Source organism: Durio zibethinus, chromosome 8, assembly GCF_047325235.1.
Source record: "Durio zibethinus cultivar Kanyao isolate XHJ-2024 chromosome 8, ASM4732523v1, whole genome shotgun sequence".
Taxonomy (NCBI): Eukaryota; Viridiplantae; Streptophyta; class Magnoliopsida; order Malvales; family Malvaceae; genus Durio; species Durio zibethinus.
The window spans coordinates 20556164-20628252 of record NC_143169.1 but is presented as its reverse complement, the minus strand read 5'-3'; the positions used below and the strand labels follow the sequence as shown (position 1 = coordinate 20628252).

Sequence of the window (72089 nt, the reverse complement as noted above, 5' to 3'; positions counted from 1 at the left end):
GTTTATATTGAATACTCTTAAACTGAGAAAAATTCTTTTGGGTGAAAGTCTAAAGGTTTTTTTCCAATATTTAAATATTAAAATTAATAAAAAAAATATTTGATTAAGGCTTAAATCAGATTACATGTGATTAATCTAATACCAATTTTAAGCATAATGGGATGCTAAAACCTTTCCTGCGCATAACCAACTCCTGAACTTAGTTCTGTTGATGTAGACTATAATCTAATTTTTTTAGGGACCTTAAGTCAAGCTCAGGATAATCTTAAAAAGGATAGATTCACATAAGTGTATCATAACAGTTCTGGGACTACTAAAAAAATTTTTAAAACACAAAAACATAGGGTTTGCTACCAATTTTTTTTGCTAAGTGTGATTGGTCATATAAAAATTTTATCTTTTTAATAAATTTTAAAATTAAAACCTATTAAAAATATGATTTTTGGTCTATGAAAATTAAAATAAGGTTTGCGAGTACGATAACATATGAAAAAAATATTAGCACCCCCATAACATCCATTTTAAAAATAAAACTAGTTAATCATGTCTTATTCTTTAATTTTTGACAAAAAGGTCTTAAATTTGATATTTAAAAATGATTTCCTAGATTTATTGCAACCAAAACATATTCTTTTTTTTAATCATTTTCTTAAAAGATAAATAAGAACCTTATGTATTAAAAAATTTAAAAAAATATTCCAATACTCTTATAATATTAAAAGAAACATTTTCACCTAGGGATTTTTTAAAAATTACTACTCGAACTTTTCAACAATCCCATCCTTAATGATTTATATTTATCCTTAAAATCAATATTTAAAAAATGCATATCATAAAATACTTATGATTTATCCCAAATATATATTTTTTTATAAAAATTCATTTCTTAACCTTTTTATTAATTTAAAAAAATAAATGAAAATTTATATTTAAAATTATTCTAAATGCTTCAATACGTTGGGGTGTTCTAGAAAAATCTTCTCATGTAGAAATTTCTAAAGAATCACTACTCAAACTTCTTTAGAAACCCATCCTCAGAAATTTCATTTATTTTTAGAATTGGTGTATGGATGTAATATGATGCTTACGGATCAATTTGTAACCTTATTGCATTATATAAAGTTCAATTTTTAGTAATGAAAAGTATACGAGATTTTTTTTATTGAAAATTATTCTGAATATTCTAATACTTTGACAATATTTTTAGAAAAATTTTCTCACATAAGAATTTCTTAAAAATCACTACTCAGGCTTCTATAGTATTCCATCATCAGAAATTCACATTACTTTCAAGATCATTGAATAAAATGCAAATTATGAAGTATGATATGCATGCAAAAAAAATTTTCTGTAGTCATCCTACTTATTTTTCCTTATATTATTATCTTATCTGGCTTAGTTTCTTTCTATTTTTATTTTTCTATTTTGGTTTTAATTTTTTAATTGTCTTATCTTCATTATTATCATTACTATTATTGTTTAAAAAAAAAAAGTAAAGAAAATCTTTTATTGAAAATTTTTCTAGACGTTCCAATACTTTGCTAATGCTTTAGAAGAATTTTCTCATATATGGATTTCTTAAGAATCACTACTTGGACTTTCTTAGAATCACATCATCAAATATTTTCATTTTTTTCTTCTTTTATTTTAAAAAAAATTATTAATTACTGCAAATAATATTCACACATTATTACATATGATCTTATTACTAAATAAGATTCATTCTTCCTTTCATCCTTTTTATTTTTATTAGTTTATTATTGTTTTATACATTTTTTAGATGTATAAGGAAATGAAAATCTTTTATGGTGAATTTTTTTTAATACTCCATTGCTTTGGTAGTATTTTAGAAAAATATCTTCACGTATAAATTTTAAAGAATCACTACTCAAACTTTTTTAATATCTCATCCTTAGAGATTTTTATTATTTTTATTTTTATTATATTTTGTATACCTATATTTTTTTAATTTTATAAATTTTTCAATACCAATTTTCCTATTTCTTAAAAAGATATATTTATTCTAGGAATTTAAAACATACATATCATCAATGAATAATTAAATAATTTGAAAATTAAAAAAAGAATAAAGAAAATAAAGAAAATTGCCCAAAACTAGTTGGTCAATGTCGTTCAATGGTCCAAGAGAATGTTCGACCAATTTTGTGTGGTACAAAGCAACTTTTTAACGATTTGGAGTGATTTCTGCTAATTCATACTAGTTTGGATTGACTTTCTAGCAGTTTAGTGCCTATTTAGTCTGAACTGGTTTAGACCTTAAAGGTAACATAGATCTGGGTTAGGGGCGCAGGTTGTTGGGCCTGGTCAAGTTGGCGTACGGATCTTCCCTTCTAGAACATTATTTTTTTTAGCTATAAAAAGTTAGGTTTTTTTTTTCAAACATCATTTAAACAACCTTAAAGTTAGCTTTTTCTTTTCAAAAATTATTTAAACAGCATTTTGCCTAAAAAAAATTTTTGTTTCAAAAATTCCTAAAATAGCCCCTATGTTTCCCAAATCCTAGCAATTAACTACCATTTGCCATCGTCACCTTTGCACTGACTGCCACTTGTTGATGCCATAAAATTCTAAAAAATGCCTAAAAGTTCCTTTTGACCTCTTCTTTTACCTTATCATATTAGCTTTTTCTATAAACCATTAGATCTCCTTAAATCTAAATCAAAACCTTGTAATTTCACCCTTTTAGAACACCCTTTTTTATTGCTCGATTTATCCTCATTTCAAGCCATTTTGTTCTCCTAGTTCTAGACTCCTAAACCCCTATAAATCCTAGCCTAAAACCTCATAGAATCCCCAAAACCTAAAAGCCTCAATTTTAACATTTGTGATTTATTTATTTTTTCTTGCTGTTGCTTTCCCCGAAAAAAAGATATGGTTTTTTTTTTTTTGGTTGTGTTTTGGTTGCTTAGTGTTTTTTCTTGGCTTAGGGTTTTCTTAATTCAGATGATTTTTTGTGTGAATTTTTATGGTTGTAGAAGGTTTAGCTGGGCTTGTTTTGGGTGGGTAGTTTCAATTGTTAAGGAAGTTTAAGTGCCTGAGATTATAAAAAATAGGGCTATGATGATTAATTTAGGTGTTTTTGAGGGGATAGAGGTGCTAGGAGTTTGGTTTTGTGTTGAGGTTTCATTTTAAGGGCTCTAGTGATGGAATGGTTGGTGCTGTAGGGAGGGGTGAAAATTTCTAATGATCGAGAGAACTCTCATCAGCTAGCTCTTTTTCATTAACCCTTTTTGTTTCTTGAGATAATGTCTCCTTTTTTGGGGTTTTTTGGTTCTAATTTCATGTGTGTTCTTGTGTGAAGTTTCGAGAGCCCCCTATCATGAATGTCATTTAGGTTTTATTAAGAAAACCCAAATCATCTCTCTATGCCTCTATTTGTGAATTTAATTTGGTTTGAAAAGTGATTAGGATTTTTGGCTAGGTATCGTAGTCAAGGTTACTACATTTTTGGCCCATGAGCTTAGAAGGAATTTTTCTACAATGCCAGAGGTGAAAATGGAAGGTGAAATTGTTGAGTCAAAAATGGAGTTGACAAATTGGAAGAAAGGAAAATGAAATTTTGGAAGGAGTAAAAGACATTAGGGCTTTGGGCTTTAAAATTAATAGGGTTTAAATATTAGACTTGGGCTTAAAAATGAATTTGGGCCTAGAATTGGCCTTTGGGCTTGAAAAATCAATTTGGATTTCTATTGGACCATTAAGCTTAAGTGACTCAAAATAGAATTGGATTGGGCTTCAGCCTATGAAAAATGTCCCAAAGATTTAATATAAAATCAAAATGAGCTCAATTAAATTAAAATGCTCAAATCATTTGAAAAAGATACGTTCGAACTAAAACTAAAATCGAACATGATTAAATTGTCCTAGATAAAATTAGGTAGATAGTTGTCCATCTTTGTCCATTACTGAAAATTAAGAATAAGATCAAGATTAAGCAACAATTTTGTTAGGATCAAAGAATCGAAGATTTTTTCAAAAGTTTTTTGTTTGTTTTTTTTTTTGGATTTTCTTGAACTTTTTTATATCTTTTTTCTAAATTTTTTGAAAAACTTCTCTTTTTAGAGGTCTCTAACTTTTGAAAATAAATCTAAAAACTCTTTTCATTAGAGGCTATATAACTTTTTTTTTAAATGAAAACTCTTTTAAATAAAGGCATTGAAACTTTAAAAATCTCATTTGGAAAAGAAATCTAGAGATTCTCATCTAAACAAAATAAAAAAAAAAATCAAGGGTTCATTCAAAGATTCATGTCGAATATTAGGGATTCACATCAAAAAGTCTTTGAGATTCATATCGCAAATCACATCAAAAATCTTTGAGATTTGCATCAAAGGTTAGTAAATGATTTCAAATGAATTCAAAGGCTCGTAAAAGAATATTGAAAATCTAAAAATGACGTAACTTGGAATTAACTGTAAATCTAAAAGAGAATTTACTAGGACTAAGCCTAAGTCAAAAAATGAAGTGACTAGAACTAAATCACAAGTCAAAAAATGAAATGACTAGGACTGAACTACAAGTGAAAAAAAAAGAAATGATTAAGACTGAGTTGAGGTAAAAAATGAAATGACTTAGATTGAACTCAAGTCTTAAAATAATTCAACTTGGACTAAACTGAAGTCTGAAGATTAAATTACCTCGAATGAGCCAAAATTTGAAAATGATTTAACTTGGACTAAATCAAAGTCTGGAAATGATTTGACTTGGACTGAGTCTAAGTCAACAAACAAAATGACCGAGACTGAACCACAAGTCTAAAATGAAATGATCGGGACTGAACCACAACTTGAAAAATGAAATGACCAAGACTAAGCCAAGGTCAAAAATGAAATAACTTAGATTGAACCAAAGTTTAAAAATTATTTGACTTTGACTGAGCCAAAGTTTAAAAATTAAATGACCCAAAGTGAGCTAAAGTCTAAAAATGAAATGACTTTGATTGAACAAAAGTCTAAAAATGATTTTGACTTAGATTGAACTAAAGTCTGAAGATTAAATGACCTAGACTAAGCCGAAGTCTAAAAAAGATTTAACTTGAACTCAGCCAAAGTCTAAAAATGATTTGACTCAGATTGAACTAAAATTTGAAAATTAAATGACTTGAACTGAGCCTAAGTTGAAAAATAAAGTGACAGAGACTAAACCAGAAGTTAAAAAGTGAAATGACTAAGACTAAACCATAAGTCAAAAAATGAAATGACCGAGATTGAGCCACAAGTTAAAAAATGAAATGACCGAGATTAAGCCAAGGTCAAAAATAAAATGACATCGATTGAACTGAAGTCAAAATGAAATGACTTAGATTGAACCAAAGTCTAAAAATGATTTGACTTGGACTGAACCGAACTGAAGTTTGAAGATTAAATGACCTAAACTGAGCCAAAGTTTGAAAATGATTTAACTTGGATTAAACTAAAGTTTGAAAAATGATTTGACTTGGATTGAACAAAATTTTGAAAATTAAATAACTTGGACTGAGCCTAAGTCAAAAAATGAAATGATCAGGATTGAACCACAACTTGAAAAATGAAATGATTGGGATTGAACTATAAGTCAAAAAACGAAATGGCTGGGACTAAGCTGAGATTGAAAATGAAATGACCTAGATTAAACCAAAGTCTAAAAATGATTTGACTTGGACTAAATCAAAATCTGAAAAGTAAATGACTTGGATTGAGCTGAAGTTGAAAATAAAATGGACCTAAACTGAACCAAGGTTGAAAGTATAGGATTGAACCAACATCAACCTGAAATCAATGTATTTTGCTTGAAGTCTTATGAATCTTGCTAGGAGATTTCACAAATCCTAATATTCATTTGAAATGTGCCCCTCTAAATATAGGCAAATATCTTTGGGAATTTTAAAAGCTTTTTTCTTGAATTGTTTCCCTAATCCAAGTCTTAAAATCTTATCTCTAAAAAAAATCTTCTCAATTGAGGATGAAAATCTTGTTTTGCTTTTGAAAACTTTGTTGAGGACCAAAATCATGAAAAACCTTCTTCAACTGAGGATTGACAAGTTCAAATTTTCTTAGAAAAGTTTTAGTGTTTTTCAATTTCCAAATTCAAATCTATTATTTTGGTTTGCAATGCATGCAACAAATGCCATGAATGCAATGCATGAAATGAAATGTTATAAATGTAATACCCTAAATGAATTTCTGATTGTAGTAAACTAGGTTTTCAAGACTTTCTTCCTCTTCCTCCTTTTTCTTTTCCAACTTCTAATTATTCTAAACAATCATGACTTCAAAACGTGCCACTTTCACATGTCTCATCAATTATTTTATGGACCAAAATATTCATTTGTCAATTCCATCATCCAACCTCCTAAATTTGAAGTTTCACAGAATGCCTCTTCTAATTTGAAGTTCATTTTCATCACTTCCTCATCATTTCCATTTTGCTCCTATCATTATTAAGTTCAATTTTGAAGTAATGCAAGGATATTTTATGTGTCTCATCTTTTATTTATCATCGCTCTAGTTTCATGACAAATGTAACTTAATTATATATCTCCTCAATTCATTATGGGAAAGCAAAAGTGATATAGCAAATTGAGAAAACAAAATATTCAATGAAAGAATAAGTCTAATGAAAAACAAAAAGGTAGATGAACAATTTCAATACAAATAATTGGGATAAGTGTTTTGATAGTACAATAATATCCAAATAATGAATATTCAGATAATTTTTTATCACTAATCCAGGATTTTACCTCAAAAACTCATTTTATTGATGCCTTTAATCTTTTTTGGTTTATCAAACCAAATCATACCCATATCCCATAAGTCTTTAAGTGATATTAGTCTTGTACTCCTAGACTACCTTTTTTGTGTTTTTAGCTAGATTATCCTTTTTTTTACTTAAATTGTCCTTTTCAGGTTTTCAATGTGAGTGTTCATTTTCTTCTTTTTTTTTTTCTCTTTTTCCAATATTTTTCTTTCATTTTTTTCTTTCTTTTCACCTCACTGCCTTTTTTCTTTTTTTAACCCATCATAGACACTTCATCAAGTTTTAAATCGATTTGTAGAAAAGATCATGATCCAATTATCCTCTAATTTTACCACAAGCATACCTTAGTTCAATATATGATTTTTCAATTCAGGCATTCAAATTTAATCAAAATGGACTTTTAAGGCATACAATGAGGGTTATAGTGAAAGTTTTTTTTTTTAATGGATAGACTAGGCTCAAAACATATATTTGAAAGGTCATAAACCAAAAGATCATTTCTTGTCGTATGAAGCATTTGGCATTTTGCCCTTTCTCTTTATCTCTTTTTCTTAAAAATTATACCTTTTTTTTCATGGCTTTTCTTTCCAAAAAGGATTTATACACAATATGGCTATTTCTTTTTGTTGTTGTTGTTTTATTTTGCCCTTGAAATAATTTATTACTTTTGTTTTATCTTTTTGTGAACAAATCTCTTTTCTAAACTTTGCCCTAATGTGAAGGGTGATCTTTGATGGCTTTTTTTCCAAAGAAATTGTAATAGGCCCAAAATGGGTAATAAAGGGATGATTTCACTTTTTATGTGAAAAGTTAACAAAAAGATGGCCATTTCTTATCTCAAATGTGAATACTATTTTTGAAAAACATTTATTAAATAAAAGCAAGCTCATGGTTAAATCATTCTATAGAACTACATGTTTATAAAGCCTTTTTACTTTCGTCTTTTGAGTTCAATTATGTAAACCCATCTTGTTTTGACTTATATAATCTCAATAGATCAAGGTTTAAGTCATCAATCTCACCACTATAAATGAAGTTTTCAAAATTGAATCTTGAATTTTGCCATGATTATTTAAACATTCATTATTTAGAATATAAGAATGGGTGAAATATGAAAGGATATAAAGATGAAAAGAAGAATATGTAATGAAATGCACTCGTCAGTTTATTGAAATAAAAAACAAACATAAGATCAACATAAAAAATTTCCTTCATATTTATTACTTTTTAGAAACTCTAAAGGCAACAAACAACTATCATAAAAGTCCTCTTAGAATTATGCCCATGTACGATCAAGAAACAACATTCGATCCTTCTTTATTCCTAAAATTAATCAGGCTAGCATCATGAAACCTTGTACCTTGTACCTTATTCCTATAATGATAATTGCAATAGGTACTAGTATCATACAATTTAAGGTAAGAAGGTTTCATCAATTCTTCTATAATGATAGAGGCTAATAGATTATTCTTCTATAATTTTAAGAATAAATATGTATATATCATGAGGATAAGGTCAAAAGTTTTCCTTTTTTGTTTCATGGTTTCCTCAAATTACTTGTCTGGTTGTTGGCCCTTGAAATTGGTTTCACAACAAGCGTATTAGTACAGTTAGGCATATAAATGGGTATTTGGGGTTGAAGTGTTGGTTGAAAAATAGATGTTGGTGCTGGATGATAGGGATAATGGATGATACTACATGACCTTGGTATGTTGGGTGATGTTAATAGGGAGCAAAGCTTTCAAATTGATGCCCATCATAACTCACTACATGAGTTTCATTTTCTTTCATGGGTGTTTCACTCTTCTTTGCACTAGTAATCTCTCATTTATCTAACTTGCCATTCTTTATGGCATTCTTAATTATTTCTCTAGATATATCAATAAAATTCTTATTGACATTTCCCATGAACTTGTCATAATAAGATGCTTTAAGTGTACTGACCAAAAGCATAGTCATTTTTCTCTCTATCAATAGTGGCTGAACCTAAACTCCTATGTCATTCCACTAATGGGCATATTCTTTGAAAGTTTCATTAGCTCTCTTTTTCATGTTTTACAATGACAGCATATCAGAAGTCATATCCAATACATGCTTGTATTAGGTTATAAAAGCTCTCGTGAGGTCTTTTCAATAATGTATATAACTCATGTCCAATTGCACATACCATCTAGTTGCAAACCCAATGAGGCTTTCTTGGAAATAGTGGATTAAAAGCTTATCATTATGTATGTGGCCTACCATCTTGCCATAGAACATTGTGATATCAACCAATGGGCATTTAGTTTCATCATACTTCTCAAAATCAAGAGTCTTAAACTTCAACAAAATTACTAGATTAAGGACTAAACTGAGTTCATTTGCATCGATACTACCAAAGGTATTTTTTTCTTCCATAGCTTTTAGCATTTCTTCTAATAAGTCATACTTGTGTTGAATATCTTCTTTCTCACCTGACTCTGATATCCCCTTTAATTTTTTTTACTCTTAGGGGTAATCTAGGTGCGAGGATAAAAATTAGATTGTAGGGCTACATCTTGGATTTTGGTTGAACTATCCATGATTTTGTTGTTGGTTAGCCATCATATTCATATTAATGAAAATGTAAGATTGCCCACCCATAAGCAGTGATTTATTACTTAAAAAGCTCGAGCATGAGTTGGTGTAAACCTAGGTGGGTAAAATGGTTGCTCTTTAACATTATTGTTTTCTTAAGGTCAATTCTCTTCTCTTGTAACAAAGGTTTCAGCAACATTTTTTCCTTTGGTATGCTTCTCTATAAATTCTCTCAACTCAATCATTTGCCTTCTCATCTTTTCTTACATTTCAACCATCCATTCTCATATATCTTCTTGAGCTTCTTCCATTCTTTCCATCTTGACTACTTGGTCATCTTCCATAGTTTTGATTTATAAATGTGTAATGTACAAGTGACGAGCAGATTGACTTCAAACTTTTCACAATTGAGCCATCCTTAAACTTTTATTGTCATAATTTGAAAAATTATGATGCCATATTATTTTTTTATGAAAAAAATATTCATTTTATTTTAAAACCACCAATTTAATGAGATAAGTATTGAAAAAGAAAAGAACATGACATGCATTATGTATGTATAAATGCATTCAATGTATGAATGCATTCAGAGGTATATACTCTATTACAAATTTCAAACGCTATAACTTTTCATTGATTTCGAGTAACTTTTCATTATATAAAGCCTGCCATTCTAGAATTGTAACCATAGAAACATTTAACTTGTTCATAACGATTTTTAGCTTCAATCAGAAAGTCCAACAGGCATTGCCCGTAGCCTCAAGTTGGGTTGATTTCTTGTATTAAAGTTTATACCTTCTTGATCATTTCCCATGTTTTTCATACTATCTTGTAAATTTGACTAGCTAAATGGTTTATGTACTGTTGTCTTCCTAAGCTCTCTACCTTCTACTTTATACAAGTATCCACTTTCATATCACAAGTGTAACTTTAATCTTCTTTTATTTTTTGCTATTTTTCATAATTGCAGAGATATGGTCTTTATGGTCTTGTAATTACTAGTCAATCTTATGAATTACCTAGTAGAGTGAATTTTTTCATTTTGTACTTCATAGTGGTTTTTTTTTTTCATCTTTTATCTGGGCTTTTGATCTTGCATTTTCCCTTTAGTATTCTATTAACCTTGTTGAAGCTATCGAATACAAACCCTTCTAGTTTTATTGTTTTGAACAAATCATAACAGCCTTTTCTTCATTTTCTTTAGGCTTATCCTTTCGAAGTTGCATCTCTTTTTAGAGTTCAATCATCTTTCTATGTTGTATTCCACCAAGTTTGGCACTCCTTCCTTTATTCAGTTGGACTCGCATCTTCTTATTTTCCTTATACAAATCCTTTAGATCATTTTTTGCCACATCCTGATCTTGCATTGCCTTTTCAATTTACTCTCTCGAGCTTACGGTTCATATCTCAATTATCCCACCTCCTCTCAGAGTCTTAATTTTTTTTTATCTTTTTTTTTGCTTTAAGTTCTTGCCTAACAAGCTTGACTTCTAACAACAATTTTTTACCCAATAGTCAACTTGTTGAAATTAGAAATCATCTAGAACCACAATATTTTGGAGCATCTGTATTTGATACATTGACTCTAATATGTATTCCATCAATAACTCTTATACAATCCTAATATTAATCTTATATATTAATACTTATTGAATAGCATAATATCTCTAGAACATTTTGCCTTCCAAATCAAGTAATTAAGCATGACTTTGTCGATGAGGGCTCCCAATCTTAGCCTCCGAGTCTTTTTCCATACTTGAATTAATCATTTCATTGTTTTAAATAAGCCTGATTCTTTATACACAAATTCTATTTGAGCGAGTCCATGTGTTGTAAAGACAAACTACTTTACACCAAATTGCCTTAACACCATTAATGGAGCGTAACTTACTACCCCTAATCTTAAAAGCAATATTCAAGGTCCATCACCACCTCAATGTAACATAGGCACGTGAGGCAACCCTGGTGCCATCCACTTGATTTGATCACTAATAAGTCTTTAAAAAAACACTACCCATTTTTTTTAGATTTTAGCAACGATCACTGATTTCAACAAAACTCTTTGATTGGGGTTCTATTTCAAAGATAAGGCTTGAAAAAAGCACTTTTTTGGCATCTAAAATGGTTTTTAATTAACATAAATAATAGTTGTGCACACCTTATAAAATGTCCCCCATTTTGACAACAAAAATTCAATAATCTAATAGTTTCAGCTAGGATTGTTGGTATGGGATTGATTACCTGACTTTCAATTTACTTAAATAGATCAACCACTACTAGTTCGATGTATCCTAGAGTTTTAAGAAAGATCACCATGTCGTAAATTGCTAAGGCAAGTATTGCCATGCCTTGATTATCTTTCAAATGTTCCAAAATGAAATCTCAAAGAAAGTGCCATGGTATGCCAACATCTTTGCCATTATCCTTGGTTAAAGCATCCACAGCCTCTACCTTCATCCTCATCAATTTTGCTATCTTCTTACAATAACCTGATTTTGGTTTTCTAGTACATATCTTATTAGGGTATTGAAGTTCCAATCCCATTAGAATCGAATATTCTTTGATAGTTAGTGTTAAATCTTCCTCATTAAATGTGAAATATTTATATGATGGCTCCCAAAACTGGACAACAACTCTAATCAACTGCTTTTCTATTACTACTAAGGTAAGAAAAGCGATCTACATATACTTTTCACAAAACTTCTCTTTTCTTACTTTTCCTATCTGATCCCATATGGTAGCCAAATCCTCTAAATTATTTTGTGTAAAATTCAAATGCACTTTTCCAAGCAACCTTGACACATAGTCGATAAGTAGGCAATCCCCTACCTTTTGTTAGGTATTCTTAGACCATTCATGCACCTTATTTTATGACTCACATGGAGTACTTATGGATAAAGAACAAATCTGTAACACTATAGGATGTATGAAAAGAAACTTAGTTGAAAGATGTCTTGGAGTAAATACTTTACTATATTACTGTAGTATGCCAATGTAATTTATGCAAAAAAACACAAAAAGGAAAAAAAAAAGATGACAAGTTAGTATATAAAGATATGGTATGATATTTGAAAAAGGAAAAAAGAAAAAAAAGAAATAATAAATAGTAAGTAAAACATCTTTGGGAATAATGAAATAATAAAAGCTTAAAAAATGAAAGAGACAAAAAGGAAAGGTCATTTTTTATTTTTAGAAGAAAAAAAGAGATGAGATAAAGATTTTATTCTTTTTAAGAAATTAGAACAAATATGAATGCATACATTTATGATTTTCCTTAAAAGAAGTAATACAATACAAGTGTTCCCTTGCTTGCCTTAATTTTTGGGGACGATCTACAAAAGGTAGGCATGGCTTTATCTAGGGTTATCCCTTATGGCTTACTATATACTTGGTTCAAATTTATTTGCATGAAAAAGGTTCTAAAATTGTTCCTCACTAGTGTCCCCACAAGACTGTAAGACACCTCAATCATTACCCATTATAGGCTATAAACAGAAAATGATCAATTTGAGTGAGAGTAATTCATTTGCCATTATAGAGGTTATCACCTCACGAGAGCATATGTACTTTATTTCTTCCTAAAAGGTTTGGAGCTCAGGTATAGAACTTATGCATGATATGAATATGCCATTGTATGTATGAGGGAACAGAGTATCATAATTCTTATTCTAAGTGCCTCATAATAATAATAATAATAATAATAATAATAATATATACGAAGCATAAAATAAATGAACAGATAATAAATAAATGATGTGGTTAAAATGAAATGCAAGGTTTTTTTTTTATTTTTTTTATTATTGGTATTATTATGTTATTTTTCAAAAATCAAAATCAAGATTAATAAAATTAAGGTTAAATACCAATTAAGACCATTAAATCAAAACTAAGAATAACACATGATTGACTTTTTGGCCCAACTCTCTACAAAAATGACGTCTCTAGTGAAGTCGCCTAATTATTGTAATAGTTTTAGGAATTGTTAGACAAATTTTAAAAACATAAAAACAAGGAGAGTCACCACCAAACTTGTTTGCTAAGTATGATTGGTTACCTAAAAAGTTTATTTTTTTAATAAAATTTTAAAATTACTTAAAACCTATTATAAAGATAATTTTTGGTCTATGAAAATCAAAGTATAGTTTGAGAGTACAGTTATGCATGGGCAAGGATTAGCCTCTTCATAGTGTCCATTTTAAAAATAATACAGATTAATCATGTGGTATCCTTTAATTTTGACAAAAGATCTTAAGTTCGACATTTAAAAATAATTTCCTTGATTTTTTGTGTTGCACCGTCTTGGGACCTGAGGGCGAGTGACCTAAAAGTTAGATGAGTTGGGAATTGGAAAACAGGGGCTAAAAAGCATTTTTAATGAAAATCAAAAGAAGGAGTCACCACCAATATTTTTCAAGGTGTGATTGGTTACCCAAAAATTTTATCCTTTTGATAAAACATTTCAAATGGATTTAAAGTTTTATTAAAAAACAATATTGCAATATGCAAAATTAGAATTTGGGTTCGGGAGTCAATTACGCGTAAAAAAGGATAAGCACCCTTACAACGTCCATCGAAAATGATATCAGTTGATTGCATGCTATCCTTTAATTTTGATAGAAATGGTCTTACTTTTTTTAATGTTTAAAATTAATTCCTTTTCCATTTTTTTTTTCTTTTTGGAAACAAAAACAAATCCAATTTTAAAAACAAAACTTTTTTTATTTTTGGATTAAGATGAAAAGGCTTTAAATATCGAAACACCTCTTTCACTCTTGTATAAATAGATAGAGCTTCAAAAATGTTTCTAATTTAAGGGTTTTCAAATTGGCCCACTAAAACCAAGATAACACCTTGCATAAAGAACAATTATCGAGAGTCCCATATAGTTAGGCCAAATCTTGATGACTGTATTTGATTGAGATATTCTCTTACTTAAAACATTTTTCTTTTGAAAACTCATTTTGGAAAACCTATGCATGATATACATGAACATAATATATAATGAATGCATGATATGAATGACAAGGTATAAATGTATAACAATTTATAAATGTATATAATAAAATAAAATGAAATGCAAATGTATGATTAGTTTGAGGATTGGTTTGGTTTTTGAAGATTGTTTAGGGTTTGGAGAGTGGCTTTGGGTTTAGGAAGTGATTTTAGGGTTTAAGGTTTATAATTTATGGTTTAGGGCCTAAGGTTTAGGGTTTAGAGTTTCAAATTAAGGTTTCATGGGAATTTAGGGTTTCATAGGAATTATACATGTGCTAATTACAAATTACAAAAATGCTATTAATGATGCATGTGTAAAAGCATGAGTTGAAAACAAAATAATTACAAACTAAGGTATTTACAAAGCTAAATTACAAACAAGTTATACATGTAAAATAAAAAAGGCAATGGATCAAACACAAAAAACTTTTAAATTTTGTATGAATGTTCCATCATTTTTTTTCTTAAAACCACTTACTAAACTAGCATTTTTCATTGAAAATTTTGTTCAAACATATTGAAAACTTGCCAATCATCACAAAAGCATAATCCAATACATGGATCAAAGAGCAATCAATCACCAAACAAAGAATCAAGGTTCGGCCAAAAAAGAACACCATCATAGCGAACCTATTTGGGATTTCTTCAAACACATTTTTGTTCCATTTTCATCCAAATATGCATTATTTACTTACCCAATCATCTCATAAGGACATTTGAATCATTAGAAGGCATTTATTAAACATGAAGTAAGCTAAGATGACAAAGAAAATATGAACAACTTGAACATAAGCCGAACACTATCATATACCACAAAACCAAATCATAAACTAAACAACTAATAAGTGAACCATTAAACAAACATTCATAGATAACAAAAGAAGTAAAGAAAACCTTTAGGGAAAGCTAAGAGGAGGTTCGGCCCTAGTGGAGGAGGTTTTATTGAACCTCAAACTTGCTTAAAAGGTGAAGTTTTTGGATTTTATTGCTTGTATTCTAGCTTCAATCTAATAATTGATTAAATAGATGAAGTTGATTCAAGCTTTGAGTGAAAAATAAAAATAAAAACACTTTCAAGAAACAAAGAAAATGTAAACAAAATGATATGAAAATGCTACGCAAAATGTGATGAGAATGCATGAAAATGCAAGATGAAAGGCCAAGAAATTATATCTTCAAGCTTGCTTCAATTTTTTTTTCTCTTTTTTTCTCCTCTTTTTCTGTTTTATGAGCTCCCAAGCTCTCTATTGCAAAAATTATATCTCTCATTTGGTGAAGAAGATGAAAAAAAAATCTCTCTAAGATTGAATACTAGCCATTAGATTACAAATTCATCTAAGGGTCCAAGTTTCACCCTTGCTTTAGTTTCTAATGAGCTAACTTTCACCCTTGGGTCAAGGTTCCCAAAATGATTTAATGGCCCAGGATACTCACTATTAAAGGATGGAATTTAAAAGCTTTTAGGTCCAAGTGAAAATACCATTTTGTCCCCATTTTAAAGTTTTCGATCTTTAGGCCATTTTCTTGGAAATAAATGCTTCTTTATTCATTTTTTGGAATTTAAAGCCCGAAAAATCATGAAATAATATGAAACAAAAATCTAAAAATTTTTGTGAAATTTTGACTTTGAAAAATGTCAAATTATGAAATTACCCCTAAGGGATATTTTGATAATTTCATACCTTTTGAGGTACAACTGTGGTTTTGAATGCACCAAAAGTCATCAAATATTTTAAATGTGTGATTTGAAAAGTTTTACAAAAAATCAATCTTGAAAAAGTCAAATTACAAAATACCTCTAGCTCTTGAGGTACAATTAAGGTTTTCAAATTTCTAAAATCATCAAATAATATCAAACCATAACTTAAAGCATTTCGCAAAATTTCAAACTTGGAAACATCAAATTACAAAATACCCCTTAAAGGTATTTTTGTAATTTTACACCTCCCAAGATGTGATAAAAAATCTTTTAAAAAAATTCAATTATGATCTAAAAATTTTTTAAAAATTCAACTTTGAGAAAGTTAAATTACAAAAATGCTCCTAAAAGGTATTTTGATAATTTTACACTTCTCGAACTGCAATTAAAGTTTTTAGTGCTTTAAAATCATAAATTTTAATCTTAATCGACATTGGATCCAATTTCATTGTGAATTTTAAGAATTGACTTTAGTTTTGCCTGTTTTGATCGATTTGACTAATTTTGATCAAGTTTGACTTTGTTTGACCTCGAGGCATTTGGGTCAAATTAGCTCCGATTTTGATATTAGATACTTGTCAAATTAAAGAAATATTTGATTTAAACCGGGTTGAATTTTAAGGGCTTCACAAATGGTCGTGATTTTGTCCAAACAAAATTAGGTGTCAAAAGCTCCCACTCTTTACGTATTTCTGAGAATTAGAAATAATGCAAAGACCAATGACACCAATTTTGTTTGGCCCCAAAGGATGAGAGGGCTCTATTTACATGTGCTTTTTTGTTTTCATGTTGGATAAGGGTTTTTTTTTAAAAAAAAAACATCCAAAGTTGGCAATGATTTAGACTAAACCATAAATTGAGAAATAAAATGACCAAAACTAAACCATAAGTCAAAATAAAAAGATGATTAGGACTGAACCACAAGTTGAAAATGGAGTGACCAAAATTAAATTGTAAGTCGAATGAAGTGACCAAGATTGAACGTAAGATGATCAAAGTGATTGAGACCAAACTACAAGTCAAACAAAGTGATCAGGATTGAACTGCAAATCGAACAAAGTGACTGAATCTTAACTGTAAATGAAACAAAGTGATTGAAACTAAATCACAAGTCGAACGAAGTAACTGGGATTGAATCATGAGTAAAAAAAAGTGACCAAGACTGAACCATAAGTTGGGAAACAAGGATGATCGGGGCTTAATCATAAGTCAGGAAATAAAAGCTTTATGAAAAGAGCTCCTATGAATATAGGAACGAACTTTAGAAATCTCATTTTGGGAAAGGCTAAAAGTTTGATTTTGTAAAAGTTTTGAAAAGTCTCATTTTGAAAAGTGGGTTGTATCTGAGGCCTTGAAAAGCTTTCTTTTCTTTCTTAAAAGATTCTTTCTTTTCTTTCTTAAAAGATTCTTTCTTTTCTTTGGCTTTTTTTTCTTTGCTTTGTTTTTTTCTTTTTGGTTTTTTTTTGTTTTGTTTGTTTTTTTTGTTCTATTTTTGTTTTTTGTTTTTTGTAGATTCATAACGAAGTCAAAAATTCAAAACCAAAAGACTTTATATTCATATCAGAGAAAATGATTCATGGTTAGAAGACTATGGATTCATTACAAAGCAAATGATTCATAGTTGGAAGACTTTGGATTTATAACAGAGTAAACAACTTATAGTTTGGAAGACTTTGGATTTACAACAGAGTAAATGATTCACAATTTGAAAGACCTAAATTCATAATAGAGTAAACAAATCATAATTGGGGGAACTCCAAATTCACAGCAGAATAAATGATTCACGGTTGAAAGACTCTTAATTCATAATAGAGTAAATGATTCACAATTTGGAAGACTTTGGATTCATAATAGAGTAAATGATTCATAGTTGTGAGAACTCTAGATTCACATCAGAGTAAAGATTCATAGTTTGGAATACTTTAGATTCACAACAGAGTAAATAATTCACAGTTAGGAGAACTTTGGTTTCACAACAAAGTAAATGATTCATAGTTTGGAAGACTATGGATTCACAATAGAGTAAACGATTTACATTTGACAAACTTTGGATTCACAATAGAGTAAATACTTTGATTCAAAAGATTTATGCATATAAATTCAAGGATCCGTAGATGATTCAATCATTTGTAAATGGCTTTAAAAAATGTTTCAAGATTTAAAAATTTCAAGGTTCGCAAAAGTTTTAAGATTTATAAGAGTTCAAAGACTCGCAAGAGTCAAATACTCACAATTTTCAAAGACAAACATAAACCTAAGAATTAAAAATTCCAAAGATTCGCAAAGACCAAAGATTTGGAAATTTCAAAGATTTGCAAGAGGGGTTAAAGATTCATAAATTTCAAAGATTCACAAAAATCAAAAATTCGTAAATTTCAAAGATTTGCAAATAAGGTTAAAGATTCTCAAATTTCAAGGATTCGCAAACATAAATGATCAATCACTAAGATGTGGGATGCAATGAGCTCTACTGTAATGCAAATGCAAATGTACCTAGGCAAATGCGAATGCTCCTTCTAAAATGTTCATGCAAAAATGTAAATGCCCCTACAAGGATACAAATGTCTATCCCAATGATGCCAATGTTTTCTACAACTATAGAATTTCATTTAAAATCTACTAATGCTTATGCAAACATAAAACCTTTATGATGTATGTGCCATTATATAAATCTAAACACCAAAAATGCATTTTTTAAAATGCATTTTTTTCCAAAAAGAAGATTTCTTTCTCAATTCTACTTATCTCCTGTTGCCCTTTTAATTGAATCTTCAGTTTATTCCCAAGATGATCTCAACTCACCATTTTCCTAATCCTTCATCTATTCCATTTTCTATCTTCTGTTTTTTTTTTTCATTTTCAACAATGCTTTCATACAACATGCAGCATGTAATATGTGTTTCGAACTTAATTGCAAAAATAAATAAGACAAACCATATATTTTTCTTTCTTGAATCCAAATTGGTCTAAAGATTTTTACAATTCATTCATTCATTCATTTTTTTGACAAACATAATTTTTTTTAATTTTACACAAAAATGTGTGATTGGTTATTAAAAAAAATTAAAATGATCAATAAAATTTATCCAACATAATCAAATTCCTTATCAAAGAAAATGAGATATCTAAAAAAATGTGACTTTGGAAATTTCTTAGAAATTGGCATTCCCTATTAGAAATGAAATGTGTGACATTTAAAGGCTTCAATTCATTCAAAAAGGTTTCGCCATTTAAAGGTAATAAAAGTGGTGATATATTTTTCCATGTCAACTCACAAATGGAACATACTTTTTTTTAAAAAAGCCTAAATCCCTTAAAATCAAACCTATCTGATACTTTCTTTAGCATTCAAATGTAGCATTTTGATAGTTGTCAAGGTCCATTATGGTGGGCTCAAAGTTTTAGAAGGTCATTAAAGGATAAAGAAAGAACGCACAAATTTTCAAAATCAATTCCTTTTTATGTATTTCAAAATTTTGAGACCTTCATATCTTTAGATTTTTCAAATGATCTGGGTTACCTTTGGTCAGTATCAAAAGTGGCCTAAAGACTTTAAGGTTTGCTCTAGGCTACTATCTCTTTCTTTCTTTTTTTCTTTTGATTGTTACACCATGTACTTAGGAATTCAAACTTATTATCCAAAATGAATTAATGGTCCAAACATGCAGTTAGGTAATATAGGGAGACAAAAAGGTTCAGGGGTTTTATGGTCATTCCTCAAAGAAAAGCTATTCAATTTTAAGCATTTGTGCTTGATCCAATATGGAGTTTTATTAGGATGTAATATAGGCTAAGGCTTGGGGTTCTCAAAGAAAGGGATAGATAGACCCAAAATAAGTGTTTAAGAGTGATTAAACCAATAATCATTGTTTCATTTGAAGGATTCCCTTCGGGGTATATGTTTTATTATTTTCCTATGTTTTACACTTATTCATTTCTTCTTCTTCTTCTTTTTATTTCTTCTCATTTTTTTTGTTTTTTTTTTTTTGTTCTTTCTATTTTTTTCTTTTTCTTTTTCTTCTCTTTCATTTTTTTTTTCATATGTTTTCCTTTTTTCACCTTTTTTTTGTATTTTTTTTCCTTGAATGAATTTAAAACTTGGGGGCATTTTATTGTACATTTGCCCCTCAACATATAGGGTTCCTCTTTAGGCATTATCATACTTAACTCCTTAGATGCATCAATTTTTGCCTCTAATAGAAAGGGTGATCCTTGTTTAGGGTTTATTTTGAAAGAATTTTATCAAGCTCAAATGGATAGCAATGGATAAATTTCTATATTTGTGAAAGGATGATGAAAGATGGTCATTTATCATTTCAAGCATAGTTACTCAAATTCGAAGAGCAATTCTTTTAAAAAAAAAAGTTTAAAGAAAGTTTTCTTTTTTTTCCTTTTTTTTTTAGGATTTCTTTAGACTTTAACTCTCTTTGAACTCTTTGGTTTTCTCTCATTGTTTTTTTTCATAAATTTATTGAAATCTTTTCATTTTAAGAGTCATTCAAAACCTCGAGTGCATGATGTCATAATCAAAATTTTCTCTTTTTTCATTTTATTTTATTTTTTCTTTTATTTTTTATTTTTTATTTTTTTTTTGCATGCCCTCTACCATCATTCGAGAAAAATGCCTTATTTGCAAACCATCATTAATAAAGGTTGATGTAAGAAAAAGGTTCATGGGGAATGAACTTGTTTAGGGTGTCAAGGAATCCATGTCACCTATAAGAAAGGTTAATCACAATTCAAGTTTTCTTGAAGGCAATGAAGTTTTTCTTTTTGGCCAATGTGCCCCAAAACACCATATAGGAACCATTTTAGGGTAGAGAACTAAGAAACTGATGTGCTTGTGATCATTTTGAAGGATTTGGGTGGCTTTGAATTTGAAAATTTTTGGAGCTACAATATAGCCTTGACACATCAAATTATCATATCTAAATTCTTTAAAAAAAGTTATGTTTGCCTAATCTTCTAGGAATCCTAATTTTTTTTTTTTTGAAATTAGCTGTCTCATTGTTCATTGTCTAAAAAAATAATACTACCATTTTATATCACAATATTATCAGGCAAAGGCAAGGTTCACAAATTCAAGTTCATGCCTCTTAAGGGGTTATGGTTGATAAGTGAAATCAATTGAATGGTTTGAAAAAGATGTGAAAGTATTTGATAAGTTCATTTCTAGTAGTGAATGCCAACTTCTTCAAGACTCATTTCATCTTTTATTATAAAAGAAAACTTTTTTATTCTTTTTTATTCTTTCTCCTTTTTTAAGGCTTTTTTTTAAAAAATTAATTATATGGGGCTTTATTCAGATCCAACAATTATTTTTATCATTTTTTTAGGAAAAATCCTAAAAATCCAAATTTTAAAAGAAATTAAAAACCTTAAATGACAATATTCACAAACTCATGAGACAATGCAGTGTACTATAATTGAAACTTAAAGTATATTCATTCAATGCAAACTATTCAAACCCACTCCAATTGATTTTTCATTTTCGCTGTTCTGATACCCACCAAGATAGAAATTTATTTTAAAAGGTTTAGATCAAAAAATCTGTTATTACTATTGCTAAATGAATGCCACAAACAATTTCTAACTTACATGAGACACAAAACATATTTATGAATGCACAGACATAATAATGATGTAAGAGAATGTCATAAGATACAAAGAGGCTTAAGATAATGGATTTTCATATATTAAAGGCCCAAATGATAAAAAAGTGACATTACTTATAAATATGCATGCAAGAAATGCAATGTCTTGTTACAGGGATGGCAGGATATGTTTTCATGAAATGCAATGCATATTTTATAAAACCCTCGTATTTATGATTCCATATGCATGAAATGCAATGACATACTTCATAAATAATGAGATGTCTACCTTTGACAAATGCAACATCTTATATGAGATGCACTAATAGATTGTATGCATGAGATATGTCTACATGAAAATATGTTATACAAACCCAATAAGGTTGACACTATTATTTGAGATATGCTTGAGATGGAATGCATGTACTATCTATTACGATATGCATGAGATGGAATGCATGTATTGCTTTATTAAAATGTACATGAGATGGAATGCATACACTTATCTTATTAAGATGTGGATAAAATGGAATGCATGTTTTACCTATATGCATAAAATGGAATGCATGTACTATTTATTAGAATGTAGATGAAATGGAATGCATGTGCTATCTCATTAATTCCAACTTTAAAAACATGAGAGTGCATACAAATAAGATTAACTGAAATGCAAGGAATAAGACAACATTAACTTTCTTTTCCTTTTCTAGAAAGGGAAAAATTCAAGAACACATATATTTTTATTTATTCTATACAGAATGACTAGGATTCAAAGGTTTTTTTTCATTTTTTTTTATATTTGTTTTTTATTAGCTAATAAAGAATTTAAGAAAAACTTTCTCTTTTTTGACAAATTTTGTTTTTGTTGTTGTTTTGTTTTTTTGTTTAATTTTTCTTCCTTTTTGGGTTTTGTTGGATAGTAAAAAGAAATTTTATTTTAAAAATAATTCTTGAAGACGTAAATTTCGATAAAACATCAAATGAATTGAACAATATGCCAAAAGAAAAATTTTTTTGAAAAAATGTTTTTTTTTTCAAAATTTCAATGTTATTCACACCATTGTTACTCGTAAATACAGAAAGTGTTCCTTTATATGACCTATTTAAGGTAATTTTATGGATGAGGTAGGCATGGTTCTATCTAAGGCCAGCCTCTTAAAACTCACTATATACTGGGTCAGGAATTGATGCGTCTAAAGATTTTCAAATTATTTCTCACATCATTGTCCATTATAAACTAGTGTAGCACCATGATCCTCACTCATTATAAGCTACAAGTAGAAATGGTTCAATCTAAGTGGGAGCATTTCACAAGCCATTGTGGAAGTTTACACCTCATGAGGGCATCGTTACTTTACTTCCTCTTAAATAGGGTTAAAGTCTAAGTATAAAGCTTATGCATGCAATACAAATGTGAGTGTGTACGAAGGAACATAGAATCCTTTTACACTTTTCTAAAACACCCTTATCCTAAATGTCCCACAATTACTAAGAGTAGGATAAATAACAACAATTTAAAATAACTAACATAATTAAAATATGCATGAAATACAAAACACACACTTTTCTTTTGAATTTCTTTTCAAAATAAGGAAATTAAAGCCATTTTTTATTTTTTTTTTCTAATTTTGATTTTTTCAATTTTTTCATTTTTTGGAAAAAGAGGAAAATTAAAATCAAGAAATTAAGATTAAACACTTAAACCAAAATTTAGGATAACATACAATTAATATTTGGCTAACTCTCTAAAAATGTATTTTTAGTGGAGTCATCAAGCTGCCATAACGTCTTGGGATTTGGAGGCGTGTGACTTGAAAGCTAGATAAGTTAGGGAATTGAGAAACATGGGCTAAAATCATTTTTAATGAAATTCAAAATAAGGAGTTGCCATCAATCTTTTTTAAGATGTGATTGGCCATTCAAAAATTTTGTTCTTTTAATAAAACATTTAAAATGGATTTAAAATTTTATAAAATAACAATTTTGCAGTTAGCGAAATCAAAATTTGGGTTTAAGAGTCGGTTATGATAAGGAAGGATTAGCACTCCCATAGTGCCTGTCGAAAATGGTACAATTTATTGCCTGCTATCCTTTAATTTTGATAGAAATAGTCCTATTTTTTTTAATCAAATCCTTTTCCTTTTTTTTTTTCTTTTTGGAAACAAAAACAAATCAAATTTAAAAACAAAACTTTTGTTTTTTATTTTCGATCAAGATGAAAACACCTTAAATATTGAAACACTTTTTTCACTCTTCTATAATTAGGTAAAGCTTCAAAAATATTTCTACTTTAAGGGTTTTCAAATTGCCCCACCAAAACTGAAATAACACCTCATATAAATAATAATCACTGAAAGTCCTTCTATAGTTAGGTCAGATCTCGATGACTATATTTAATTAAGATATTCTTTTATTTAAAACTTTTTTCTTTTGAAAACTCATTTTCGAAAAGCCTATGCATGATATGTATGAACATAACTTATAATGAATGCATAATATTAATGACAAGCTATGAATACATGACAATATATGAATCTATATAATAAAGTAAAATGAAATGCAAATGCATGATTGGTTTAACGATTGGTTTAGTGTGGGAAAGTGGTTTAAGGTTTGGAGGGTGGTTTGGGTTTGGGATGTGATTTTAGGGTTTAGGATTTAGGGTTTCAAATTTGGGATTTTATGAGAATTTGGAATTTCATGGGAATTATGCATGTGACAATTAATTATTACAAACCAAGGTATTTATAAAACTAAATTACAAACAAGTTATATATGTAAAATCAAAAAGGAAATAGATCAAACATAAAAAACTTTTAAATTTTGTATGAATGTTCCACCACATTTTTTAAAAAACTCAACCAAACAAACATAAAAATCACCAAAACCACTTACTAAACTAGCATTTTTCATTGAAAATTTTGTTCAAACACATTGAAAACTTGCCAATCATTACAAAAACATAATCCAATACATGAATCAAAAACCAATCAACCACCAAACAAAGAATCAGGGTTTAGCCAAACAAGAACAGCATCATAGCCAAACCTACTTGGCATTTCCTTAAGAACATTTTCATTTCATTTCATCTGAATATGCATTATTTACTTACCCAATCATCGCATAAGGACATTTGAATCATGAAAAAACATTCATTAAACATAAAGTAAGCTAAGATGACAAAGAAAATATGAACAACTTGAACATAAGCCAAACACCATTATATACCACAAAACCAAATCATAAACTAAACAAATAACAAGTGAACCATCAACCAAACATTCATAGATAACAAAAGAAGCAAAGAAAACCTTTAGGGAGAGCCTATAAGAGGTTTGGCAATAGTGGATGAGGTTTGGCCAAACCTCTAACTTGCTTAAAAGGTGGAGTTATTGGTTTCTATTGCTTGTATTCTAGCTTCAATTCAACTATTGATTAATTGAATGAAATTGATTCAAGCTTTAAGTTAAAAAAACTAAAAAAATTTCAAGAAAAGAAAGAAAATGTAAACAAAATGATATGAAAATGCTATGAAAAATGTGATAAGAATGCCTAAAAATGAAAGATGAAAATACAAGAAATTATACCTTCAAGCTTTCTTCAATTTCTTTTTTCTCTTTTCTCTTTTTTTTTTTCATTTTTTCTCTCAATTTTCTAATCCTTCTCTATTTTACAAGTTTCCTAACCTTTTTTTGCAGAAAAAGTAACTCTTGTTTAGTGAAGAAGATGAAAAAAATCACTTTAAGATTGAATACTAGCCATTAGATCACAAATTCATCCAAGGGTCTAAGCTTCACCCTTGCTTTGGTTTTTAAGGAGCTAACTTTCATCCTTGGATCAATATTCCCAAAATGGTCCAATAGCCTAAGATGTTCATTAGCAAATATTGGAATTTTAAAGCTCTTGGGTCTAAGTCAAAAGACCACTTTGCTCTTATTACAAAGTTTTCGATCTTTAGGCCATTTTCTTTAAAATCAATGTTCCCTTGTTTGCTTTCAGAATTTTAAAGCACAAAAATATAAAATAATATGAAACTAAAATCTAAAAATTTTTATGAAATTTTGACTTTAAGTTACAAACTCATCCAAAGGTCCAAGTTTCACCCTTATTGGTTTTCAAGGAGCTAATTTTCACCCTTGGATCAATATTCCCAAAATAATCCAATTGCACAGGATGTTCATTACCAAAGATTGGAATTTTAAAGCTCTTGGGTTCAAGTGAAAATACCATTTTGCCTCCATTACAAAGTTTTCGATCCTTAGGCCATTTTCTTGAAAATTAATCCTCATTTGTTCATTTTTTAGATTTTAAAGTATCAAAATCATAAAATAATATGAAACTAAATTTGAAAACTTTTGTGAAATTCCAATTTCAAGAAGTGTCAAATTACAAAATTACCACTAAGAGTTATTTTGGTAATTTTACACCTTTTGAGGTATTACTGTGGTTGAATGCACAAAAAATCATCAAATATTTTAAAGTGTGATCTGAAAAGTTTCACGAAAAACTAACCTTAAAAATGTCAAATTACAAAAATACCCTTAAAGGTTGTTTTGGTAATTTCACACCTCTCGAGGTAAAATCAAGGTTTTCAAAATTCTAAAAATCATCAAACAATATCAAACCATCATTCGGAATGTTTTGTGAAATTCCAAACTTGGGAAGGTCAAATTAAGAAAATACTCTTAAGGGTATTTTTATAATTTTATACCTCTCAAGGTGTGATTTGGGTTTTGTTTTTAATGCATAAATATCCTTAAAAAAATATTCAATCATGATATGAAAATTTTCAAAAATCTAACTTCGAAAAAGTCAAATTACAAAAACACCTCTAAAGGGTATTTTGATAATTTTACCATTCTCGAAGTGTAATCAAGGTTTTTAGGGCTTTAAAATCATAAATTTCAATCTTAATCCAAATTGGTTCCAATTTAATTATGAATTTTAAAAATTGACTCAACTTTCATTTGTTTTGATCAATTTAACTAATTTTGACCAATTTGACCTTAGGGAATTTAGGTCAAATTGGTTTCAATTTTGATTTTAGAAACCTGTCAAAATTAAAGAAATGTTGGATTAAACCCGGGTTGAATTTTAAGTATTTCATAAATGGCTAAAATTTTGCTTGACAAAAATTAGGTGTCAACATTTTGCAACCAAAACAACTTTTTTTTTTTTGAATCATTTGCTTAAAAGATAAATAATAACCTTATATATTGAAAAAATTTTAAAAATATTCCAATACTCTAGTAATATTAAAAGGAACTTTCTCATCTAAAGATCTTTTAAAAATCACTACTTAAACTTCTTAATAATCCCATCCTTAGCAATTTATATTTATCTTCTAAATCAATATTTAAAAAATGCATATCATAAAATACTTATGATTTATCCCAAATATTTTTTTATAAAAATTTATTTCTTAACCATTTTATTAATTTTAAAAAATAAATTAAAATATCTATTGAAAAGTATTCTAAATGCTCCAATATTTTGTGACATTTTAGAAAAATATTCTCATTTAAAGATTTTTAAAGAATTACCATTCGAATTTCTTTAAGAACACATCCTTGAAATTTTCATTTATTTTCAGAATTGGTGTGTATGGATGTAATATATGCTCATGTATCAAATTGTAACCTTATTGCATTATATAAAAGTTCAATTTTTAGTAATGAAAAGTAAGCGAGAAAAAAAAATTTTTTGTATTGAAAATTGTTCTGACTATTCCAATACTTTGTCAATATTTAAAAAAAAAAAATTTTACCTAGGGATTTTTTAAGAATCATTATTTGAACTTATCTAGAATCCCATCATTAGAAATTCATGTTACTTTTAAGATTATTATAGAAAATGCAGATGATGAGGTATGATATATTTCCAAAAAAATTTTTTTCTTAGTCATCTAACTTAGTTTTCCTTATGTTAAATCTTATTTGGCTGAGTCTCTTTTTATTTTTATTTTTATTTTTCTATTTTGGTTTTAATTATTTAATTGTTTTATCTTCATTATTATCATTATTATTATTTTTTAAAGAACCAAAAACAAAAAAAAAAACTTTTATTGAAAGTTTTTCTAAATACTCAAATACTTTGACCACATTTTAGAAGAATTTTCTCACTTAGGGATTTCTTAAAAATTACTACTCAAACTTCCTTAAAATCTCATGCTCAAAGGTTTTTATTCTTGTTTTTTCTCTTTTATTTTAAAATAAATTATTAATTACTGCAAATAATATTTATACAATATTACATATGATCTAATTACTAAATAAGATTCATTCTTCCTTGCATCATTTTTATTTTTATTAGTTTATTATTATTTTATTTTTCTAGGGAATATATTGAATTTTTTTTCAAATACTCTATTACTTTGGTAGTATTTGTTAGGTGATCTACAAATGCATAGAGTTAGCAAAAGTAGTATAGAATGAGTAAAGTATCATTCCCATGAGAATTGTATAATATGGAGAGATCAAATAACAAAATTGAGTCACCCAAACCTATACTTAGATAACTGAAATCAAGATATATTCTAAACAAATCAAATTAAACATAAAACATGCCGCTTAATATAAACCAAAGCTAAATTAAAGTAAACAAGATCTAAATAACCAAATATAGCTTAAATTGAAACAATAATATGAAAATAATCAAAACCAAAACCAAGGGAAAGAAATTTAACATGTAATAGAACTAAATCGAAACTAGATAAACCTTAATAAGCTTAAACCAAAATCAATTAAATAAATAACACTCAATATTATACTAATAAACTAAAATTGAAAGCAATTACGAAGCAAATATGTAAAACCAAATATGAACTAATGCAAGTAACATGCAAATCATGCAATTTAGCTAAACCGAAACCCTTATTAGCTTCTAAAACATGCAACAAACTTCAATTAACTAATAAACATGCAATTGAATCAAATTAACTCAAAATAAAATTTAAACTAAATCAATAAAAAATAACCGAATAATAAAAACCCTAATCTAATGAAATTCATGCAAACCTAATTAAACAACTTAAATCAATTATGCAATAAATCTAAACTAACAACTAAATGAATTAAAGATTAAATATGCAGCAATTAAACTTAAAACAACCTAAAAACTAAAAACAAAAATTGTTTTGAAGAATAAATAATTAAACCGAATAGAACATGTAACAAATCATGCAAATAAACTAGAACAAAACCCTAAACTTGCAATCTAAGTAATAGAACCCAAAATTGAATCAAATCCATTATTAAAAACACTAACTGAAAGCCTTAAATAAGATTTAAATTACACTTGAAAGATTTAGAACAAAATAGTAGATAAATTGTAACAAAAAGATCAATAATTAAGCATATCATAACTTCTAATGAGCAAGATTGCAAAACCAAATAGAAAAAATTCAAGATTTAAACCAATTACCACAAGAACTAAGCTAAACCAAATGAATAAAAAAGGGTTAAAAATATAATTTGATTAAATTAAACTTGAAAAGAATGTGCATATACCAAAAGTAATCAAAATAAAAAATTAAAATTGCAAGAAAGCTTAAACTGAAAGTTTTGAAAGCAAGAAAACTTTAGAGAAAACTTAAAACAAGAAAGCTAATAAGTTGGTCTATCACTTTAACCCTTGTACATCGTTTTCCTAAAACTTAACAAGATATTTATAAGCAAAAGATAGAATATTTGGCCAAGATAGATCTCCAAGAGCACCTTGAAGTTTCGATTGAACTTGGTTTCTTGAATCTAAGAATGCTTCGTGTGGTTGAATTCAAGTAAAACTCTTCAAAAAGAAAAAAAAAAGCTTATAGACCATTCTTGCCTCCTAAATCATATCCATCTTTTTTCTTAACATATAGCAACTCAAAGAATGCATAAAAGAAAACTTAAAACTAGAGTCTTGCATACCAAAGAAATGACATTCAACCAAGGTGTATTAACCTTCTAGAAATTGCTTCAAATTGCTTGAATCTTGAACTCTTCTTGTAGTACATCACTTAGACTTGAATCTTAGAGAAAACTAGAGCTTTATTTCATGTAGAATTTTTCCTTAATGCCACCTATCGTATGCTCCTTCTATATTTTCATGCAAATCCTACTCTGTAAAATCTAGAATAACAAATCCTAATATGAATAGAAAATCCAAATCCAAGTAAAAAAAGTAAATAGAATTGTCACCTTATCATGCCACATCATTCTCCATGTCATATTTCTTAACCAAAACAAAAGACTCAATGCTATGTCATCCATTAGTAATCCCATTCATATGCACCTACATAAGTTACCATGGACTTGCATTCACTTGAAATTATAATTCTGCCCTCATTAATTGTCGAAATTATCAACTTGAATTTTGCATGAATTTTCTTCATTTTTTATCAAGATTGCATAAATTCAATTCCTCTAAGCTCCATAAAACCAATCTTGAACATCTTTCCCATTCTTTAACTCCAAGATTTCCAAAAACATTAAGAACTTCCAAAAGCATAGCAAGAACATTCCAAGAATCCATATTATACATCAAGAATCGTCTAAGATTGATCAAGAATCATCTAGATTTACCAAGATTCATTATTTTCTTCAAAAAGTCCTACAAAATAGAAAACTGACCACATTAAGAGTAAAAAGAACATTATTTAGCTAAGAACTAAGCAAAAATCAATCATTAAAACACTAAAAATAAGTTTAAATAACTCTTTTTTATAGAGTTATTAGTATTTTAGAAAAATATTCTAACCTAGAGATTTTAAGGAATCGTTATTCGGACTTCCTTAATATCTCATCATTTGGAAATTTTCATTATTTTTATTTTTATTATATTTTTTATTATTATTATATTTTTATATATTTTTTATACCTATATTTTTTAATTTTATAACTTGTTCAACACCAATTTTCCTATTTCTTAAAAAGATCTATTTATTTTAGGGATTTAAAACATAAATATACATCAATGAATAATTAAGTAATTTGAAAATTAAAAAAAAAAAAAAAGAAAGAAAATTACCCAAAACCAGTCAGTTAATGTTGGTCAACGATCCAAGAAGCAATTCAATTGGTTTAATGGGGTTTAGAGTAGTTTGGAGTGATTTTTGTTGACTTATGCCAATTTGGACTAGTTCTTTGATAGTTGAGCATCTATTTGATCTAGGCCAGCCTAGGTTTTAGAGCTAATGCTGATTTGGGTCAACTGCACTAACTCTTAAGCCTAGTTGGGTCGACGCGTAGATCTTCTAATTTTAAAATGATTTTATTTTGTTTTTTTTTTTAAATATAAAAAGGTCAATTTTTTTAAAAAAAATTATTTTAATAGCCTTTCGACCAAAAAAATTCTATTTCAAAAATTCTTAAAACACCATTCTCTTTTCCAAATCTTAATGGTTAGTCATTATTTGCCACTACTACCACTTCACTCATCACTGCTCATCAGCGTTGAAAAATTCCAAAAAAGGCCCAAAAGTTCCTTTTGACCCCTTCTATTACCCTATCGTATTAGATTTTTCTAAAAACCATCCAATCTTCTTAAATCCTAACTGAAAGCTCGTGATTTCACCTTTTTAAAACACCTTTTTTTACTCTCAGTTTCTCCTCATGTCAAACCATTTTGTTGTCCTAGTTCCAAACTCCTTAACCTTAAAAAAATCCTAGCCTAAAACCCCTTGGAATCCCCAAAACATAAAAGCCCCAATTTCAACATTTCTTTTTTTTTTGCTATTATTGTTCCTTGATAAAGGGATAAGGTTTTTTTTGGGCTATGTTTTGGCTGCTCAACTTTTTTTTCTTGGCTTAAGGTTTGTCTTAATTTAGAAAATTTTTTGTGGTTATAGAAGGTTTCAGCTAGGCTTGTTATCGGTGGGTTAGCTTTAGTTGTTAAAAAAGTCTAAGTGCCTTAGATTGTAAAAGATAAGGCTCGATGGTTAGTTCAAGTGTTTTAGAAGGGATAGAGGTGCTTGAAGTTTGGTTTTGTGATAAGGTTTTGTTTGGAGGGCTCTAGTGGTAGAACAATTTATGCTATAGGGATGGGTGAAAATTGCTGATAATCAAGAGGGCTCTTTTTAGCTAGCTCTTTTTTGCTAGCCCTTTTTGTTTCCTGAAATAGTGTCTATTTTTTTTAGGATTTTTGGTCAGGTATTTTAACAAGGTTATTGTATTTTTGGTCTATGAGCTTAGAAAGATTTATGCTACAATGCTAGAGGTGAAAATTGGAGGTGAAATTGTTGAGCTGAATATAGAGTTGACAAACTAGAGAAAAGGAAAATGAAATTTTGTAAAAAGTAAAAATGAGGGTGGAAGGCTGTAAATTGGCAACTGACCCTTTAATTTTTTTTTTAGTTCATATTTGCTAAGAAATAAATAAAAATAAAAGTAAATAGACATTTGGGCTTTGGGCTTTAAAATTAAAAAGGTTTAATTGGACTTAGGCTTTAAAAATGAGTTTGGGCCTAGAATTGGCTTTTGTGCTTGAAAAATCAATTTAGATTTCTATTAGACCCTCATGCTCGAGTGTCCTAAAGTTGGATTAGGCTTCAGCCTATGCAAAATGATCCAAAATATTTAATACAAAATCAAAATAACCATAGTTAAATTAAAATGCTTAAATCATTCAAAAATAATACTATTGAACTAAAATCAAAACATAATTAAATTATCCCTGACAAAATTAAGTCTCTATAAGGTGCCAATTATACCTATGTAAAAAAAAAAATTGGCAGTGACACCATATTATTTGTGTTTAATGAGCAGATTCTTGAACTTAAATGTTATGAAAGTGATTAGGAAAATCTTACAAGCAAATAGGCCATCAAATAATAATAAAGACTATAAAATCTAAGTGTCGATCCCTCGAGGATTAGTTGAAGAAAATACCTAGCCTAATTGTAGTATTTTCCCAATCAAGTTTTTGATTTATAAAAACAATTAAAGAAATAAAAGGTAGAATCAAAATGCAACAAAAAATAGAAAATAGTGGTGCAAACACTAACCAAAAATTTCTTACCATTAACGCAGATATTAAACTTGCATGAACTTTCAAGAATAAAAATTCAATAAATGATCAACAACTACAAAAGATATTCATATGAGCTAAGATCATTTTCATTAATAAGAGTTCCACAAGCATTAATAGAAAGATAATAGAAAGTAAACATGAAACCAGATCAATATACTAAAACTCTAAACAGTGCACTGGTAAACCATAAACAAAATATGTTCACATGTTTTCTATCTAAACAATCACTAAATGCAAGTAAAATCAAGGCATTCAATCAAAATATGACTAGCAACACATAAGACTAAAGATCAAAAGAGAAAAGAAAACAAATAAAACTCCTCAAGGAGAGCAAATCCATGTCAAAGAATGATGTCGTGTCTAGCACTTGCAGTTGCTCCAGTCACTCATTCTAGCCTTGATCTAGAAATCTCTACTTCAAGATTCAAGCTAAATTTGATATATGATGAAGTTATGTATCTTAGGAACCTGTAGAAAAAAAGTCTACATAAAAACTAACAAGTTTTAATAAAGTTTCAATGCAAAAACTGAATAAGTATCAACCTCAACAATTTAACAAAAAAAAAAGTAAAAGTATATATATTGTTTTAAGCTAAAAATGATTGCTTCTTCAATTTTTATTGTAAGATTTGAAAATAGCATAAGAAAATACACTAGAATATGAAAATTATTAGTAAAATACAATGAGGAAAATTGAAAAACAAGGTTGTTTGAAAGCTAGAAAAATAGAAATTTAAAACCTAGCCTAGGTGTCCTTTATGGAAGGTTGTTTCCTCTATTTATAGGTAGAGGGAAGGGACCTTAAGTCCTAAAAAATTTCTCTATAGCCTTCTTTATCTTTTTGATGCATGCTTTAGGCCTTAGCTTCACATTTTGCTAGTGCCTCAACACTGGTGCTTGTGTGTATCTAAGTTATAGGGTGCACATATGGGTTCACATTTTCCTGCTATTGCCACAACACTATTGCTCATGCAAGTCTAGGTTCTGGGATGCACGCTTGGGCCACTGAATGGTTGTTGATGGTATACGCTGAGTGCTTCTGCATGGCTAGTTATGGCACACCTAAGCCCTGTTTTTTCTCCTCTGGTGCTTGGTTTTTCTTCAGTTGGTTTGAACCTCATTTCAGATCAATTTCAAGCAACCAATCAACTCCCTCAAATATGCCATATCATTCTCTTTCATATATATCATTTCAAGCACGCTCATAATTCTTGCACCTTTCAATTATATATATTTCTCTATAAAAAAATCCATTTAATGAGCAATGTTATCACACATTTTACTAAAAGAACTTTATGAAAATAAAACTAAAAAAAAATTCAAGCAAGAAAAGATTTTAAAAGAAACTCCCTAAGTGTCAATATGACCAATTGACACTAATTAAGGCCATTTGTACCAAAATCCTCCACATTTTTGTCCTAAATTCTTCATTTTCTTTGATTGCATCTACACATAAGACAATTGTAATTTTATGAGTATTTTTGTTAAGAAATGCCAAAGAAAAAGCTAAAATATAAGTCAAATTACACTAAAGTTAAGCATGAAAAAGCTAAAATTTAAGTATAATTAGAAAGCGGGTCATGTTTGGTCAAGTTGCTATCGAACTGTAAATTGGTTTAAGTCTTCAAATGGGTTGCATTTTTTTTCAGCAGGGTCATTGACTCAATGTACATTGGAACCACCTAGACCTTTTTTTTTTCTTTTTCTACAATGCCATCTTCATTATAGATAAATTTTGATGTAATGTACAAGTTAATTAAGGTTAAAAGGAAAAAAAATGATGAGTATGTATCTTATTTTCTCTCAATTTTAAGTTGAGGTTAAAAAGATGGTGCAAAAAATTTAAATTTTAATTCAATTAATTCATGTAATTATAGTATTACAAGTAATATTTAATAAATTAATATCTGTAATTTTTTCTCTATCTTTAATCTGTAACCTTTTATAAAATTAAGTGACATTACTTAAAGAGTAATCACAAGAAAAAGTGAAAAGGCATTGATATGATGTTGAACTTTTTAATAGAGTAATTCATAAGTTAATTAATGAAAATGACAACATTTTTTTTCATAAATTGGTTAGGTTCAATGTAGATAAATTTATTTGGATTGATCTAAAAAGGGATAAATAAGGTAAAATTCAAAAACTTTTTGTTACTAAATAAAAAAATAAAAAAAATTTAAGATTAGGATGATTATTAATGTGACAATTAGGTAAAAAAAATTGGGAAAATCTCAAATATACTCTATCAACAATTTAATAGTGTCATTTTTATGCATTACTTCATTTAGAAGGCCCACTCCACGCTTCATAAAGACGGCGCTTAGAAATTTAAATGCCCTCTGTGTAAGTGTAAGTCAAAATCCTGAGATTCATTCATGAATATTAGAACACCAGTCAATTAATTCGTGCATTGGTTTGGGCAATTATGGTTAATAAGTAGAAGCAAAACCAATCTTGGAAAGATTAGGTTTTTCTTTTCCCTATTCTCCCTTCTCTTACTAGTAGCTTTCAATAGATAAATACCGTTAATTAGAAGTGAAAGGGGAACCTTAGCCAAATATTATTAAAATCCTAAAAATCTCCCCATCAAAGGTTTACTAGGTCAAAGGCCTACACAACCTCTAAAACACACTAACCCAATAAGATGCGCAAAACTCACACATAAATGATCACTTTAAATTATTTAGCTCTCATATTTGTCTCGTATTAGATCTAAATTTATCAACTTATTTTATTAAACTATAAAATCATCAATTAATAATAGCTCACTTACTAAAACATTTTAACATTCTCCAACTAAGCAATATTAATTGGGTTGTTTGATTTAAAAAAAACAAAATTTAGAAAATAAGACTTTAAATATGACTTTGGAGTGATTAACTTTACTTTAATGTGATCATAGTTTTAAAAGCAATTTAAACCTTGAGACAACATATAAAATGATCTTGTCTAATAAAATCATTTAATATCAAATCATAGCAACATTTACACCTCTTATCAACACAAAACCAATCCATGATTACAAGTACCAAAAACTTTATTGATAATAAATCTTAGTGTGGAGGTGTAGTAACACAACAAAATTGGATTTTTGATTTTAAGAAAACCAAATTTAGAAAATAAGACTCTAGGATGATTAACTTTACTTTAATGTGGTCATAGTTTTAAAAACAATTTAGCTTTTGAGACAACATATTAAATGATCTTGTCTAATAAAATCATTTAATACCAAATTATAGCAACCTTTACGTCTTTATTTAATACAAGACCAATTCATGATTACAAGTACCAAAAACTCTATCGATAATAAGTCTCAATATGGCTATGTAGCAAGAAAACAATACTTAAATGTGATCTCAATGTATTATTTTCATTGTTAGTCCTCTTACCAATTTCTCTAAACTTGTTGAAAAATCTCCATGGTATCTAAATGTGCCTAAATTTATCTTTCATAACTTCGATGTTACTTACTAGTGTCATTTATGAGATATACCAAAATGACATTAAAGTCGTACTTAAGACAAATACAAAATTTTAAGATTTTATAACATGACATGTCAATATAAGATGTATACATGTAATAATAAATATATACATAAATAATAATGTCATTATGTTGAATATATGAATATAAAAACTTAGAATGTCAGTACCATTTTAAGCACTTTAAAAAATTTAAATCATTTTTATAATCATGCTATCAACCAAAAGAAACACTTAACATGTCATAAGACCAAGTAAATTATCTTAACAATTAATAATACTTCTATTATGGCATTTTAATCTTTCAAGCATGACTACAAGAAATTTCAAAATTAGCATATGATTGGCTACAAAACATCTACCCATGTAGATTTTTTATACTTATATGAGATTCATTAATTTTATAATTTTTATATCATAAATCTTAACATAATAGCATATGATAAATGTCAATAACATTTTTTTAGAAAATCATATATAAACAATAATTATGATATAAACTAATCTCATGTAAATGATAATATTTATGTGAAAAATATGATATTTTTAATATCATCAAATATGAGTTGTGATATAAGTATTAAAACAAGTTAACCTACCAAGTTTCAACAACAATATATTTCAATCAAAACCTTTAATTTACAAAACTAATTCTTTTGCTTATTATTATAAACCGAAACTTTAATTCATATTCATTTTACTATCAAAACTTATTTTTATTATCCAAGATCTTAATGATAATATTTATTATATTGTTTTAATATAAAAACATGCTTTAAATATTTACTAAAATGTACAAAATTCACACATAAACTATTATTTTAAATTATTTGAATTTTTATACTTATTTCATATTAATATTAAATTTATCAACTTATTTTATTAAATTATAAAATCACTAATTGGCGCTAACTCACTTCCTTAAAAATTCTAACACCCTACCCCAAAAAGCCTAAAACAAGAAATGGTGCTCCTGGATTTCCTGTCCATTGTATCCCGTTTTGCTGGTGAAAGCAAAACTATGGGCCAGGAGCCATGGTTTGCAAATGGCATTATTAGATTCATCCAAGACCTTAAATTTTATGCATTTATGATTCGCATGTATTGTTTTTAAAAAGTCATAATCTAATTAAAAAATATGAAAGTAGATTGTAAATATTAAAATTTAAATATTAATTTTTAAAATATTAGATTACATATAATTTAATTAAATAAAATTCAGAATTTTTATATGTATTTTTTATGATTTACATGTATTATTTTTAAAAAGTCATAATCTAATTAAAAAATATGAAAGAAGATTGTAAATATTAAAATTTAAATATTAATTTTTAAAATATTACATCATGTATAATTTAATTAAATAAAATTCAGAATTTTTATATATATTTTTTATTATTTTTATATTTTTATATTTTATAATATTTAAAATTATCAAATTTAATTGATAAATTATGTAAGACGAGAAAAGCAAGCGAGAAAAGAAATGAGAAACTAAAGTCTCTATCTTTACGACTAACTCAGGCAATCATATTTTTGCATTATTCATTCTTTTATGAATTTGACATTCGACCCCGAAATCCTGACTATGTCTATGAACAGACATCAAAGCTCAAATGCTTGCTAAATAATTTCTTTTTAGCAGATAATTAAGAGAATCTCCGTCACTCCGTAACCTTTTTTAATGCATAATAACTGGATTCATTGGCTTGCAATTGCAGATGTCATGATGTTGCACATCAAAGCAGACTAGTGCCACTGTGCGGCTCATTGGGTTCGAATCATGGATCCTCTTTTCCAGATTGAAAGCTCTCTCCCCGTTGCCCAATCCTAATCTCCAGCACAGGTCCCACTTAACAACAACCTCAAATTTCTTTAAAATTTTCATTTACTCTTTTAAAATATATTAAAAAAATAAAAAATTTATATAAAAATAATGAATATATAATAATATTTTAACATTACTTACGAAATTAAAAAATTTTCATCGATAATATATTTATAATTATTTTTCATCTTTTCGCCCTCAATTTATTTATTTTATTATTATTATTATTTATCTTTTAAATTATAATAAAAAATTGAATTTAAAATTCATCTCATCTAATATATTAATTATTTTTATCTTTTGTTTCTATTTCATTTTTTGAAAACGGTCAAAATAACTTTTTACTTTTAAAATCAAACATATTTTTTTATTTTTATTTATTAATCATCATCCACATTTTTAATTATTTTTATTTAAAGAAAAACGAAAATGGAAAAGGCTCTGTTTCCATCCTATTTTTTAACTTCCAACTACTGTTTTCATCAGTCTCGATCAACTTTTTTTTTTCTCATTTTGTATTTTTTATTCATTTCTATGCGCAAAGTTAAAAAAAATAATTACAAAAATACAAAAGGACTTTTATTTTATAGAATTACAAAAGTACCCTTACCAAGACAATGGACACCTGGTTCTTTTTGGTAATTTAACAGTCTATAATTATTAAGCACGTATTTATTTATTCTATTTTTAAAAACTTTTTCGTTTTTAAGATTCTTGTTCACAATAGGGTTGAAGCAGCGGATAAACGCCATCACTATCTTCGCTCTCTTTCTTGCAAACCCCTAACTCTCACTGTCTGTCTCTAAATCTTTTAATTTCTCTTTAAGCCCTTTTTTTTCCTTACGATTCTTATTCTCCGTCTAGACGTTTTTAATTTTCTTCCAAACAGAAAACAATGGGAGCTTCGTTGCCTCCGAAAGAAGCTAACCTCTTCAAGCTCATCGTCGTAAGACTTCGATTATCTTTCTCTCTTAATTTCAATTCGTGTCAACGTATTTCTACTTGGAATTTATACTCTTATTGCTTTTTTTAGTTTGTGTTTATACGATCGCGCTTCTTTTCTCTTTTATTCTTTGCTGGCTAAAACCTAGCTGGATACTGGTTTATTTTGTTACTGAGAAAATCGATGGATATGGAATGAGAAATGGAAATTTGGACTACATGAATTTGTTTGTCAATTAGGTTTTTTTTTTTTTTTTTGCAAGTTTTCGAAAAATTGTTATTTTATTGGTGCTTTATTAGGCTTATTGCCTTTGCTTAATTTAGGTTAATGAGTTCGATTTTGTTGAAAAGCAACTGTAAAAGATTGAATTTTGCTTTGAACTTTTTTTTGAAGTAAGGATGTTCTTTGTGCTTTGCATTGGTGACAATTCATTTGTATCATCATTGAGAAAATTAGAAAATGAAAATAAAAGGGTTTCGTGACTCTTTCTATTTTAGTAATTTGACTTGCATGTTAACTTTTTTAAGTTTGAACTTTTTTGGTTCCTAATGGGAAGAAATTGTGGCATTTTGGCTTTGACACACTTAACCGTTGAAGACTGTATAATGACCTTTCTGAAGCAATCAATTTAAGAATTGATAAATTGACTCAGCCGTTCTTAATGTAGTTGTAGGCTTAACAGGTTAAAATTGAATATTTATATATTTTAAGAACTTGTTGGTATTTGATATAGAATAGCAACATTTGAATGTTTTCCACACACCGTTGAGAACCCTCCTTTTTTTCATTAATTGTGAGAAATAGATTTTTGACTGGTGAATTCTCACTCCATTTCAACTTCTATAGAAATGAACTTTTGACACAGTTTTTTTTTTAGTCTGATAGTTATGTAATTAAGTTTTATCTATTGCCACTCCCATACTATAAGTTTATCCTCTAGCTAATTCTCATAGCTGAATTTTTATATTATTGACTTGAAGGTCCATGTGTTATTGCTAAAGCTCTTATATATTCTCATCGTTGCAGAAATCATATGAAACTAAACAGTACAAGAAAGGATTAAAGGCTGCTGATGCAATACTGAAAAAGTTTCCTGATCATGGAGGTAGTTTAATTTATTTATTTTTGGCCAAGAGGCACTTATTTTTTAGTGTTTATATTTTCATGGTCTTTTTAAACTTACCGGTGTAAAGATGCTAGAAATCTGAAACAAAAAGAACTTTATAATTTAGAAGAAACAATGTTATTACTAGATAGTTTGTGTTGGTATCTATGTTGTGGTTTGGATAATCTTTACAAAATGCCTTTGAACTTGACATAATTGTTTCTTTTTATTCCTTTCTTATGTCTTATGATTGATGTCAATTGCATTTTGGAAATAACTAGCTGTCTAGTGACTAGTCCATGATGTATGATGATTCTAGAGATAAGTGGAACATTCTAGCAGTATCAATGTAAGGATGCCCTCTATCAACTGAATATATCGCATTACTTTGGGTATATAACTAATTTTTTTTTTAACTTATAGGGTTTAAAATCTGCATTATTTGAATAATTTCTTCATCTTGGTTGGTTTTTGTGAATATTCATTAATGTGTGGTATTGGTATAGTGTCAGTAGTTCTCTCACTGCATTTTATTTAATTTAAATATGCAGTTTTGAAGTAGTATTTTATACTTTCTAGTAACTGTTTATTTATTGTGTCTATATTTTTTATGTGTTTTTATTCCTTGTTGTCAGAAACATTGTCAATGAAGGGGTTGACCTTAAATTGCATGGATCGTAAAACTGAAGCATATGAGCTCGTTCGGATAGGTTTAAAGGTCTTCTTTCTTTTCCTTCAATCTGTGTGATGTCAACGCAGAGTCACTTTTTCCTAACATTGTTTTCATGTTTATGCCTTAATGTAGAATGATGTAAAAAGCCATGTTTGCTGGCATGTTTATGGTCTACTCTATCGGTCAGATAGAGAATACAGGGAGGCTATAAAATGCTATCGCAATGCTTTGAGAATAGATCCAGAGAACATTGAAATACTACGGGACTTGTCACTTTTGCAGGTAATACCTGATTTACCTTCTCTGTGATTTGTACTTCCAGACTCAGCTTTTAATCCAAGATGTTCATAAGTTGTATGGTTGATATTAAGTAAGGAGTACATGCTCACACAAGTTCTTGCCATTGATGCTTGGCATGACATTTTTCAAATTGTTAAAGGAGTTCCTTTGTATAAGATTTCTTGTAAGCTTTGTGGTTTCCATAAAAGGTTTTGAGATTCCATTGTAGAATTTGATAATCTTAAGTATTGGGGTTCAAATAGGCAAGTCAAGATTGCAACTAAAATAGTATGCTGCCAACCTTTTCACAGCTGTAAGTTTCATGGTAAAGGCAGGTTCATTGTTAATATAACTGGATGAAAACCCCAAGATTGTGCTAAAGTTAGCAGTGAAAATAAATTCTATCAAATTGAAGCTGTTTAGTTGCTTGAAGGAATCTGCTAGTAGATGGATAGACAGGACCTGGTTGTATTGAAATGGTAACGAAAAAATGAAGATATGTGGCTTAAACCAGAGGAATGGAATTTAGGCAGATGTATTAGACCATGAAACATATCTTCTTAAACACTTATAAAGTAGATGAGTCAGCTGGTTTTATAACTTTGCAAGTTTAGACCAGGCTTTGGGGGATGAGAAAGGATATAATAGGCATCATCTGATATTCTGGCAGTGTATTAATGACCTGATGGTTCAGATTTAGCTCGTAATTGAAGGTTTTGTTTTGACGCACACACGGAAATAAAAGAAGCAATACGGTTATATGCAACTGGTATGGTTAGATCCTTTTGTTGTCATTATAAGAATCAGCCACCTTGAATTGATACTTTCTGGTCAACAACCACAGATCATTTTCTCTTTCATTCTACTAGTTCCTTGATAGTTGATGTGTTTGTAGAATGACCTTTGCTTGGATCGGATCCAATTTGATGCTTCTCTTAACTTCATCTGCATGTGTGCCTTGCTCCAAAATATTTACAAAAATCAGCGTCTTTGATACTGAAATTGATTATTTCAATTTCTATTATTCTCCATCATTCTTCTGGTGCTTGCCCTAGTCTATGGATTCTTAACTCCTGATATTTGGATGATTAAGGTCATTTGTTGTTAGTATTTATTTGTGCTTTTTTTCATTTTTATTTTTACGATTTATATACCTTGAACTTTTAAAGGAAAAAGTATGAAGATCATGAGCACTTGTCTTTCTACTATGATATGAAGTTTGAGAGACCTTTTTTTTTTTCTTTGGATTTGATCATGGTTTTGTATTCTCTTAGTTTTCTTGTTTCAGGTTGTCTCAGAAATTATTGTGTTTTTGCTTTATCTATTGTATTGCAGGCACAAATGCGAGATTTGACAGGATTTGTTGAGACAAGACAACAACTTTTGACTTTGAAACCAAATCATCCCATCAACTGGATTGGCTTTGCTGTAGCCCACCATTTAAACTCAAAGTATTTTCCATTCTTTTTTTTCTTCAAATAAAAATTTTGTTCCATTCTTATTCTTACCTTTCACCAATTTCTATCGACTTTTGTTTTGTCAACATGCTTTAGAATGTTGTTATTGTTATGTTATATTTGAAATTAAGAATTGAAGAGCCTGTTAATATGGAAGATTGAAACATTTTTTGACATAAGTAAAGCCTTTCTTTAAATTAAATGCTTAAAAATCAGAACTCTATGTTTCTAATTATATGATCAAATGGGTGCTAAAATGGTGAAAATTACTGTAGATTTTTAACATGTGGTTCATTTGGTTTGTATGATTTTAACTAAGCATCCAATAAGATTTCATAAAAGGTTAAAAAAATAAAAGGTTCAGTTGAAGGTATCAGAATTCTTTTATGACAATTTATGGTGGGTTTAGACTGTGTTGAAGATGTTAATAATATATATAGGTAGGTAAGTAGATAGGAAGGTACCCTATTACTATACTAGAAAGCTGGTGGCACATGCATTTATGAAATTTTGTTGCAAATTAGCATTTTACTGACAATGCTTGGACAAAGCCTTCAAATGTCTAGTTAACTGCAGAGTTCTGCTGTTTTTGCTATGGTTTTATCTGAACATAATGATGATGCCATATTTTCTTTTGGCTTTTTACTTGTTGGTGTCAAATGATTTTCTGTTGCATATTTGATTGAATGAATTGAAGTTATTGCATTGGGACATAGTTATCAGCTTTTTTTCCTTTTCTTTCTGTCCAGCCACGGAGTTCTAAGTTTGAAGTTTCACTTATTAAGTTCTTTCATCCTTTGGTATTTATGCTAAATGCCCTTTTTTGGTTGATGTCAGTGGTTCAAAAGCAGTTGAAATTTTGGAAGCATATGAAGGGACACTGGAAGATGATTATCCACCAGATAATGAACGTTGTGAGCATGGTGAAATGCTTTTATATAAGGTATTGCTCATGTACTGCTTTTATATTTTTTTGCATTCATATGCATGTGGCTGCCTCACATGAGTTCATTGCAGATATTCCAAATTTTAGAATTTATACTAGTATATGATGAGAGTGACTGAGTTTGTTATCACAAGTTAACCAGACATCAATGCAGTTGGTGCAATTATCCATAAGCCAAATAAAGTAATAATAAATGTACAAACTTAAACATATTAATGTCTTTTTACTTTATTTATAAATGGGGTCCATTTTTTAATTAATTTTTTTTTTTACATACAATTAGAAAAAACTATCCATTTCTTCTTAACTTCTTTTTTCCTTCCGCATATATTTCTGCCAAAATCTATTGTATTTCCATGTAAATGTTACACCTAATATGAGCACACCTAATCTTTCTACTTTTGAAATTTAGCCTTTCATGATTCTGTGTCTGGCAGAGGACTAAAAGTTAATCGTCTCCAAATTTACATTAATCTGAGATGGAGGACTAACTGGTAGCCCATAGTGGTATTTGGCATCTATATGATATTTGACTCTTTGCTGTCTAGCTATATGATTCATGTTAGAAAGAAATGTGGCTCAGTTCAAAGAAGTGTTGTGCCTTCTACAAGGAATCATAACTGTGGTGTTTGTAGCTAGCAGCTTCTGAATCATCTCTATCTTTTGATCTCCAATTAAATGTTCTATGGAACCATTCCTGAATTTTTGTTGCTGAATTATTAATAAACAAGTCTACCTTTCTCTTTTACATACCTTTTAGGTTTAAAACCGGTAACATGATTTGGAATAGTTTAACCAATTGCACAAGTACCTACAAACCCTTGCGATATCATTTATTTCTTTATAAGTTTCTTTTATATATTTGCATAGATACATACTTAACTACATATATTTTGCATAATGGATGCAGCATATTAGCAGACTAGTGGTGCCCTCTGAATTTTTTTTTTTTTTTGATGTTTAAATGGTTATGTTATTTTTCTACAGATCTCTTTGCTAGAGGAACGTGGGTTTCTTGATAGAGCAATTGAGGAATTGTACAAGAAAGAGCCCAAAATAGTAAGTGTCAAAATATATAAAGCCAAGATACTTTTAAGGTTTAAAAGTTTTTTAAGTTTTGAGTTCTTGGACATTAAAAGCCTAACCAATTCTATTCTTCTAGGTTGATAAATTGACTTACAAAGAACAAGAGGTTTCTCTCCTGGTGAAGCTTGGACGCCTAGAAGAAGGTGCCAATGTTTACAAGGCTTTACTCACCATGAATCCTGACAATTACAGGTGAATCTTATATGTCTGGTATAAACACCTACTTATACTCATTAATGAATCTTTCATAGCAAATAATATCAACCAACTTTTTCTATCTAGTGCTTCTCAAAGCTTTAATGTACTTCTTTTTCTTATTGCCATGGTGTATTTTATTCCAGGGAATGAAGAATTATTAGTTTTTCTGAATAATGGATGTAATTTAATATATATCTTTTGAGCTAATAGGTTCTTGTAGTAACACTCACAATTCCTTTACCTTTGTTAGAACTTTATGAAGGGTTGAAAGGATAGCGGAAATAATCATATTGTTTTTGATGTTCTATATTTGGTGGTGCTTTAAGCTTGAACCTAATCAGTGTATCTCTTATGTTATATTTACATTCTGGTATCTTTACATTAAATGAGATTATATTTAATTTTTTTTTGCATTCTTGGGATCATTTTATTTCTGTGTCCTGTTAGGCCGTTGCTTAGAGAAGTTGTATTTGACATTGATATTATACTACTTTACCACACATACAAACTGTTCTTGGTAACATTTTATATCATAGTGTCCTGCCTTATGCAACATGATTTTAGTTGTCATCATTATAGTGAATGAAGTATAATTAGTTGTTTTAGGGAAAAAAAAACATTAGGTGCGATCCTATATGTAAATATAATTGAAAAGAAGCAAAGCAACTATGAGTACAGGTGTAATTCTATGATAGTATACTCTACCTGTCTCAATAGTCTCTTCGGTGCTTTCTCAGGTTGGGGAATGAAGGAAATTCATATTACATAAATGTTAAATTCTCTCTTTCACTTAGTACGTGCCTATATATTGGTGTAATTTATTGCTTTTAGGTCTGATTAACTGGAAGCCGACCAACTTACAATTTTTATATTTTTCAGATATTATGAAGGCTTGCAGAAATGCTTTGGCCTGTATTCTGAAATTGGCAAGTACTCCTCTGATGAAATTCATCAATTGGATGCATTATACAAATCGCTTGCACAACAGTACACTTGGTCGTCTGCAGTTAAGGTGATGCACTTATGTTGTGCTTCTATTTCTTAAGGTGGATGTTCATGATAAGTTCAGTTTGTTGCAAAAGCTTCCCAGTGGTGGAATATGCTGGTATAAATTGTTTTATTATGCCCTAGCTGTTAGTCATATTAATTCAATTCTGTTTCTTTTTTTGTTTTACGATTGCCAAATGGTACCTTGGGATGTTCTGTTGCTGATATTACTCTAGATTCCTTTTCTCTCTTTCTTGCATCCTCTTATACACATAATGAGATGATGAAATTCCAACGAAAACCTTGCTTTTCTATGGAACTGTCAAGCTTTCTCCCCTTCTTTAGAGAGAGGGGTGGCTATCTTTACAAATACTCTTGTATGGATTTTGTTTTTCTTGATGGCTTAAAAATAAGAAATGATGTGATGAGTAGAATCTAGTGATGCGCTTTAACCAAAGACAGGATCTATCCATTGATGTGATATTCTTAATCTAGAAAAAGATGGTTGTGGTGTTATGCTGAAATACTTAATTGATTCTTGATGTGACAGTAGTAAGAACACTTGGTGGTTAAAATTCTACTTTCATATGTTTCTTCCTTGAAACACCTTAATTGCAGCATAAAATAAAAAAAAATTATATTGTTTATAAAAAAACCTACAACTGAGTTCCAGTCACTTCCAGACTTGCTTTTCAAAAGAGTAATAGCTATGTGATAAATTTTTTATTTTGGTCAAATTTGAAAATAAGACAACTTTTCCTCCCGGAATCCTAGAATACCACAGGGAGAGGTGGGTTTTTGATTCGGCGACTTTGGGTACTGTTGGGAATTTGATATTTTCCCCTGTAATCAGATTATCATGAACCAAATGTGGGAATTAAATACCCACCATCAAGATTTCGGGGGAAAATTTGTGGATTCCCCCTAACCAAACACACTTTTAGAGACTTGCTGTGGTGGCAGCATCACAATTGATATAAAGTGTCAAACTTTAGAGCTTTTGGAATTTGACTCTTGCAGTGAGCATGTAATTAAATGGTTTTCTTCCTCTAAACCCTTATTTGTTATATATTCATGCATGAGAATTGTAATTATTGCTGTTGTGATGTGCCTCGTCATTGCCAATAAATGCCTACTCTCTTTATGATGTATGATGAATTTTCCAGCACTTAAATTGGAACTTTGTTTTCTTAATTTTTAGAGGATACCACTTGATTTTCTGCAAGGAGACAACTTTCGTGAAGCAGCAGTTAATTACATTAAGCCTCTTCTAACAAAGGTATTTATGCCAATGAGATTTTTTTTTTTTTTGGTGCTAGTTTGACTGGTGTTTCTAGATTGTTGGGTGAAATAATGATATATTTTCTCTGTGCTCTCAGGGGGTTCCATCTTTATTCTCAGATCTTTCTCCTTTGTATGATCACCTTGGCAAGGTAAGTTTGCTTACTATAATTTATTCTACAAGTAGAATCAAGTTTCTAAGCATTAATTTTCCTAAACTGTCGGCAACTTGTGGGGAGCATAATTTCATTAGGACTGGTTTTCCTGTTCTGTTGACACTTATACAGGCAGACATGTTGGAGCAACTTATTCTTGTGTTGGAGCATTCAATCAAGACAACTGGGAGATACCCTGACAGGTAGTGTAAGCTTTGAACCCTTTTATAATAGTCTAGTAAGTCTTAAAGCAAATAAATGTTTAGATTTAATACTCTTAGAGGTAATATATACTTTCAGCCCTTGTGTGATATTGTAGCAAGTCTTGACAGTGTCCAAATGTCTAGATTTTGAGTGTGGTTTGAGTGCGGTTTGAGTGCGGATTTATCTATTACTGCTTATTGTTTAGTCAAGTCCTCAAGTCATTTATGGGTTATCTGTTAAATGAGTACATAATGGTTATTCCATATGGTTGTGTGCAAAGTACCCATGTATTTTTGTTTGTCTGCTAATAACAAGCATACATTTGGTATTATGCTGAGTCATTTGTTTGCTTGTGTTTTATATTGAGGGCAGGACACAGAAAGAGCCCCCTTCAACACTTTTATGGACTTTGTTCTTTTTGGCTCAGGTAGGTAACCATCAGTTTTCCTCATCCCATGGACCATGGTTTTTTCTTCTTTTTTCCTTTCAATAAATATTTGGTGCTTTCTTTGCATTTTCCTTTTAGTAACTTTGGATTCATTGATGCAGCATTATGATAGAAGAGGACAATATGATGTTGCTCTTTCAAAAATTGATGAGGCTATACAGCACACGCCAACTGTAATTGATTTATACTCTGTCAAGGTTTGTTCTTGTTATCAATCTTAAATTTTTTGCATTGGACTCGTCTGCAGGGTTTTATATTTTTGTCAGCTGGATCCCTTTTTATTTTATTATTCTTATATTTTGAATTTGTTTTGCCTGGTTTCTCACTTTTCACGAGACATAGCATTGCCTGAAAACTGTTTAAGATATTTCCTTGGACTTATTACTCACTTGTATGAGACTTATCACTTACTATGATACTGACATTGAATATTTTGTTGTGTACTAATTTGTACAAAGTTGCTATACATATTCATATAAAACGGATACATGTTTTTCTTTGGATACATGGCTATTGCTTCTTGATGAACCTTGTTCCTTTATTGTCTTTTGGAGAAGTTCTTGGAATTTTCTTGAAGCTGGGTGTAGGTGTATATTAGTTGCTTCTTCTTTGGTGACAGAGCCAGATATTGAAACATGCTGGTGATTCGGTAGCTGCAGCTTCATTGGCAGATGAAGCTAGATGTATGGATCTTGCAGACCGCTATATAAACAGTGAATCTGTGAAGCGAATGTTGCAGGCTGATCAGGTTTTCGTCCCGTCTCTTGTCATATTTCATATTTATCACTAATGATATTTCTTTCACTATTATTGTACTCTTCACATGCTTTTTTCGCTCTTGAAGGTGGCTTTGGCAGAAAAAACTGCTATATTGTTTACAAAAGATGGGGACCAGCACAACAACCTTCAGGACATGCAGTGCATGTGGTCTGTTTTTATTTATTGCATCGGTCATGTTGTTATCTTTTATAATTTCAATACACCTACTGAGTCTTATTCATCTTTTGAAGGTATGAACTTGCTTCTGGAGAAAGTTACTTTCGACAAGGTGATCTTGGACGGGCCCTGAAGAAATTTTTAGCTGTGGAGAAGCATTATGCTGATATTACTGAAGATCAATTTGATTTCCATTCTTATTGTTTACGGAAGATGACACTGCGTGCATATGTTGAAATGCTAAAATTTCAAGATCGATTGCATTCACACGCTTATTTTCACAAAGCAGCAGCTGGTGCAATCAGGTGAAGCATGTTTGTTATGATCTGCAAGCTCTTCAGTGATTCACAATAGACTCATTTTGATTGATTGTGGGTGTAAAATGCTATGAAATTTCTGTTATCTCCTTGTTAGGGTGCTTTTAGTGTTTGTCACCTATTGTTGATCCAATACATGCATGTGGTTCTTCATTTTGGGCTGGGTTCCTCTTGGCCTCTCTTTTTTTCCTTGTCTTTTGGGGAATGGGGAATGGGGAATGATTGCCTATATTTCAGGGTGCATTCATCATGCGTTAGTTGAAAGTTGCAATGATGCATTGCTTGAACCTTGCTTTCAAAGTATGAAAATTTTCCCTAAGGTAGCGTTTGGTATCTTTTGCAAGATCACTATAATAATGTAATTACTGAGGTGATCTTTTTACCAAGGTGATCTTAACACTCGTGATTTGAAATCATTTTGGTTGATAATTAATTAGAAATTAAAGATCATTGTGTTTGGTATTACTAAAAATCAAACATTATTTTGTTTAAAAGTACGAAAATAGCCATGCATATTGTAATAGTGTGGAAACTGAATGTAATATTGAAAAACTGCTTTTCTACAATTACACAAGAATCTTAGGTTTACATACAACTAACTAGGGGTTAAACTAGGAAACTAAATCTTCCTTAATTCTAGGGATACAAATACTTAATTCTAGAGATACAAATATAAATATACAGATTACAAGATTACAACCAGCTGTAAATAAGTGTTTTCCCACACTCCCCCTCAAGCTGGTGAATAGGTGTTTTCCATTCCCAGCTTGGAAATAATTTCTTGAAATGTTGCACTGCTAAGACCTTTAGTCAACACATCTGCAAGTTGACCCTTGGTTGATACATAAGGTGTACAAATCAACCCACTGTCTAGTTTCTCCTTTATGAAATGTCGGTCTACTTGAATGTGTTTTGTTCTGTCATGTTGCATAGGATTGTGTGCAATGCTTATTGCAGACTTGTTATCACAGTAGAGTCTCATTGGTCCATCCCACTTGATCTTCAAGTCGTCTAGGATAATCTTTAACCATAGTAGTTCACAAATTCCTTGAGCCATTGCTCTGAACTCTACTTCAGCACTTGATCTTGCCACCACATTCTGTTTTTTACTCTTCCAAGTCACAAGATTACCACCTAAGAAAGTGCAGTAGCCTGAGGTAGATCCTCTATCAGTTACTGAACCTGCATAATCAGCATTTGTATATGCTTCTAGAACTAACACCGAATCTCTTTTGAATAAAATACCTCTCCCAGGATTGGCCTTCAAATAGTGCAATATACGGTAAACAGCCTGTAGGTGCACTTCTTTAGGACTATACATAAATTGACTTACCACACTCACAGCATATGCTATGTCAAGTCTAGTATGTGAGAGATAAATGAGTCTTCCAACTAATCTTTGGTACATCTCTCTATTTACAGCAGCATCTTCATTAGCTTCTCCAATTTTATGATTAGGATCTATAGGAGTATTTGCAGGTTTACATGCAAGCTTGCCAGTTTCCTTCAGAAGATCCATCACATATTTCTGTTGTGAGATAAAAATACCATGCCGTGAGTGAGCTACTTCAATTCCTAGAAAGTACTTCAATCTCCCAAGCTCTTTTATCTCAAATTCTCTAGCCAAACACTGTTTTAGAGATTCTCTCTCTTTTTCATCATCTCCAGTTACAATTATATCATCAACATACACTAATAGAACTGTGACTCTCCTTGAATCAGAGTGCTTGATAAACAATGTGTGATCTCCTTGAATCTGTTTATATCTCATTGCTAGCATCACTTTTGCAAATCTCCCGAACCAAGCTCTAGGATACTGTTTAAGACCATATAAAGCCTTTTTTAACCTGCATACTTTGTTTGCTTCTAGATGACCTCCAAATCCCGGTGGAACCTTCATATATATTTCTTCTTCCAAATCACCATGTAAAAAAGCATTCTTTACATCAAATTGTTGAAGCTGCCAATTGTAATTTGCAGCCAATGATAACAAAATCCTAACTGTATTCATCTTAGCAACTGGAGCAAAGGTTTTCTGGTAATCCACTCCATAGGTCTGAGTGTAGCCTTTAGCTACTAACCTGGCTTTATACCTTTTAACAGTACCATCTGCCTTGTATTTTACAGTGAAAACCCATTTACACCCCACTGGATTTTTTCCTTTAGGCAACTTTACTAGTTCCCATGTCTGATTTTTCTCTAAGGCCTCCATTTCTATTTTCATGGCTTGCCTCCATTTCTCACTGGATAATGCCTCGGATAATGTAGTTGGAACAGAAATAGTGTTTAGGCTCACAAGAAAATTTTTGTAGGATGGTGAGAATTTTTCAAATGACACAAAATTAGATATTGGGTATAGTGGATGCTTGGTACATTCTCTGGTTCCTTTCCTAATGGCAATAGGCAAATCATAATCACTAGTTATAGTTTTAGGAGATTCATGCTCATTTTGAGAAACAAAGTCAAAAACTATAGTTACCTCATTTTCAGAGTTAGGATCAGGTTCTTGGATTGGCACTGGTTCAGGATCTGGAACTTTCCTTCTTGAGTACACCTGTAATTCCTTTATAGAATCAAGAACAATATTATCCTTTGTCAGATCTTCCGTATTTGGAATGGGTTCAGACTCAAATTCAATGTTTGACTTGGACTCAGCAGAAACAGGTTTCGACTCAGAAGAATTAATGGGTGTAAATGTTGAAGAAGGTGGCAAATCAAGTAAAAAGAAGTCTTTATCCTTATCTTCCATGAATGAAGTCTCCCCCTAAAGATAAGGTTGAGTAAAAACTGGTCTATTTTCTTCGAAAGTGACATCTGCAGACACATAAAATTTTTTGGTAGGAGGATGATAGCACTTATATCCTTTTTGAGTTGAAGAATACCCCACAAAAATACACTTAATCGCTCTTAGATCCAACTTTCCCCTGTTATGACTATGAACATGAACAAATGATGTACAACCAAATATCCTAGGTGTGAGATTGTTTGTGGTATTGAGGTTGGGATAAAATTGTGAGAGTAGTTCCATAGGAGTTTTAAATCCCAAAACTCTTGAAGGTAACCTATTTATAATGTGTGTGGCAGTGAGAACGGCTTCCCTCCAATAAGATTTAGGTACATTTGCTTGAAAAAGAAAGGCTCGGGTTGTGGCTAATAAATGGCTATTTTTTCTCTCTGCCATTCCATTCTGCTGTGGAATATTAACACAAGATGACTCATGGATAATCCCCTCTTTTTGAAAATAGGTGGATAGACTGATTGAAGTAGTCTCTTGCATTATCAGACCTAAATCTTTTGATTCTTACTCCAAATTGATTTTGGATCATGTTTTGGAAGCTTAAAAACATACTATTCACATCTGATTTGGATTTAAGTAAAAAAACTCAAGAGACCCTAGTACAATCATCTATGAATGAAACAAACCATCTCGCACCAGAAATATTAGAAATTGTAGAGGGACCCCAAATGTCACTATGAATCAAGTAAAAGGGAGTAGAACTTCTTTTGTTACTGATTGGAAAAGACACACGTCTATGTTTTGCAAATTCGCATATATCACAATGAGAATCTTCAACATTTAATTCTTTGAACAAAGAAGGAAACATGTTTCTCAAGGTTCCAAAAGAAGGATGTCCAAGACGAAAATGATAAAGCCAAATTTTGTCTTTATTGGAAGATTTTTCAGAAAGAAATGACAAAGGTAAACTATTTTTGATACTACTAATGTTATTTGATGTCTCAAGATAGTATAGTCCATCCATCTCTTTAGCAAGTCCAATCATCTTCCCCGAACTCTGGTTCTGAAATTCACAATAAGAGGGATAAAAAGTTACTTTGCAATTCATATCTCTGGTAAGTTTTTGTATAGATATCAGATTAGTAGACAATCCAGGAACATGAAGAACATTTTTGAGAACAAACAAAGGATTAACTTGAACATCTCCTAATCTTGCCACTGTGGTAAGTGAACTATCAGTAATAACAATTTTCTTATTACTAGGACACAGGTTATATGTACTAAACTTTTGTGGGGAATGTGTCATGTGGTCTGTAGCTCCTGAGTCAATGGCCCCAGAACTCGTGATAGGTTTAGCCGAGACATTTAATCCATGAGAGCCGAAAGCTTTACCTGAACTAGAAATTTTACCTAAAGAACATACCATAGTAGGCTTTTCAAGGATTTTCAATAAGTTTCTAAGCTTTTCAATCTCTTCCCTGTTGCACTCTCCTTGTTTCTGAGACATCTATAGTACTCCAGTGATTTTTTCAGTTAACATTTCCGGTGATAGTGATATCTTTCTTTGAAAGGGTTCAGCAATGAAGGCCTAAAAAAGTCGGCAATGAAGGCCTAAAAAAGTCAGCAATGAAGGTTGAAAATTTTTCTTCCCAAGAAGAGCCTAAAGCTCTGATACCATGTGGAAACTGAATGTAATATTGAAAAACTGTTTTTCTACAATTACACAAGAATCTTAGGTTTATATACAACTAACTAGGGGTTAAACTAGGAAACTAAATCTTCCTTAATTCTAGGGATAAATACTTAATTCTAGAGATACAAATATAAATATACAGATTACAAGATTACAACCAGCTGTAAATAAGTGTTTTCCCACAAATAGTTACATAAATTAATAATTTTATGGTTTTTCAAAGATAATAATTTGTAAAATATTAGTAATATTTGTTTATTTTATAATAAAATATAATTAAATTATTAAATTAATAAATATATTTATTGATAGGTAAATTTATTTTTATAATATAAATTATGAAAAAAAGTATGTAAATTAGAAAATGAAACCAATCTATTAAATTCATAATAAAAGAAAAATAAAAAATTATATTATATATAAAATATTAAAAAAGGTAAAAATGCGTAATATATTAAACAAAGTAAAAATTATTTTGAACTTGTTATAATGAATATTAGTTTGAAAATATAAAAATTTATAATATAAAATAATTACAATTTTAATATGCAACAAGATTTTAATTCACATATTAAATGGGTAAATTTGACTATTATTAATTTTGCATATTACTTCACTTCAGTGATAAAAGTATTCCATCATTTTGCATGGGAATTAAATCACTCTCTAAGGCAGTGATTTAATCACTCTTAGTGATCTGAGATTACCGCCTCATAGGATCACAAAGTGTTTACCAAACATAGTGATCTAATTACCATATGCAAACCACCATAGTTTTTAGAGTGATCACCCATACCAAAGACTACCTACAGTAATTTTTGTTCATTCATTAAGTAATATTAGAAAGCAAATATTTTTGTGGCTTGACAATACCGTAGTTGTTATAACACCTCTCGTACGGGAAGGAGGTCTTAAGTTCAAATGCCTCTCCCTCAAATTATTAACTATTAAAAGGTGCAAATATTTGGATCTGCTTCAAAACTTTGTATTCAACTGATGCCTAAGTCAACTTTAAGTTAACAAATATCATAGATTATAGTATCTAACTTTTATGAGGCTATCTACTTCTATCATACTTAGGATAGTATTTTATATTGTCTTTACTCTTTAGAGGATTCCCCTGATGCTGAGACCTTGTGATATATGTCAAACAGGATCAAAACTTTTCCTTGGTAGTCTCAATTTTCTTTTGTTTATTCTTTTGTAAATTCATATTTTCATGATGTTATTATTGAAAGGATTAAATGTTCCCTGGGGTAATTTGAGATGGTGGCTGGTTAAATGGGAAGAAGGTGGTTTCTGGGATTTCTGTTGCACCAAGGATGGAGAGTTGCATTTTAACATACCAGAAATTTATTTGATGATTATAACTTTTTATATTGATTCTTATTGATGGGATGATGGAATGGACGGGGATGGTGCAGTGATGGACCATGCAACAATTAAGTTAATAGTTTTTGTGATTGATCCATTGTCTGGTATCCATGTTGGTCTTTGCTTTTCAGAAGAAGCTCTATACTTGAAAATTTTGATTAATTCAATTTCAAACTTATTATTTCCATATTATGATAATTATTGGATTTTGAAGTGCAGATGCTATATAAAGTTGTACGATTCTCCTTTGAACTCACCAGCTGAAGAAGAGGATGACACATCAAAGACTCCTTCTCACAAAAAGAAAATGAAGAAGCAGAGAAAGGCAGAACGAGCTAAGAAAGTATATCAACTTGTTTTAATGATTCTTTGATTTGGTGATTTCACTCTAATGCTGTGCATTCTTTCAGGAGGCAGAGGAGAAAAATGAAGAATCCAGTGCTAGTGGCATCTCTAAGTCTGGAAAACGACATGTTAAACCCGTAGATCCAGATCCTATTGGAGAAAAATTATTGAAGGTTACTTATTATTGTCTTTTGTCTGTGCTTTAGATTCCCGATTGAAGTCCTATTATGCTGTAAAAATTTGTTGCTCTTATGCCTATTAAGTTATGACTCTGTTTAATGTGGTTTTTTTTAACAGACTGAGGATCCCTTGTCAGAGTCAACAAAGTACTTGAAGTTACTTCAGAAGAACTCACCTGATTCTTTGGAGACACACCTGCTTTCTTTCGAAGTAAACATGAGAAAGCAGAAGATTTTGCTTGCCTTTCAGGTATTTATATTTTCCAAAAATTGAACATGAGATGTTCTTCTTCTGTACTTCTATCGCAAACATATGTCTTATTACTGTATTCATTCAATGAATTAATGTGTGAATTAGATAGTCTCTGTAACATATCTGTGGAAAAATGAGAGTATATTGAAAACTTGTATATTAATCATACAAACACCATAGATTTAAATACAACTAACTGGAGAGTAAACTAAGAAACTAAATATTCCTAAATCTAATCCCTATAATCAAGGAATTGTCTATCCTGATATTCTGTCCTTAATTCTAGAGATACAAATTCTCAATTTTAAGGATACAGATATATACAGATTACAATCAGTAGATTACAAAATACAACCACTTGTAACTAAATGTTTTCCCACACTCCCCCTCAAGCTGGTGAATAGGTGTTTTCCATTCCCAGCTTGGAAATAATTTCCTGAAATGTCGCACTATTGAGGCCTTTAGTCAACACATCTGCAAGTTGACCCTTGGTTGATACATATGGGGTGCAAATCAATCCACTGTCTAGCTTTTCCTTTATGAAGTGCCGGTCTACTTCAATGTGTTTTGTTCTGTCATGTTGCACAGGATTGTGTGCAATGCTTATTGCAGATTTATTATCACAGTAAAGTCTCATTGGTCCATCCCATTTGATCTTCAAGTCTTCTAGAATAATCTTTAACCATAGTAGTTCACAAATTCCTTGAGCCATTGCCCTAAACTCTGCTTCAGCACTTGATCTTGCCACCACATTCTGTTTTTTACTCCTCCAAGTTACAAGATTACCACCTAGAAAAGTGCAGTAGCCTGAGGTAGATCTTCTGTCAGTTACTGAACCTGCATAATCAGCATCTGTATATGCCTCTAGTACCAACCCTGAATTTCTTTTAAACAAGATACCTCTCCCAGGATTGGCTTTCAAATAGTGTAGTACACGGTAGACAGCCTGTAGGTGTACTTCTTTAGGGCTATGCATAAATTGACTTATCACACTCACAGCATATGCTATGTCAGGTCTAGTATGTGAGAGATAAATAAGTCTTCCAACTAATCTCTGGTACATCTCCCTATCTACAGCAGTATCTTCATTAGCTTCTCCAAGCTTATGATTAGGATCTATAGGGGTACTTGCAGGTTTACATGCGAGCTTCCCAGTTTCCTTCAAAAGATCCATCACATATTTCTGTTGTGAGATAAAAATACCATGACGTGAGTGGGCTACTTCAATTCCTAGGAAGTACTTCAATCTCCCTAGTTCTTTTATCTCGAATTCTCTGGCCAAACACTGTTTTAGAGACTCTCTTTCTTTTTCATCATCTCCAGTTACAATTATATCATCAACATATACTAATAGAATTGTGACCTTACCCGAATCTGAGTGCTTGATAAACAGTGTGTGATCCCCTTGACTCTGTTTATATTTCATTCCTAGCATCACTTTGGCAAATCTCCCGAACCAGGCCCTAGGAGACTGTTTAAGGCCATATAAAGCCTTTTTTAGCTTGCATACTTTTTGTGCTTCTAGATGACCCCCAAATCCTGGTGGAACTTTCATATATATTTCTTCTTCCAAATCACCATGTAAAAAGGCATTCTTTACATCAAATTGTTGAAGCTGCCAATTGTAATTTGCCGCCAAGGATAATAAAATCCTAACTGTATTCATCTTGGCAACTGGAGCAAAAGTTTCCTGATAATCCACTCCATAAGTTTGAGTGTAGCCCTTAGCCACCAACCTGGCCTTGTATCTTTCAATAGTACCATCTGCCTTATACTTTACAGTGAAAACCCATTTACACCCAACTGGATGTTTTCCTGCAGGCAACTCTACCAGTTCCCATGTCTTATTTTTCTCTAAGGCCTCCATTTCTGTTTTCATCGCCTGCCTCCATTTCTCATTGGATAATGCCTCAGATAATGTAGTTGGAATAGAAATAGTGTCTAGGCTCACAAGAAAATTTTTATGAGATGGTGAAAACTTTTCAAATGACACAAAATTAGAGATTGGGTATAATGGATGTTTAGTACATTCTCTAGTTCCTTTCCTAATGGCAATAGGTAGATCATAATCACTAATTTTAGGAGAGTCATGCTCATTTTGAGAAATAGAATCAGAAACTTTAATTACCTCATTTCCAGAGTTAGGATCAGGTTCTTGGATTTGCACCGGTTCAGGAGCTGGAACTTTCTTTCTTGAGTACACCTGTAATTCTTTCACAGAATCAAGAATAGTATTATCTTTAGTCACAACTTCGGTGTTTGGAATGGGTTCAAATTTAGAATCAGTGTTTGACTTGGACTCTGAAGAAATGGGTTTAGGTTCAAAAGAATTAATGGGTGAAACTGTTTTGGAGGAGGATGACAAGTGAAGCAAAAAGAAGTCTTTATCCTTATCTTCTATAAATGTTGTCTCCCCCTGAAGATAAGGTTGAATAAAAAATGGTTTACTTTCTTCAAAAGTGACATCTGCAGACACAGAGAACTTTTTGGTAGGAGGATGATAGCACTTATACCCTTTCTGAGTTGATGAATACCCCACAAAGATACACTTAATTGCTCTCGGATCCAACTTTCCCCTATTATGACTGTGAATATGAACAAATGATGTACAACCGAATATCCTAGGTGTGAGGTTGTTTGTGGTATTAAGGTTGGGATAGAATTGTGAGAGTAGTTCCATAGGAGTTTTAAATCCCAAAACCCTTGAAGGTAACCTATTTATAATGTGTGTAGCAGTGAGAACAGCTTCCCCCCAGTAAGATTTGGGCACATTTGCTTGAAAAAGGAAGGCTCGGGTTGTGGCTAGTAAATGACTGTTTTTTCTCTCTGCCACTCCATTTTGCTGTGGAGTATTAACACAAGATGACTCATGGATAATCCCCTCATTTTGGAAATAGGTGGATAGAGTCTGGTTGAAATAGTCTTTTGCATTATCAGATCTAAATCTCTTGACTCTCACTCCAAATTGATTTTGGATCATGTTTTGGAAGCTAAAAAACACACTATTCACATCTGATTTGGATTTAAGTAAAAAAACCCAAGAAACCCTGGTACAATCATTTATGAATGACACAAACCATCTTGCCCCAGAAATATTAGGAACTGTAGAGGGACCCCAAATGTCACTATGAATCAAGTAAAAGGGAGTAGAACTTCTTTTGTTACTAATTGGAAAAGATACACGTCTGTGTTTTGCAAGTTCACAAACATCACAATGAAACTCTTCAACGTTTAATCCTTTGAACAAAGAAGGAAACATGTTTTTCAAAGTTCCAAAAAAAGGGTGTCCAAAACGAAAATGATAAAGCCAGATTTTGTCTTTATTGGAAGATTGTTCAGAAAGAAATGACAAAGGTAAACTATTCTTGATATTACTTATGTTGTTGGATGTCTCAAGATAGTATAGTCCATCCTTCTCCTTAGCAAGTCCAATCCTCTTCCCCGAACCCTGGTCCTGAAATTCATAGTAAGAGGGATAAAAAGTCACATTGCAGTTCATGTCTCTAGTAAGTCTTTGTATAGATATCAGATTAGTAGACAATCTAGGAACATGAAGAACATTTTTAAGAATGAATGAGGGATTAATTTGAACATCTCCTAATCCTGCCACTGTAGTAAGTGAACCATCTGCAACAGTAATTTTCTTAGTACCAGGACATAGGGTATATGTACTAAACTTTTGTGAAGAATGTGTCATGTGGTCTGTGGCTCCTGAGTCAATGACCCAAGAACTCTTAATGGACTTATCTGAGACATTTAATCCATGAGAATTAGAGACTTTACCTGCACCAGAGTCCTTACCTGAGTGTGCCAAGGAGCATACACCAGTAGCCTTTTCAAGAGTTCCCAATAGGCTTCTCAGTTTCTCAATCTCTTTTTTATCCAACTCTCCTTGTTCCTGAGACTTCTCCTGGTTTAACTCCATTGCATTCATGTTAGCTTGTCCTTGATTTCTTGGCTGTCCTCCTTTATAACCCCATTCTTTGCTTGAAGTTGAAGGTTTTCCATGTAGTTTCCAGCAACGATCTCTGGTGTGCCTTGGCTTCTTGCAATAGGTGCACCAAAGATTGTCGCGATTTGAAGTTTTAGCCGAATCACCCTTCCCATTCTCACTGACTGGTAATTGTTCTAAGCTTTGGTTCTTCCCACCATTAGAGACCATAGCAGATCCTTCTACATGCACACTGTCAAGCATCACTCCTCTTCTGCTCTCTTCTGCTCTAACCATGGATATCACTTCATTTAAAGAGGGCAGATCCTGTTTTCCCAGAATTTGGACTCTGACTTGATCAAACTCAACATTCAGTCCAGCAAGAAAATCATAGACTCGATCTTTTTCAATAAATTTCTTCAAAGTTGTTGCATCTTCACTGCACTTCATTTCTATGCACCGGTAGTGATCCATCTCTTGCCAAAGATTTTTAAGAAGAATAGCATACTCTGTGACTGACTTATTCCCTTGTTTGAGAGCTGCAGTCTTGATCTTGACCTCATAGACTTGAGCAGCATCTTTAACTTTGGAATAGGTTTGACGAATTGATTCCCAAATGTCTTTGGCCGTGGACAAAAACATACAAGTGTCACTAATATCTGGCATCATAGAATTCCACAGCCATGACATAACCATAGAATCCTCTTCATCCCAAGCCTCAAATTTTGGATCTCCTTTCTCAGGACCAGTGCCAAGAAGATGGCTCAATTTTCCTTTCCCTTTTAGAAAGGTTTGAACCAACTGAGACCACTTCAAGTAGTTCTTTCCATTCAACCTGTACGCAGCTTGGATATTCTGTAATTCCGCTGTGGTTTGGCCAGTTGTTACTTCTCCAAATCGAGTAGTAGCGGCAGATTCTGCTATTTCTGACATGATTACCTTTCTCAGGACTGAAACAAGTATAGGCAATGAAGGCCAAAAAAAGAGGAACAAAATAAAAGTATGATAGACTTAACAGAATTTGGCTATGAAGGCCTAAAAATTCAGCAATGAAGGCTGAGAAATTTTCTTCCCAAGAAGAGTCTAAAGCTCTGATACCATGTGGAAAAATGAGAGTATATTGAAAACTTGTATATTAATCATACAAACACCATAGATTTAAATACAACTAACTGGAGAGTAAACTAAGAAACTAAATATTCCTAAATCTAATCCCTATAATCAAGGAATTGTCTATCCTGATATTCTGTCCTTAATTCTAGAGATACAAATTCTCAATTTTAGGGATACAGATATATACAGATTACAATCAGTAGATTACAAAATACAACCACTTGTAACTAAATGTTTTCCCACAATATCTTTGAGATGAAAAACGGTTTTGCTCGGTTGTACTTTTTTTTTTTCATGGTCTCATATAAATGTGTTGGTGTTGTTTTATTTTCTTCTCCCTAAGGCTGTAAAGCAACTGCTAAGGTTGGACGCTGAGAATCCGGATTCACATCGCTGCTTGGTATGTAACATCTGCCTTATCATATTGTGCACTATTATGCACAAGTACATTCTTTTTTGTTCTTAGATACAATGATCATGTAGTCTCTACACTGCTTATTTGAATTTAATGTAATGCAGATAAAATTTTTCCATAAAGTGGGCTCAATGCCCGCTCCAGTGACTGATGCTAAAAAACTTGTTTGGACTGTCTTAGAAGCTGAGCGGCCATCCATCAGGTTCTCTTTGAAATGGCTTTATAATAATTATTCCCCCAACTGGAATTTTGTTGTATTGCTGTTACTAATAGTACTATTTTGATGCCTGTTGCATTAAATCCCTTTATTTTCTCTTTCTGCAGTCAATTGCTGGAAAAAAATCTTAGTGAAGCAAACAAAATTTTCCTTGGTAAACATGAAGGTATTATTGACCTTACGAAACATGATGCATTTTAGGCTCCTTGAGGTAGGTTGTATGGTCATACGATGTTCACTTTTCTGTTCTGCAGATTCTTTGATGCATAGAGTGGCAGTTGCAGAAATGTTATATACCTTGGATCCCACCAAGGAACTTGAGGCTGTTAAGTTAATTGAAGATTCATCTAATAAAGTTGTGCCAACGTAATGCTTTTACTGTATTAAATATTCTGCTGTTTGATACTGATTCCATGCATCGCAACTTGCTCCTGACATTAATTGTTTCTTTCTGTTTTGCTTATCCAGGAATGGAGCACTTGGACCAGTAATGGAGTGGAAACTCAAGGACTGTATTGCAGTCCATAAAGTCCTCGAAAAGGTTCTTGTTGACCAAGATGCTGCTTTGAGTAAGTATAATTCTTCATATAAAGTGATGCTGACTAGAAATTTTAGACTGACTCATTAACAACATCTGAAATTAATTACTGTTAGTTTCATTTTTCATAAGAATTTTAATGGTATTGACATTTCTATGTACTGTTATTAAATATAGTATATTAGGTGCCTAAAAATAATACATTAAATTACAATTTTTTAATCTATGGTTCAACATCATTCAACGATTTTTTGTGGGATTTATCTCACAAGTTCTGATGGCTTGTTGGTCTTTGTAATTATGCTGTTTAATCTTTAAAAGATGTATGCTGTGATTATTATTGGCTTGTACCAATCACACTTTCTTTTAATGATTATTCAATTCTTTTTGCAAGCTATGTGACTAAATTATTCAAGAAATGGTTGCTTATTCTTTGATTAGACCTTCTTTATAGATAGCTTATTAGACAATTGAAGCAAAATTCTGTTAATTTCTGTTCTCACTTGCTGTCTCATATTTTGCTCCATATCCTGTGGCACTCTTTGCAGGAGTTGTCAAACCTCGAGTATATTGGAAAGTATTCTACAAATAATGGAAATTTTCATGTCTGGATATGTTATGCTTTTGGGGAAAGGCTAATAGTCTGATGTAAAATCTCTGGCTGAAAGTATTAGGTCTTTGGTCTGATAATTTTCTTATACTGCAGGATGGAAAGTGAGATGTGCGGAGTACTTTCCCTACTCTACCTATTTTGAAGGTAGTCGTAGCTCTGCCGTGCACAACTTGTTGAACAATCAGGATAGCAAAAACCCTGTGAATGGCGGCACATGCCATCCTGAAATTGGTCAAAATACAAATTCCTTTATATCAAATGGAAAGCTCGAGGCATTTAAAAACCTTACCATTTGAAGATGATGCTACTTACGTGCATCAACTGACATCCGAGATCAAGTGTTTGAATGATGGATCTCGTTGATTGTACCCTAAAAGAGTGCTTTGCAGCCGAGGAAAGAGGAGAATCTGGAAGCTGTGCATGCCATGGCTGGAGATCAAAATTTTCTGCCTTTTTTGATTGTGAAATGCGTTCCTTTGCAAATGTGTATAATTGATTCGCATATATGATTTTTAGGGTTGAATATATTTAAATTTGCTTTTAATTTGCTCACCATTTGGCTGAGATCCTTAGAGATGGCTGGCTCCGTGGTTCTGCCCCAAAATTTGAGGAATTCCAGAAAATTTTTGGGCACTGGTTCTGAAATCTTCTGGTCAGCGTAGAAATATACCGTTTTGTAGCTAATCTATGGAGCATGTTGTACTTTTTGTCCGTCTCATTAGTTGTCATGTATAAACTTACCAACATAATGTGGAAAATTTTGCTACGGAGTTGAAAAGAGTGGATATCGGAAATTTCCAGTTTTGTTGTTTTTAAGCCTTACCTCTTATGGTCTTCTGTTATTTATTTATTCATTTTAAAAATTTTATTAATGAGATAGGTTATTACTTATTTTATTAAGATATATCTAAAATAATTATAAAAAATAAATTTAATAAATGAAAAAATACGTGATAATTTTTAATTTCATATGTAAAATTAAAAAAATTTTATTTCAATGCATAAAAGGAGGGATTCGGCTCAATAAAATTGTGATGGGCTTGTTGTCTGGAAGAATAAATGAACACGATAAAATTGTCACGTCATCATGGAAACGTTAAATTGCATTTGTTAAAAGGACAATTCTATCTAATTAACAAATTGATCTGCCTTTATTTATTATTTAAATTATGTTGGGATATTTATTTATTATCACTCATTTAACATAATTTATTAAGAGATAATAATTTATTTATTTTTATTATTTTCACTAAAAATTTTGTTGGCATATATAGCAATCGCTATATCTAACATTATTTACTTTATGTAGGTGTTTTTTATATTTTTCAAATTTTATTGAATCTTATTCTATTTCTTAGTTTTGTTAATCATATGGCATTGATTGCTAATTTTTATAATATCTCAAAGTGCACAGATCAAATAATAAAATAAATATTCAAGTATCGTTTCTCAAGAGATTATAGATTGTAATGTTGGATAGCTTCAAGTGTCAAAGGTGAGATCTTAAACTCTTATATCTAAAATGATGGAAGAATAGAGTTGATTGCAAAACAATATAAAATAGAAGAGTGAAAACAATGTAAGCATGTATCTTAACTCCACCGACCGTCAACAACCTAAAAATAGTAACAAAAAACTAGATCTAAAATAACAAGAATTGAAATCTTGAAAATAGAAAAACTTGTGATTGTCGAAAATAACAAGAAATAAAACAAGAATTACATGAACTAACACTTAGATTGAAGAAGTAGGAATTATTGAACTTGAAACTTGTAGGAGATATATAATATTAGTTGAAACTTGTATGACATGAAAGAACGAATGTAAACAATGTTGCATGAAATCAAAAATAGAATAGGAGAAAAGAAACTGATTGTCGAAAAGAATGAAGTAGAAAAACAAGAATTAAAACCGAAAGTAATGAAGTACTAATACTTTGAAGACAAAGAGATCTTGAAAATAAACACTTCTTGAATTAAAGAAAAGAATTTAAAAAATAACTTTTGTTATTGACAAATCTATCATCTAAGACAATAATTTAAAAACTAAGAGAAAAGTAAAAATAATGAGAGGTGAGGGGTAAGGAATGAGGAATGATCAGATCAAGTGAATGGCCTTCCTATTTATAAAAGGAGGTTTGGCCACAAGGAAAGGAATTTACAAGAGTTTTATTCCTATTCAATTGCTAATGGATCAAACATATCTTCATCTTTAAAGAGCCTTACCGAATGTGGTCTCTATATGTTCAAGTTGCCTTGGCCAAATGGTACTTTTGAGAAGTAATCTTGGCTTTTGATCATGCTAGCTTCAATCTTAATCACATCTTCATCCTAATTGGCTAAGGGAGGATTACAAGATGATGACAATTTGTTTCCATCCAAATTCGTTTATTGTATAAGCTAAAGAGTCCCTCTTGATGGAAACTTCCTTGGCCCATTGTCTTAATGTCCATGTAGGCTTGAAATTCTTCAAATGGTGCATGTAAACTTTATCTTTTTCTTGAAACTAGATTGGCCGAATGGTTAAAGTCTCAATGCTTTTGAATTGCAAGAAATTTGTTAGCCTTGAATTGATCCTTATTTTGAAATGACAAAATATTAAGTTAAATAAGCTTGATCAAGATTTTAAAAAAGATTTATTTAGTACATTTTCTTAAGTTTTATATTTTGGTACTAGATAAATAATATGATTTTCAAAGCTTAAACAAACCTTTCTTTGTTTTCATATTTCTCAAATCAAAACTATCTTTAAACATTATTTATTTGAGCTTAAATGAAAGTTCAATTATTGTTTTTAAAGTGAACTTATTCATTTTGGACTCAATACAATTTTGATAATATTGATTTTGAGAAACAGATTAACTTAAAAAAGTTGTTTTACAAGAACAAAGTTTTCTAACATTAAATTTGTTTTTATTTTTTTGTATTAATTCACAAAGCTTTAATATTTGAATTTTATGTGGTTGAAAAACTCTTTGAGTCTACCTTCTAGTAGGTCAAACAAAATCAAAATTCAAATTTTCTAAGAAAAGATTTTGAATTTTTACTAGACACTTTGTAATTGTCTTAAAATTGCACAAGGGGTAGATTTGAAAATTTATTATAATTCATATACAATGAATTAGGTGATGAATTTTATATGGATAGAAAGCCCTTTAAATCTAGTTTCTAAATCTTCAAACATTTTTTGATTTGAAATTGTATAACTCAAGACATGATCAAATTAGTGAGTAGAGTGTAAAATAAGATACAACAAAGTAGCTTGACAGGATCGATCACCTGGGTTGCAGGATCGATCTCCTATCTAAACCAATCCATCGAGTCCCTTACCTGATCGATTGGGTCTATCCAAAAATGTGTGTAATAGCTAGTTTTTCAAGCTTTCAACAAGCATTTCTTCTTCCAAACCATCTCTAATGGCTAGGTCTTCAATTTTTCTATAAATTAGGCACTCCAACTCACCAAAAAGGTTGATGAATCAAAAGAGTAAGATCAAACAAGTCATATTTTTATTCTTTCAAAGAAATCAAGAGTTTTAGATCTTAAATTCAATATCCTTTGTATTTCTTGTATCCAAAATATTGTTGTTATTTATTCATCAAATTTTTTTGTACTTTATTAGGCAAACACTCAAACTTGAGAGGTATTTTAGTTTGCAAAAATTATTTGGGTTATCTTGTAAGCAAGAGGTGAGGTATCCTCTTGATATTGTAAGTGTTAGGTTGTTATCTAAGCTTTAAGAAAATGATAGAGTTGTAATTTCAATTCAAGAATAGTGGATTAAAGCTTTGATGTGGACAACCAATAAGAAAAGATGTAGGGTGCCTTGTGGAGAATGATCAAACTTTTATAAATTTTTGTATTTGATTTCTCTATCCTTATCTTTTTACTTTGCATTTGGTTTAAGATTATCAATTTATTGTTATTAGCGTCATATTTTGATATTGATTTTAATTTTTCATTCAATTATTTTGAAATCATTGTTTGGGAAAGACTTGAAGAAATTCAATTCACTCCCCTCTTGGATTACCATCTCACTTAAAAAGCTAACAATTGGTATTAGAGCTTTGGTCTTTTTTTTATAGGTTTAACCACCTTAAGTAAAGATCCTATAGCTCAATTTAGTTTCCAAGATGGTAAGAAAATCCTCAAAACTCCTTTGTTTGATAAATTTAAATTTTGTGAATGGAGAAGAAGAATGAAGATGTTCATAATGGCCCAAGATTTTAAAGCTTGAAATTTGATAGAGAAAGGGCTTGAAATTCCTTCAAATGATGCAAACTATATGAGGCAAGTGATGAATGATCCTAAGGTAAAGTGCTTTCTCTATGGAGCGCTTGACTCTTACAACTTCAATTTGGTCTTAAATTGCTCCACTTCAAATGAGATATGGAGGAAGTTGGATGAGTTACATGAAAGATAAATTTTCAACCAAAATGCATCATGTTTCATGGGTCTTGAAGAGCTTAAGGTAACCTCTAACTTAATTGATTCAAATTCATATACTTTTGATGAATTACAAGATACCTTTGATGAATTAGTTATGAAATTTGAGTCAATGAGAATGAAATATGACAAAATAATTTCAAAGTTGAATGTAAAGAATAAGTTTTTGATGAATGCAAAAATTGTTTTAGAAAATGAAAATGAAAGGGTGAAAATAGATTTAAAAACCTCTCAAAATAGGTATGAAACTTTAGAAAAATAAAATTTTGATTTGAAAAAGAAATTTGATGTTTTGATGAATGAAAAACAAGAGAGTTTAAGTGTTAAAATGATTAAATGTAATTTTTGTAATTTTCATGGTCATACTATATATACTTGTCTCATAAAAAGAAAAGTTCCATTTAAAATTAAGTATGGGTTCCAAAAGGAACTAGAGACTTGATCATTAACTCTCAAAGACCCAAAGTAATTTGGGTATCAAAAATCAAATAAGATTGTCTTTTTTAGGTGTGCTAGAGCAAGGAACTATAATGTGAGATTGAAGATTGAATGCTTTAAACACATAATGAGATAGGTATCCATAAACTTTTATTTTAAGTGAATATGAAATTGGTTGCCTATTCTTATTAAACATTGAGTGCTTAATGGATATTGGTATATGCTTTGTTAATATATCTTGAATATGTCAATTTTATTTGATATATGTAAGCTTCAATTAAGTATGATTTTTTTTTTTATGTATGATTTAATATATTCCATATTCTAGTTGATGTTGTGTTTAATACTTATTTGCTTTTTTTTTTTTATGTATGATTTAATATATTCCATATGCTAGTTGATGTTGTGTTTAATACTTATTTGCTTGAGATACATTTTTAGGATAATTCATGAATGCTCTAATGAATTTGTGGGATTACATGTGAATTCTCTTGATATTGGGATTGCATGAATGATCTTGATATTTTGATATTATTAACATTCTTGAGAACTTGTGTTTATGCATATGATTATGTATATGAATGTTGGATATTGATGATATCATGCATGTTTTGTGAAATTGTTATTGGTGCTTGATGTAATTAATTGTGTGCTAAATTATTTTTATATTTATGCACAAATTTAGGGGGAGCACTTAAAGCTTAATGATTTTGAAATTTTATGTTTTGCTTTGAAAGTGATTTTTGCGAAAATCAAGCCTATGAAAATTTGTTTTAGCAAGTTTTAATTGTAAAATGAAATTGAGTATCTTGAATTCAATGATTTAAACTTGCTCGAACAAAGAAAACTTGATAACTGGCAATAGTTTCAATTTTTCATAAGCACTACATGCAAGTTCAAAGGATTATGGAGCTTAAAAAATCAAATCTTGTTTTTTGAACATTTGTGGACATAAAAACAATTTGGACTTTTTCAAAGTGTGATATAAAACTTTTCTAAATGATTTGAAGAGCTTAAATGTGTGTTTAAACATATTTGCCCATCTTAATACCCTTTTTCAAGGAAACATGGGATTAAGAGTTAACTTTTTGATTTCCTTTTTCTAATACCAAATGACCACTTGAACAATTTTATTTTATTATTTGAAACTTGTTGGAAAGGTTCAAGTTAGTTAAAAAGGAGCTTGACTAGTTTTAAAGATTTATTAAAGTATTTTTCAAGCAAAAATGAGTTTTAAAAATCAAAATTATAGACATATTAAGCTTTGACTGGATTATCTTATTGTATTTTGCATAAATATATTTGTTTAAATGATTTTAGCATGATGAAAATGATTTTTGTGATTTTTATGCATATTGATTTGTGATTGTTGAACATGCTTATATGACCATGTTGTTTAAAATTGCTCAATTTGTTTATAATGCTTGGATCTTATGAATTCTTTAAACTTGATTGTGTTATTTTGATATTGGTCAAGATATGTGCTCATATGATCATTGATTAAACTTGACTTTGATCCTTGTAACTTGAAAGTGCTTAAATTTTTTATCTCTTGATTTTTAAAATGTTCTTAAATGTGTTTACTTTTGTGCTAAATTGATTTATTAATTTTGTGAAATATTTTGAATCTTGTGCTTAATTGTTTTATCCCTTAATTTTTTTTTTTTAATTTTGATTTTGAATTGATGAACTACTTGTTTTTTAAAATGATATATGTTATTGGTTCATCTATTATTCCTATCAAGTGTGTGCATATATGATAAATGTAATTTTTTTTTACTTGACATGGTTGCAACATGACTTAAGTAAATGAATTTCTTATGATACTTATTTTTAGCTTAAGTCATTGTTGATTATGGCCTATAATTTGTGTAGACATATTTATGCCTTTATGCTAAATTTTTTTTGATTATATTTTTGATGATAAATACGTCTTTCTTTAGTGTTTTTGAATTCTATAGGGCCTCAAATTGATTTTGACATATTCTTTGGTGATTTATTGAATAAATATCAATATTGAATATGCCTATTTTGATTTTTGCACATTACATGAGAACTTTATCTTTAGTGTTAATATTGTGATATTTAATGCTTAACTTGATACATGGCTTTTAGCTTAAGTTTATATATATTTCCTTTCCAATTGGAAAATTAAGCTTAGTGAACAAAATTTCTTTTGTATATAATGACCTAGAATTTGGAACTCATTTTCTAACAATTGGTATAATTTTTATCAATTGATTTTCTTAATGCTTCTAATGAAAATCCTTTGTCAAGAAATTTTTCTAAGTCTATGCTAAGAGAACTTGAAATGAGCATGAATGAACTTACATTTTTGAGATTTTAATTGGAACAAACAAAGCAAGTCATCTTCATCAATCAAGCCCAAGTACATCAAAGACTAGCTCAAATAATGTGGAATGGAAGATTCAAAACCTCACTCAACTACAATGAGCACAACAACATAGCTTGATAAGGATAGAGGTAATTGTATTGAATTTATGCTATGTGCCTATGATTTATAATGTTTAATGCATGATTTGATAAATGCTTGCTTTGATATGTGCAAAAATGAGATATTATGTTTGAATAATGAACACTTTGCATAAATTAATTACCAAGCTACTTGATAAAATTTGTCTTAACTTTGTTAAATACTTGGATTGATTAATATTTGTGCTTAGTTCTTGATTGCATTGATTAATAATTTTTATTGCATGAATAGTCGCTTGAATCTTTAGACATGCATATGAGTTAAATAGATTGATTTCTTTGAACATGTTCATTGATTGAGATCATTGAGATAACATGTACCACATTATGTCTAAATATTTTTATCTCTATTAGTATCTTGCTATACGTGATTTGAAATGCTTTTGCATATGGTTGTATGATTTTGATTGAATATATATTTAGACACTTACATATGTTTAGATTAAGTTCATTGCCATGCATTGAAATAAATAGGAATATATTTGAATAATTATGCCTTTATTATTTCTTTGCTATAGCATATGTGCTCATCATGTTTGAAAAATCATACTTATATAATCTTTGTTAGGCAATGATGATTGAACCTCATTACTCATTAGTACTTAAGATTTATTATATACATATGAGCTTTGGGTTTTTGTTTGGATAGGATAGCTTATGAAAAATTACTATTATTATTTATGCATGTATTGAATGAATTTTTTATTTGCTTGAAGTATGTATGCTCTATGAAAATTGTTGAATAAAATTGCTAAAGATTTTTTTAACTTTCATAGATGCTTATTTATGTGCTTATCTTTGATATAGCTTGTACTTTGCGTGCAAAATTATATGTGCTTTAAATTAATTAATCCTTATTTTGAAAACGAAGAGAAATCTCATAATACAATTTTGCTTGATTTGTTTTGTGATAACAATTGGTATGCTTTATGATAATATATCTTTAACAATTGGTATCCTTTACATTTGGTATGAGCTTGTTTGTATGTGCTTGAATGTTTGTTTACATGCTAATGATGTTTTAAATTCTAAGCCTATTTTATGAAAACATGATGTATGAGTAGCATGCATAATATTCTTTTATCTCTTTACTCATAATAATCATGATATGAATGATTTTGTGCTAAAATACTAAAATTAGATACATTTATATTATTATGCTTTTGTGTTTGAATACATGTGTTTGAACTTAATTGTGAATACCACTTGATTACATGCATTCAAAAATACTCTTGATATTATTGGTATCATGCATTTTGTCTCATGCCTTGAATTGATCTCTCTTTATTTTGCTATGACAAAGATGGGGAGAGTTTATGGATATTTCTTCTTGTATGCTTATAGCAATTAATATAGAAGCTTAAACATCTAGTATAAAGAGCTTAAACAAAAAAAAAAGGAGAAATGTTTCATGAATATATTTGTTAATGATACCTCTTTGTGTTGATTTGCTCATTAATATGCTCATGCCTTTTTGCTATGACAAAAAGGGAGAGAAATATCATATGGACAAATTTGCTTGTGTTTGGTATGCATATATTTAATTGTGCTTATTTGATATATTTGACTAACATATTTTTGTTGAATTGTGTTGGATTAAGATATATAAATTGAGGGAGAGTTTTGTCATGCATTGTTTAAGGGATAATTTTTTAAAATGTTTTCCAAAATCTTAAATGTTTCAAAGAAAATTTTTTTATCAAGCAAATTTATCTTTAAGTTTTGTTATATCAAAAAGGGAGAGATTTTTAGCCTTGAATTGATCCTTATTTTGAAATAAAAAAATATTAAGCTAAATAAGCTTGATCATGATTTTGAAAAAGATTTATTTAGTACGCATTCTTAAGTTTTTTATTTTGGTACTAAATAAATAATATGATTTTCAAAACTTAAACAAACCTTTCTTTGTTTTCATATTTATCAAATCAAAACTATCTTTAAACATTATTTATTTGAGCTTAAATGAAAGTCCAATTGTTGTTTTTAAAGTGAACTTATTCATTTTAGACTCAATACAATTTTGATAATATTGATTTTCAGAAATAGATTAACTTAAAACAGTTGTTTTACAAGAACAAAGTTTTCCAATATTGAACTTGTTTTATTCTTTTTGTATTAACTCACAAAGCTTTAATATTTGAATTTTATATGGTTGAAAAGCTCTTTGAGTCTACTTTCTAATGGATTAAACAAAATCAAAATCCAAATTTTATAAGAAAGATTTTGAATTTTTAGTAGACATTTTGCAGTTGTCTAAAAACTTCACAAAGGATAGTTTTGAAAATTTACTATAATTCGTATACAATGAATTAGGTAATGAATTTTATATGGATAGAAGGCCCCTTAAGTCTAGTTTCTAAATCTTG

The 72089-nt window shown here is 30.0% G+C and overlaps 2 protein-coding genes across 3 annotated transcripts; one reads left to right on the top strand and one right to left on the bottom strand.

The window, feature by feature from the left end:
* Nucleotides 1–38625: 38625 nt before the first annotated feature.
* Nucleotides 38626–63163, top strand: LOC111278910 (N-terminal acetyltransferase A complex auxiliary subunit NAA15-like). The gene is made up of 27 exons (XM_089764643.1): nt 38626–38718; nt 38814–38870; nt 39894–39972; nt 40608–40690; nt 40778–40927; nt 42260–42375; nt 43219–43324; nt 44315–44386; nt 44490–44605; nt 45491–45623; nt 46800–46877; nt 46978–47031; nt 47167–47237; nt 47611–47665; nt 47788–47883; nt 48306–48434; nt 48531–48613; nt 48697–48927; nt 54963–55086; nt 55154–55261; nt 55386–55517; nt 60908–60964; nt 61084–61181; nt 61304–61362; nt 61451–61562; nt 61665–61765; nt 62441–63163. The coding sequence occupies exons 2-27, from the start codon at nt 38820–38822 to the stop codon at nt 62641–62643; spliced, it is 2697 nt and encodes an 898-aa protein (XP_089620769.1). The 5' UTR covers nt 38626–38718; nt 38814–38819; the 3' UTR covers nt 62644–63163.
* On the bottom strand, nt 58820–60274 carry LOC149517598 (uncharacterized). Of its 2 annotated transcripts, none has more exons than XM_089764644.1 (2): nt 59304–60274; nt 58820–58974 (listed from the first exon to the last, which is right to left on the bottom strand). In XM_089764644.1, exons 1-2 carry the CDS (start codon nt 60145–60147, stop codon nt 58940–58942), a joined length of 879 nt encoding a protein of 292 aa, XP_089620770.1. In that variant the 5' UTR covers nt 60148–60274; the 3' UTR covers nt 58820–58939. The 2 variants fall into 2 exon arrangements, with proteins under 2 accessions (XP_089620770.1, XP_089620771.1); XM_089764645.1 differs by having other exon boundaries at nt 59322–60274.
* Nucleotides 63164–72089: the final 8926 nt, after the last annotated feature.

What these genes read in the sequence shown, in the direction of transcription:
- LOC111278910 (XM_089764643.1), top strand. Translation starts at nt 38,820, where the DNA reads ATGGGAGCTTCGTTGCCTCCGAAAGAAGCTAACCTCTTCAAGCTCATC. An exon ending in AAAGTTTCCTGATCATGGAG is followed by an intron (nt 39,973 to 40,607) that starts GTAGTTTAATTT and finishes CCTTGTTGTCAG; the next exon opens with AAACATTGTCAATGAAGGGG. An exon ending in GGGACTTGTCACTTTTGCAG is followed by an intron (nt 40,928 to 42,259) that starts GTAATACCTGAT and finishes ATTGTATTGCAG; the next exon opens with GCACAAATGCGAGATTTGAC.
- LOC149517598 (XM_089764644.1), bottom strand. Translation starts at nt 60,147, where the DNA reads ATGGTTATGTCATGGCTGTGGAATTCTATGATGCCAGATATTAGTGAC. An exon ending in AGGTAAGGACTCTGGTGCAG is followed by an intron (nt 58,975 to 59,303) that starts GTAAAGTCTCTA and finishes TATGAATTTCAG; the next exon opens with GACCAGGGTTCGGGGAAGAG.